This window comes from Mesoplodon mirus (assembly GCF_964341445.2).
Source record: "Mesoplodon mirus genome assembly, chromosome: X".
NCBI classification, from domain to species: domain Eukaryota; kingdom Metazoa; phylum Chordata; class Mammalia; order Artiodactyla; family Ziphiidae; genus Mesoplodon; species Mesoplodon mirus.
This window is the reverse complement of record NC_138981.1, coordinates 23,952,424-24,024,512: the sequence shown is the minus strand read 5'-3', so window position 1 is coordinate 24,024,512 and position 72,089 is coordinate 23,952,424. Positions and strand designations below refer to the sequence as shown.

The 72,089-nt window shown below is 39.9% G+C and overlaps 1 protein-coding gene across 1 annotated transcript; it reads right to left on the bottom strand.

The window, feature by feature from the left end:
• Positions 1–57,500: 57,500 nt before the first annotated feature.
• LOC309796942 (melanoma-associated antigen B17-like) lies at positions 57,501–58,544 on the bottom strand (the record flags this gene model as incomplete). The annotated part of the gene is made up of 1 exon (XM_082610342.1): positions 57,501–58,544. The coding sequence occupies one exon, from the start codon at positions 58,542–58,544 to the stop codon at positions 57,501–57,503; it is 1,044 nt and encodes a 347-aa protein (XP_082466468.1).
• Between the last annotated feature and the right edge of the window lie 13,545 nt (positions 58,545–72,089).

Genomic DNA, 72,089 nt, shown 5'->3' with positions numbered 1-72,089 from the left:
GATTGAGAGTGACAGGGACAGTGAATTTCAAGAAGTTTAGAAGACTTTTGTTAAGGCTTGTATGATTTGCTTAGTGAAGTGTGTGCCTTGATCACTGGAGTCTGCAAAAGTTATACCTCAAGTGGGAAACACATTTTCTTACAGTTTCTTAGCCACTTTGACCGCATCAGCCTTGCAGCAAGGGAAAGTTTTCAACCCATCAAGAAAACAAACATACAATAACGGGAACATTTTGGTAACCCATACTGAATGGCAGTTGAAGTCCAGCTGCAGGTATTCAAAGGGTCCAAAAGGGAGTAGGGCTGAGGCCTCTGGGAAGAAATTTTTTCCAGGGTGTGGACCTGACAGGCCAGACACTGCTGGTAGGTTGTTTGCACAACTTTACAGAAATCTCTCCACCCGTGTCTATTTAAAATTTGAGTCATCTTAAGTGTACTATGGTGGGTGACGAAATGCAAAAACCAAAAAGGATTTTCCAGGGAGCCAGGAAGAACCAAGCAGCTGTCTTGGTTTTCCCCGTAGCCATGACTGTTGGTTTAATTTACAGCTATTATTTATCCATTTTAATTTCTCTGGTTTAGGAGCAGAGTGCTGCCATGTTACAAGGTCATCAGGATGGTAAAAGTCTGTTGCTGCTGTCTTTGAATTAAAGTCACCTAGGGCGTTTCCCCAGCTTTCAGGTTCAATCCTTTTAGTGTGAGACCCAGTTTTGATGACATAACATTTTACACCAGTACATACCAGAAATGCCAGGAATTTCACACAATTTCTAGAACACTTACAACACATAAATATACGGACAAAACATAAGGCTTAACGTTACTACTTACTTGATAATGCTTCCCGTATAATTTAACATATCAAATAAGCCTAATTAGATGAAAATCTCCATTTTTATAAAGAAAGAAAACAAATCTGAGATATTTCAGGGGCCCTCAAATACATCATATCTCATAGTTCTGAGTCAAAAATACTTCATTTAGAATCTGATATTGTGAAGCTTGTCAAAAATATCCAAAATCTTTTAAAACACTTTGTTTCACAGTGACCTGGGATCCTATTTGACAATGCTTAGTTATCCATTTAACCAGAATAACAACTAAAGGCTTCATAGGCAAATACAGAAGGTTGTAAAGAGCAAACGTAAAAGAGCAAAACTTACCAGATCATTGGAAAATAAAACTTTGTCCTTTTAACAGAAAGCACCAAATTCCAATTCTGTACCAGTTTGCTTTCAATATTAAAACTCATTTACTTAATTAAATTCATTCCGATCTTATTCAGCCCTGACCACACATAAAATTCTTCCCCCAAATTCCTTTTTCATAAATATTTTACTGAAAACACAATCCTACTTTTCTTGCATAGAAAGATGTTTTCCTTATTTTTTTCACTAGCTTCAATCACATATATTAGAATTAAAAAAAAACCTTAAAACCCTTTAATTGCTAGTGAAAACTAAAAAGAAAGCAATTATGAACCATCTTTCACATTAGCATACTGTAAATTGGTAAACATAAATATTTTTGTAATTTGTAGAAATGTGTTTTCTCATAGAAAATTGCTCAGCATGGCACCAAATATGTTTACTAATAGTCCCAAATGTCTTTGGTTTGTCTGTAAAGCCTATGTTCAGTAATGTTTTAGTATCTTCTCTTATTTGAGAATGATCTAGATATTCAAATGAATTTAAATTAACTCATTATTTAACTTAATTTAACAAAACTCTAAGGGTGTAAGTTGCCAGAGAGATTTGGGAATCTCTTTTAAGCAGACATAATCATAAAAAAATCACAGCTAAAAATTTACCTAAACTCTTTTCTCATTAATATTTAATTAATTCGTGTCACAGCCATATTTAGATTACCTTTAAAAAAAAAGTGATTAGACTTTAGACAGCATCATTCAAGACCCTAATACGTTTTTTTGGATGAAAGATTTTGTAAAAGAGAAAACATGAACTTATTTGACTTTTAGAAAACCTAGGTAGAAAAAGTATTGTACTTAATGTTTAAATCTAAAGATGTCAGTATTATAACAACAAACTTAAATAATCTTTTATTTGCAAAAGACTAATTCTAGATTATGTAAACTTGAAAATCATTTAGATTCAGCTACATTTTTGAGTGAAAACTCAATTATTATAGTGATTATTTTTAAGCCAATTAAAAAGAGATACTTTACAAATTAATTTTAGCAATACAATCAGGTGGTAGAAAAAAATAACACACATCAATAACACATGGGTATATATGGACATACATAACCATAGAGACAAATGCAAACAGAGACCTTATAGTTTTTGTTGTAAATTTTCCTTGAACTAGCTTGTTGGGCAAAAGTGCTTCCATAGCACTTTGTATTTCCTAAAACTCACCTTTCCCCTTGATTGATTGATTGATTGATTTTAGGAACTGGAAATGGTCTAGATAAGAGTTCCTGGAGAGCTTACATGTCTTTTGAGGTAAGGATGGGAGGTTCTGGGATTGATGGAAAGGAATAGGTGAAATTTGGACTGCTGCTAGATCTGAATTTCCTGTTTTGCAGAGATTGGTAAGATGTAACTTAAGTGAAATCCCAGGTTGATCCACCCATCCACGTAAGTTATCCTCAGTCGGCTTTTTTTTTTAAATATCAGGGAGATTTCTAACTAGGATGGAAATCAAAAGATTGTTGTGTTCGGCTCAAGCAATTTTGGTGGTTTCCTTTAACATGTGCCATTAATATTGCTTGAAGGGTGGACTTGCATGCCTTCTGTCTCACAATACCAGTGAGGGGAAACATTCCCCATTGAGATACAGTGACCATGCCATAATGCAATCAGGTAAAAGGCATGCAACCATTTCTATAAAAAAGCTTATTAGGATGTACCAGTTCTCCTATACATGTCTTAACCTTAATTCCATCAACCCTTACATTTAAAATCGTAGTCTCCATTAGACTTCACGAACACGTTTTGGTTTTACAATGTTGGGAAGGAGACGTGTTGCAGTGAGACATACCTATTCCCATAAAACTTTCAGGCAAAGTTGACATAACTTCTTTACATAAAGCCTGTTTCGGCATTCCAGTTTTCATAATCTTATTAACCCTTGCATTTCTGTATTCTTTCAGTCTTAATTGTAGCCTGAGTCATAGCTTCACCACTGGGTTTTGGTACCACAGTTCATGAAACTCCCATATCAAGGGGTCCTGGAACCTTGACTTTTCTATTCCCCTGACCATTTTGCTCACTCTTGTGCAAAAGGCTCTGGATCTGAAGAGAGGGCTCAGGCCCAGTGAGCCAGCCCTTTTGTGAATATTTAAACTGACTGACTAGTTGTTTGCCCCAAGTGATCGCTAGTCAGATTTCCCATTGTAATCTCTGCCTTCTGCTTTTTTTTTTCTTTGGCGGTACGCGGGCCTCTCACTGTTGTGGCATCTCCCGTTGCGGAGCACAGGCTCCGGACGCACAGGCTCAGCGGCCATGGCTCACGGGCCCAACCGCCTGGCGGCATGTGGGATCTTCCCAGACCAGGGCACGAACCCGCATCCCCTGCATCGGCAGGCCGACTCTCAACCACCGTGCCACCAGGGAAGCCCTGCCTTCTGCTTTTTAAATGTCTTCAAACTGCGGTAAATAGATGGCACTTGTTTGGGTTCTTGTAATGATGCTGGACCAACAGGAGGATTTCTTGGCGCACCTAGCCTTTGGCAATGCTGTGTTACCACATTTGTTTAAATCCCATCAAAGTTTCTTTACTTCATCTCCATTATTTATTGCCTTTTTGGTTTATTCATTAATGTCAGGAAGTAATCTCTATGTAAAAACTTTTGAGGATACTCCCTGGGTTGAAGGAAAATATATTTAAAAAAATATTTTCTTTCTTGTTTTAAAAAAATTAAATTAAATTAATTTATTTTTATACAGCAGGTTCTTATTATTTATCTATTTTATACATATTAATGTATCCATGTCAATCCCAATCTCCCAATTCATCACACCCCCACCCCCAACACTTCCCCCCTTGGGGAAATACGTTTGTTCTCTACATCTGTGTCTCAATTTCTGCCCTGCAAACTGGTTCATGTATACCATTTGTCTAGGTTCCACATACATGCGTTAATATACGATATTTGTTTTTCTCTTTCTGACTTACTTCACTCTGTATGACAGTCTCTAGATCCATCCACGTCTCTACAAATAACTCAATTTCGTTCCTTTTTATGGCTGAGTAATATTGCATTGTATACATGTACCACATCTTCTTTATCCATTCATCTGTCGATGGACACTTAGGTTGCTTCCATGACCTGGCTATTGTAAATAGTGCTGCATTGAACATTGGGGGGCATGTGTCTCCTTGATTTATGATTTTCTTAGGGTGTATGCCCAGTAGTGGGATTGCTGGGTTGTATGGTAGTTCTATTTTTAGTTTTTTAAGGAACCTCCTCACTGTTCTCCATAGTGGCTGTATCAGTTTACATTCACACCAACAGTGCCAGGAGGGTTCCCTTTTCTCTACACTCTCTCCAGTATTTGTTGTTTATAGATTTTCTGATGATGCCTATTCTAACTGGTGTGAGGTGATACCTCATTGTAGTTTTGATTTGCATTTCTCTAATAATTAGTGATGTTGAGCAGCTTTTCATGTGCTTCTTGGTCATCTATATGTCTTCTTTGGAGAAATGTCTATTTAGGTCCTCTTCCCAGTTTTTTTTCTTTATTTTTCAATTTTTTAATTTTTTAGGACCCCAGGTGGAGGCCACTCTCTCCCCACCTCCACCATGAAGAAATTTATTCAACAGACTGTACCCCAAATAAGTTTTGCTAGCAGTTCTAATGTGGCCATACAGTCAAAAGTTCTTTGTAAACTGTGATACACATTACAAAGGCAGGTGGCACCTAGTAAGGTTATGTAGTACCTTGGATCTGGACCACAGTTATGTCTTCAGAGGGCCTAGACTTATTAAACATTTGTTGAACAAACGAGTCAAATAGCCTACAAATAATACCTTACTTTTTTTAAATTTTAAATTTTATTTTTTTATACAGCAGGTTCTTATTAGTCATCCATTTTATACATATCAGTATATAAATGTCAATCCCAGTATCCCAATTCATCACACACTCACCCCCACCGCCCACCACTTTCCCCCTTTGGTGTCCATACATTTGTTCTGTACATCTGTGTCTCCATTTCTGCACTGCAAGCTGGTTCATGTGTACCATTGTTCTAGGTTCCACATATATGCATTAATATAAGATATTTGTTTTTCTCCTTCTGACTTACTTCACTCTGTACGACAGTCTCTAGATCCATCCATATCTCTACAAAAGACCCAATTTCGTTCCTTTTTATGGCTGAGTAATATTCCATTATATATGTGTATGACATGTTCTTTCTCCATTCGTCTGTTGATGGGCATTTAAGTTGCTTCCATGACCTGACTATTGTAAATAGTGCTGCAGTGAACATTGGGGTGCATGTGTCTTTTTGAATTAAGGTTTTCTTTGGGTATATGCCCAGTAGTGGGATTGCTGGCTAATATGGTAATTCTATATTTCGTTTTTTAAGGAACCTCCATACAGTTCTCCATAGTGGGTGTATCAGTTTACATTCCCACCAAGAGTGCAAGAGGGTTCCCTTTTCTCCACACCCACGCCAGCACTCGTTTTTTGTAGGTTTTCTGATGATGCCCATTCTAAATGGTGTGAGGTGACACCTCATTGTAGTTTTGATTTGCATTTCTCTAATAATTAGTGATGTTGAGCAGATTTTCATGTGCTTCTTGGCCATCTGTATGTCTTCTTTTGAGAAATGTCTGTTTAGGTCTGCTACCCATTTTTGGATTAGGTTGTTTGTTTTATTAATTTTGAGCTGCATGACCTGTTTATATATTTTGGAGATTAATCCTTAGTCCATTGATTCATTTGCAAATATTTTCTCCCATGTTGAGGGTTGTCTTTTTGTCGTCTTTATGATTTCCTTTGCTGTACAAAAGCTTTTAAGTTTCATCAGATGCCATTTGTTCATTTTTGTTTTTACTTCATTTACTCTAGGAGGTGGATCAAAAACGATCTTGCTGTGATTTATGTCGAAGAGTGTTCTTCTAGTGTTTTCCTCTAAGAGTTTTATACTGTCTGGTCCTACATTTAGGTCTATAATCCATTTTGAATTTCTTTTTGTGTAAGGAGTTTGGGTGTGTTCTAATTTCGTTCTTTTACATGTAGCTGTACAGTTTTCCCAGCACCACTTATTGAAGAGACTGTCTTTTCTCCACTGTGTATCCTTGCCTGCTTTGTCATAGATTAGGTGACCATAGGTGCCTGGCTTTACCTCTGGGCTTTCTATCCTGTTGCATTGATCTATATTTCTGTTTTTGTTGCAGTACCATCCTGTCTTTTTTTTTTTTTTTTTGATGGTACGCGGGCCTCTCACTGCTGTGGCCTCTCCCGTTGCGGAACACAGGCTCCAGACGCGCAGGCTCAGTGGCCATGGCTCATGGGCCCAGCTGCTCCGCAGCATGTGGGATCTTCCCAGACCAGGGCACGAACCCGTGTCCCCTGCATCGGCAGGCAGACTCTCAACCACTGCGCCACCAGGGAAGCCCTATCCTGTCTTGATTACTGTAGCTCGGTACTACAGTCTGAAGTCAGGGAGTGTGATTCCTCCACCTCCGTTTTTTTCCCCTCAAGACTGCTTTGGCCATTCGGGGTTTTTTGTGTCTCCCTACGAATTTGAAGATTTTTTGTTCTAGTTCTGTAAAAAAAAAAAATGCCATTGGTAATTTGATAGGGATTGCATTGAATATGTAGATTGCTTTGGGTCGTATAGTCATTTTCACAATATTGATTCTTCCAATCCCAGAACATGGTATATCTCTCCATCTGTTTGTATCATCTTTAATTTTGTTCATCAGTGTCTTATAGTTTTCTGCATACAGGTCTTTTGTCTCCCTAGGTAGGTTTATTCCTAGGTATTTTATTCTTTTTCTTGCAATGGTAAATGGGAGTGCTTCCTTAATTTCTCTTTCAGAATTTTCTTCATTAATATATAGGAATGCAAGGGATTTCTGTGCATTAAATTTGTATCCTGCAACATTACCAAATCCATGGACTAGCTCTAGTAGTTTTCAGGTGGCATCTTTAGGATTCTCTAAGTATACTATCATGTCATACGCAAACAGTGACAGTGTTAATTCTTCATTTCCAATTGGGGTTTCTTTTATTTCTTTTGGTGCTCTGATTGCCGTGGCTAGGACTTCCAAAATTATGTTGAATAATAGTGGCGAGAGTGGTCATCCTTGTCTTGTTTCTGATCTTAGAGGACATACTTAGAGTTTTTCACCATTGAGAATATTTGCTGTGGGTTTGTTGTATATGGCCTTGATTACGTTGAGTGAGGTTCGAACCTCTATGCCCACTTTCTGGAAGGTTTTTATCATAAATGACTGTTGAGTTTTGTCCCAAGATTTTTCTGCATTGATTGAGATGATTGTATGCTTTTTAGTCTTAATTTGTTAATAGGGTGTATCACATTGCTTTGCGTATAGTGAAGCATCCTTGCATCCCTGGGATAATCTGCTTGATCATGATATTTGATAGTTTTAATGTGGTGTTGGATTCTGTTCACTACTGTTTTGTTGAGCAGCTTTGCATCTATGTTCATCAGTGATATTGTTGTGTCACTTTATTTTTTTGTACTATCTTTGTCTGGTTTTGGTATCAGGGTGATGGTGGCCTGATAGAGTTTGGGAGTGTTCCTTCCTCGCCAATTTTTTGGAAGAGTTTGAGAAGGATGGGTGTTAGCTCTTTTCTAAATGTTGGATAGAATTAACCTGTGAAGCTACCTGGTCCTGGACTTTTGTTTGTTAGAGGATTTTTCATCAGAGTTTTAAGTTCATTACTCGTACTGGGTCTGTTTATATTTTCTATCTTTTCCTTGTTCAGACTTGGAAGGTTGTACCTTTGTAAGAATTTGTCCATTTCTTCCAGATTGTCCATTTTATTATCATAGAGTTGCTTGTCGAAGTCTCTTACGATGTTTTCTATTTCTGTGTTGTCCGTTGGAACTTCTTTTTCATTTCTAATTTTATTGACTTCAGTCCTCTCCTTCTTTATCTTGATGAGTGTGGCTAAAGGTATATCAATATTGTTTATCTTTCAGAGAACCAGCTTTTAGTTTTGTTGATCTTTGCTGTTTTTTTCCTTGTTACTATTTTAGTTATTTCTTTTTTTTCCTACCTTTTTTATTGACAGTCCCAACTACCTTCAGAGTTTATTGTCTATTTACTAAATGACCGGTTCAAATGAGCACATATTTTTCATTTTATCATATTTTTTGAAGTTTTCAATGTATTTTAGTTTTTTATACAGCAGGTTCTTATTAGTTATCCATTTTATACATATTATTGTATATATGTCAATCCCAATCTCCGAGTTCATTACGCAACCACCACACCCCCGCCACTTTCCCCCCTTGGTGGCCATACGGTGGTTCTCCACATATGTGTATGAATTCTGCCCTTCAAACCGTTTCATCTGTACCATTTTTCTAGGTTGCATATGTATGCGTTTATATACGATATCCATATTTCTCTTTCTGATTGACCTCACTCTGTATTACAGTATCTAGCTCCATCCCCGCTTGTACAAATGAACGTACTTAGTTCCTTTTTATGGCTGATTAATATTCCATGGTATATATATATACAATTTCTTCTTTATGCATTCATCTGTCATTGGGCATTTAGGTTGTTTCCATGACCTGGCTATTGTAAATAGTGCTGCAATGAATATTGGGGTGCATGTATCTGTTAGAATTATGCATTTCTCTGGGTATATGCCTTGTAGTGGGATTGCTGGGTCATATGTAATTCTGTTTTCAGTTTTTTAAGGAACCTCCTTACTGTCCTCCCTGGTGGCTATATCAGTTTACACTCCCACCGACAGTGCAAGAGTGTTCCCTTTCCTCCACACCGTGTCCAGCATTTGTTGTTTGTTGATTATCTGATGATGTCCATTCTAACTGATCTGAAGTGATACCTCATTTTAGGGTTGATGTGCATTTCTCTAATACTTCGTGATGCTGAGAGCATGTTTATCTGCTTGTTAGCCATCTGTAGGTCTTCATTGGAGAAATGTCTATATAGGTCTTTGGACCATTTTTAGATTGCATTGTTGGATTTTTTAATACCGAGCAGCATGGGCTGTTTATATATTTTGGAGATTGATCCCGAGTCCGCTGCTTTGTATGCAAATACTTTTCCCATTCTGAGGGTTGTGTTTTCCTCTTGTTCTTAGTTTCCTGTGCTTAGCAAAAGCTTTTAAGTTTCCTTAGGTCCCAATTGTATATTTTTGTTTTTATTTCCATGACTCTAGGAGGTGGATTACAAAAGATCTTGCTGTGATTAATGCAAAGGATGTTCTTCCTATGTTTTGCTCTAAGAATTTTATAGTGTGAGCCTTAAGTTTAGGTCTCTGTTCCATTTTGAGTTTATTTTCCTGTACGGTGTTCGGGAGGGTTCTAATTTCTTTCTTTTACATGTAGCTGTCCAGTTTTCCCAGCACCACTTATTGAAGGGACACTTTTTTCTCCATTGTGTATCCTTGCCTCCTTCATCATAGATTAGTTGACCATAGGTGTGTGGCTTTATCTCTGGGCTTTCTATCCTGTTGCATTGATGTATATTTCTGTTTTTGTGCCAGTCCCATCCTGTCTTGATTACTGTAGCTTTGTAGTACAGTGTGAAGTCGTGGAGTCTGATTCCTCCCCCTCCGTTTTTTTTTCATCAAACTGCTTTGGGTATTTGGGGGGTTTTGTGTCTCCATACAAATTTTAAGATTTTTTGTTCTAGTTCTATAAAAAATAAAATAAATAAATAAATAAATGCCATTGGTAATTTGAGAGGGATTGCATTGAATATGTAGACTGCTTTGGGTAGTATAGTCATTTTCATAAGATTGAACAGTACTTCGTTAAATACTATTTATTTCGTATGCCCTATGTATCTAATCTATGCCATGGAGTGCAAGTGTGTTTAGCTTAAGGGTTCCTTCAACTATGATTAAGCTGCTTGCCATGGATTTCCTTCTTCCCCACTGGATGGAAATGACAGTGATAGCAGGGACCTTGGAAGATGTGGATTCAGAATGGCTGAGGTACCTCACAAACCTGGGTCTCTAGATACCCCTACAGAGCCACAGTCATCTATTTGTCCTGGACGTCTCTATGCAAAGAGTAAAATACTTCTGTCTTACTTAAGCCAATGGTTTTGAGGAGGTCTCTATTTTAGTTTAATCTGTGCCTTGGCTAATACATAGAATGAGTAAAGTTATTTTCAGCAGAGCAGTACCATGATAAATACAGCTCAATTCCACATTTTTTCCCAAGAAAACCAAACTTTGTAAGAAATTCTGTTAAATACTGAACATTACCGAGTTTGGGGGAGATTTATTTGGCAACAGTGTTTAGAATGGTCTCCTGCCAGAATATCACTCTGGAGTTCTCAGAATTTAAATGCAAATGACAAGGTAAACTTTGTACTTAGATTACCATGGGCATTCTAAATTTAGCACATCCAAAACTAACTTCAGCTTCTACACTTCCATTCACATCCCATTAACTTGAATTTAACTACATGGCCCCCATGCCAGCTTAAACTCAGGGGATTCTACTACTAGAAGGAAGAAGATTGTAATGGATATGAAGGAGCACTAGCAGTATGTGCCAAATCTTTACCTAGCAGAGCTCATATTTCTAACCCGTGTGGTCAGTTGGCTCTCTGTTCCAATGCCAGTCTACTTTTCAAGAGTCAGTGAATGGATTCAACTGAGTTTCTAAAGTGCACTTCATGCTTTCCCAGCTCTTCAGAGATAAATAGAAATATTCTGGGAATATTATGTTTATCTTTAAAGTTCACCCACCAAAATTCCACCAATTATTGAAGACCCAAACCAAATTCTGCTATCAAGAAGCTTTCTAGATCCTTTCGACCTCACCCTAACCACATATCCATCCATGCAGTAGACACTTGCTTAGGCATCATGTCTATACCAAGCCTTGGATTAAGTCTTAGAGAATTTTAGGTGAATAAGAACATGTTACTCCCTAGACAGTGTCATTCTCACCCTTCTATATCTCTGTTTCATTTAATATGCTAGTTGTCACATTCTATATTTAATTGGAATTATTCGTTCACATGGTCAATTTTTATTTCATCAATTCCTTGGGGGCCAGGAACCATACCTTGATTTTTTAGTTCCCTACACTTTTAACAAAGGACATCACCTGTTATAGTCACAGAGTGAATTAGCTGAAAAAGTGAATGAAAGAATAAATCATATTGTTAGTATTCTCTAATGCATCTCTTATATTAAAGTTCTGTGATTCACTACTTTTCAAACTGACTTTGCTTCATAGTGAACCACATTATTTCCTTTCAAATTTGTTATTACTACCCAAATCAAAGTAGGCTTTTGGTTTAAATCTAGAAATAATTTTTCAACCAGATAGTTTGAGATAGTATAAAGTATATATTTCAAAATAGAATAAGCTGGGCTTCTGGCACTTTAAATAGACATCTCTTTCTTAGCTCTCCTGATACTTCATTAAGTTTATGGTACATGGAATAGAAACATCTAAGGCCACAAAACCATGGAAGAAGAGCCATGAACAGGCAAGAAATGACAAGAAATATCAGTAAAAAGGAGAGCATATTCAGAAGCGGTGTTACTGAATCAACAAAACCATTTGCAACCAAGACTACCCATCAAGTGGTTTAGTCAGTGGGTAACATATCAGCCCTGAGTGCTCTGAAGAAATTTAGAATAAAGAAAGAGCAAGCAAAGTAAGAGGGCGAGAGTGAGAATTTGTGCTGGTAGCAGATCAATTGGAGACAATATTTCTCCCCACAGCTGCCTCCTTTTGATTTTCATAAAAAATTATGGCATCCAGGTATTTACAACACCTTCCCAACTCTTACTTACCTGGAAACTGTGAACACACCCCAGGAGGTCAGTAACAGAAAAGTAGAGGTCCCTGGGTGGTGGAGAGAGTGGAACAGATAGAATAGACACTAGGATTGCATATTTGGAAAATACTGGAAGCAGGATAAACAAATTTGGGGGGTTTAAAAAAAAACCCGTTTGGAAACTTATCTCACTAAGTGACACAGGGGCCATAACATCAGACCAGTTAGAGAAGGGAATATTATTCTAGCATATTGCTAGATTTGATGGTAAACAATAATTACCCAATCAAAATACTGTGTATTTATTAGGTATCTATGGATGCATAACAAATTATTCCCCCAAATCAATGGTTAAAACAACAAGAAACATCTCTCAGTTTCTGTAGCTCAGGAATTTGGAAGTAGCTAGGTGAGAGGTTCTGGGTTGCTATTTCATATTAGGTTGCTGTCAAAATGTTAACCAGGGCTGCAAGTTGACTGGAACTGGAGGATCAGATTTGAAGATAGCTTGCTCACATGGCTGGCAAGGTCGTGTGTGTGACAGCTGGCGGCCTCAGTCCTGCTCCATATGGGCCTTTCTCCAGGGCAGCTTAACAGTCTTCTCTACATGGTGACTGGCTTCCCCCCTGAGCAAGTGTGATGGTTAATTTTACATGTCAACTTGAGTAGGTCTCAAGATGCCCAGAAATTTGGTCAAACATTATACTGGGTGTGTCTGTGAGGGTGATTTTGGATGAGATTAATGTTTAAATCAGTAGACTGAGTAAAGCAGATTGCCCTCCATAATGTGGGTGCACCTCCTCCAATCCCTTGAAGGTTTGAATAGAACAAAAAGGCTGACCATCCCCCGAGTAAGAGACAATTCTTCCTGCTTGACAGCCTTAAAACTTGGACATTGGAATTTTTCCTGTCTTTGGACTCGAACTGAAACATTGACTCTTCCTGAGTCTGAAGTCTGCGGGCCTTCAGAATGAAACTTAAAACCATAGGCTCTCCTGGGCCTCCAGGTTGTCAACTCACACTGCAGATATTGGAATTTGCCAGACACCATAATGGCATAAGCTGATTCCTTATAATAAATATCCTTAAATATATATATAATATTATATTTTATCTATTTATTATATACACACACTCAGACACACACACACACATATACATACATACGATTGGTTCTGTTTCTCTGGAGAACCCTGATTAATACAAGTGATCCAAAACTTCACTTAGAGTAATGGAACAAGAAATGGAGGTTTAAAATGTTTGACAGGAAGGAAAAGGTGAGTGGAAGAATTGAGATTACTGATATAAAACGGACTTGGCAGAAGCAGAAAGAGGTTATGGGATGTTGTTGTTAATAAGCCAGTTGCTCATCATCAACTGAGAAAAGCATAGATAAATTATAAAATTAATAAATAAAAAATTATCATATAATAGTATTTAGAAATAGGACAGTAGCCTTAAAAAGAACTGAAAGCAGAAACTATTCAAATTTTTATTCCTCAGGGTGTGGTGTGGTGGTAATACAAAGGTGGGATGATTAAGAGCAGAAGATTATTGATTATATTATATACCTTTCTGTATCCTATTTGATTTTAATACAAACACATGTATGACTTTGGCAAAATTATAAAAGTGATTTTTGTGAGAATGAGTAAAATACGTAATATATTTTTCAGAGAAACTAAACGAAGCATCAAATAAGGCTGTAAATCCTCATTTTATTTTATTTCTTTATGGAAGATTTTGTTTACTGTTATTAAAGAGCTGCTTGCCAGGTTTTCCTGTGCTTCCTGACACTGAATGGAAGTCATGTGTATCATCCACATGGGTTCATTCATAAAAATAATGACATTGATTTTTTAAATCAAGGTTTCATAAAATTAATAATTTGTACTGCTTAGCCAAGAAAATTTATTTTTTCTTAGTGAAGTATAGTTTAATTACAATATTATATTAGTTTCAGGTTTTTACAACATAGTGATTTAATGCTTTTATGGATTATTCCATTGAAAGTGATTACAAAATAATGACTATATTTCCTTGTACTGTACAATATACCCTTGTGGCTTATTTATTTTATACATAGGGGTATGGTATTAAGAGACATAAACTATTATCTCACCCTTCCTCCTTCCCTCTCCCCACTGGTAACCACTAGTTTGTTCTCTATACCTGTGAGTCTGTTTCTGTTTTGTTATATATATTTGTTTGTTTTATTTTTTAGATTCCACATATAAGTGATATCATACAGCATTTGTCTTTGTCTGGCTTATTTCACTTAGCAAAATGCCCTCCAGATCCATCCACATTGCTGCAAATGGCAAAATTTCATTCTTTTTTATTGCTGAGTAATATTCCATTGTATATGTATATACAACATCTTCTTTATCCATTTGTCTGTTGATGGACACTTAGATTGCTTCCAGATTGCTTCCATGTCCTGGCTATTGTAAATAATGCTGCTATGACTGGAGGGGTGGGATAGGAAGGGTGGGAGGGAGGGAGACGCAAGAGGGAAGGGATATGGGAACAGATGTATATGTATAACTGATTCACTTTGTTATAAAGCAGAAACTAATACACCATTGTGAAGCAATTATACTCCAATAAAGTTGTAAAAAAAATAATGCTGCTATGAACATTGGGGTGCATGTATCTTTTCAAATTAGTATTTTTGAATTCTTTGGATATATACCTAGTAGTGGAATTACTGGATCACATGGTAGTTCTATTTTTAGTTTTTTGATGAAGCTCCATACAGTTTTCCATAGTGACTGCACCAATTTACCATCCCAACAACAATGTACTAGGGTTCCCTTTTATCAACATTCCTCGCCAATATTTCTTATTTGTAGACTTTTTGATGATAGCCATTCTGACAGGTGAGAGGTGTTATCTCATTGTGGTTTTTATTTGCATTTCTCTGATGATTAGCAGTGTTGAGTTTTTTTTCATGTGCCTGTTGAATATCTGTATATCTTCTTTGGAAAAATGTCTATTCAGGTCTTCTGCCCAGTTTTTAAGTGGGTTGTTTGTTTTTTTGATATTGAGTTGTATTAGCTGTTTATATATTTTGGATATTAACCTCTTATCAGTCATACCATTTGCAAATATTTTCTCCCATTTAGTAGCTTGTCTTTTCATTCTGTTGATTGTTTCCTTTGCTGTGCAAAAGATTTTTAAGTTTAATTGAGACTCATTTGTTTATGTTTACATTTATTTCTTTTGCCTTAGGAGACAGATCCAAAAAAATATTGCTACAATTTATGTCCAAGAGTGTTCTATGTTCTCTTCTAGGAGTTTTATGGTTTCCAGTCTGACGTTTTGGTCTTTAATCCATTTTGTGTTTATTTTTGTATATGGTGTGAGAAAATGTTCTAATCTCATTCTTTCACAGGTAGCTGTCAAGTTTTACAGGTAGCTGTCAAGTTGTCCCATCACTTATTAGGGAGATGGTATTTTCTCCATAGTACATTCTTGCCTCCTTTGTTGTGCATTAATTGACCATAAGCGTATGGGTTTATTTTTGAGTCCTCTGTTGTGTTCCACTGATCTATGAGTCTCTTTTTGTGCCAGTACCACACTGTTTTGATTACTGTAGCTTTGAAGTATAATCTGAAGTCAGGGAGCATTATACCTCCAGCTTTGTTCTTCTTCCCCAAGATTGCATTGGCTATTTGGGGTCTTTTGTGGTTCTATATAAATTATAGGATTATTTGTCTAGTTCTGTGAAAAATGCCTTGGGTATTTTGATAGGGATTGCATTAGCTATGTAGAGTGCTTTGGGTAGTGTGACCATTTTAACAGTATTCTTCCAATCCAAGAACATGAATAGCTTTCCATTTCTTTGTATCATTTTCAAATTCCTTCATCAGTGTTTTATAGTTTTCCGAGTATAGGTCTTTGACCTCCTTGGCTGTGTTTATTCCAAGGTATTTTATTCTTTTTGATGCAGTTGTAATGGGATTATTTCCTTAATTTATCTTTATGATAGTTCATTATTAGTGTATAGAAAAGCAACAGATTTTGTATATTAATCATGTATCCTGCAGCTATTACTGAATTCATTTATTAGTTCTAATAGATTTTGTTAGAGACTTTAGGTTTTTTTTTATATAGTATGTATATATAGTATGTCATCTGTAAATAGTGACAGCTTTACTTCTTTCCTTCCACTTTGGATGCCTTTTATTTCTTTTTTTTTTTTTTTTTGCCTTTTATTTCTTTTTCTTGACTGAATGCTATGTCTAGGACTTCCAATACTACATTAAATAGCAGTGGCCAGAGTGGGCATCCTTGTCCTTTTTGTGATTTTGCAAGAAAGGCTTTAGGCTTTTCACCATTGAATATGATATTAGCTGTGGGTTGTCATGATTGCCCTTTGTTATGTTGAGATATATTCCTTCTGCACCAACTTTGATGAGAGTTTTTATCATGAATGGATGTTGAATTTTGTCTAATGCTTTTTCTGTGTCTAGTGAGATGATCATGTGATTTTATCCTTCCTTTTGTTAATGTGGTGTATCACATTGATTAATTTGCAAATGTTTAATCATCCTTGCATCCCTGGAATAAATCCTACTTGATCATGGTGTAAGATCCATTTTGTATTTTTGGATTTGGTTTGCTAATATTTTGTTGAGAATTTTTGCACCTGTATTCATCAGAGATATTGGCCTGCAATTTTCTTTTTTTGTTATATCCCCTTGTCTGGTTTTTTATATCAAGGTAATGGTGGCTTCCTAGAGTGAATTTGGGAGAGTTTTGTCCTCTACAGTTTTTTGGAATACAGTAAGTCCCCTACATACGAATGAGTTCTGTTCCGACACTACATTCATAAGTCCAATTTGTTTGTAAGTCCAACAAAGTTAGCCTAGGTACCCAACTAATACAGTTGACTATATAGTACTGTACTGTAATAGGTTTATAATACTTTTCACAGAAATAATACAAAAAAACCCCACAAGAAATAAAGAAAACATTTTTAATCTTACAGTACAGTACCTTGAAAAGTACAGTAGTACAGTACGACAGCTGGCATCCAGGGGCTGGCATTGAGGGAACAGGCAAGAAGAGTTACTGACTGGAGGAGGCAGAGGAGGTGGGAGATGGTGGAGCTGAAGAATCATCAACAATAGGAGACGGAGGGCAAGCTGCAATTTCACTCATCCCTGATGTTGACGGCACAGGTTCTGGTTCCTTGCTGGATTCAATTCTATCTACCAGCTTGCTTCCAGACATCCTGGGCTTGAAATAAAGACACTGTCCTACCGTACTCTATACAGTACTGTACAGTAAAGTACACAAAAGCACAACCACTTGTAGAGGATGCTCACACGTGACAATGTATGACAGACATGTGAACTAACTTACCTGATTGGACATGCCAATGCATGTTCGCATCTTTGAAAGTTTGCAACTTGAAGGTTCGTATGTAGGGGACTTACTGTAATTTGAGAAGGATAGGTATTATCTACTCTTTGTATGTTTGGTGGAATTCCCCTGTGAAGACTTCTGGTTCTGGACCTCTGTTTGCTGGAAGGTTTTTTTAATTACAAATTCACTTTCATTACTAGTGATCCGTCTGCTCAGGTTGTGTTTCCTCCTGAGTCTTGGAAGCTTGTATGTTTCTAGAAATTTGTCCATTTCTTCTAGGTTATCCAATTTGGTGGCATATAACTGTTCATAGTATTCTATTATGGTTTTTTGTATCTCTGTGGTATTGGTTGTTGGTATTTCTCCTCTTTCATTTCTTATTTTGTTTATTTTAATCTTCTCTCTTCTTCATGAGTCTGGCTAAAGGTTTATCCATTTTGTTGATCTTTTCAGAGAACCAGCTCTCTTTTTTAATTGAAGTAGAGTTGACTTACACTATTGTGTTAGTTTCAGGTGTACAGCAAAGTAATTCAGTTATACATATATATGTATTAATATATATCTATATCCTTTTATAAAAAATCTTTTCAATTATAGTTTATTACAACATATTGAATATAGTTCCCTATGCTATACAGTAAATCATTATTTATCTATTTTATAGTATATTGTAGTGTGAATCTGTTAATCCCATATTCCCAATTTATCCCCCACCCCCTGCAGTCCCCTTTGGTAACCATAAGTCTCTCTTCTGTCTGTGACTCTGTTTCTGTTTCATAAATAAGTTCATTTGTACTATTTTTTAGATTGCTTATATAAGTGATATCATATAATATTGGTCTTTGTCTTCACTTAGTATGATAATCTCTAGGTCATTCATGTTGCTGCAAGTGGCATTATTTCATTTGTTTTTATGGCTGAGTAATACAGTAAGTCCCCTGCATACAAACTTTCAAGTTGCGAACTTTCAAAAATGCGAACGTGCATTTGCATGTCCAATCATGTAAGTTAGTTCACGTGTCTGGAGTGCTTTTCAAGGTACTATACTGTAAGATTAAAAATGTTTCCTTTATTTTTTGTGTTTGTTTTGAATGTATTATTTGTGTAAAAAGTATTATAAGCCTATTACAGTACAGAACTATACAGCCAATTATATTAGTTGGGTACCTAGGCTAACTCTGTTGGACTTACAAACAAATTGGACTTATGAATGTAGTGTCGGAACAGAACTCATTCGTATGTAGGGGACTTACTGTGTTCCATTGTGTATATATACCACATCTTGTTTATCCATTCATCAGTTGATGGACGCTTAGGTTGTTTCCGTGTCTTGGCTACCGTAAATAGTGCCACTATGAACATTGGGGTGCACGTGTCTTTTGGAATTAGAGCTTTCGTCTTTTGCAGATATGTGCCCGGGATAGGGATTGCAGGATCATATGTAACTGATATCCCTCTCCCGCTTGGCAACCACAAGTATGTTCTCTATGTCTGTGAGTCTGTTTCTGTTTAGTAGCTAAGTTCATTTGTGTCATATTTTAGATTCCACATATGAATATCATATGGTATTTGTCTTTCTCTTTCTGACTTAACTTCATTTAGTGTGATTATCTCTAGTTGCATCCATGTTCCTGCAAATGGCATTATTTCGTTCTTTTTCATGGCTGAGTAGTATTCCTTTGTATATATATACCACACCTTCTTTATCCATTCATCTGTCAATGGACATTTAGGTTATTTCCATGTCTTGGGTATTGTGAATAGTGTTGCTATGAACATAAGGGTGCATGTATCTTTTTGAATTATTGTTTTGCCCAGATATATGCCCAGGAGTGGGGTTGCTGGATCATATGACAACTCTATTTTTAGCTTTTTGAGGAACCTCCATATTGTTTTCCATAGTGGCTGCAGCAGTCTACATTCCCACCAACAGTGTAGGAGCATTGCCTTTTTTCCACACCTTCTCTAGCATTTGCTATTTGTAGATTTTTTTTAATGATGGCCATTCTGACCGGTGTGAGGTGATACCTCATTGTAGTTTTGATTTACATTTCTCTAATAATTAGCGATGTTGAGCATCTTTTCATGTGCCTGTTGGCCACCTGGATGTCTTCTTTGGAGAAATGTTTATTTAGGTCTTCTCCCCATTTTTTGATAGTTTTTATTTTGTGTGTGATTTGTATGAAGTGTTTGTATATTTTGGCAATTAAGCCCTTGTGGGTCACATTGTTTGCAAGTATTTTCTCCCAGTCTGTAGGTTGTCTTTTCATTTTGTTTATGGCATCCTTTGCTGTGCTTATAAGCTTATAAGTTTGATTAGGTCTCATTTGTTCAATTTTGCTTTTATTTCTATTGCCTTGGGAGACAGACCTAAGAAAATATTGCTATGATTTATGTCAGAGAATGTTTCACCTGTGATCTCTTCTAGGAGTTTTATGGTGTCATGTCTTATATTTAAGTCTTTAAGCCATTTTGAGTTTATTTTTGTGTATGGTGTGAAGGAATGTTCTAACTTCATTGATTTATGGTTGTCCACCTTTCCCACCACCACTTGAAGAAAAGACTGTCTTTTCTCTATTGTATATTCTTTCCTCCTTTGTTGAAGATTAATTGACCATAGGTGTGTGGGTTTATTTCTGGCCTCTCTATTCTGTTCCATTGATCTATATGTCTGTTTTTCTGCCAATACCATGCTGTTTTGGTTACTGTAGCTTTGTAGTATTGTCTGAAGTCTAGAAGCATTATGCTTCCAACTTTGTTCTTTTGCCTCAGGATTGCTTTGGCAATTCTGGGTCTTTTGTTGTTCCATATAAATTTTACTATTATTTGTTCTAGTTCTGTGAAAAATCTCATGGGTAATTTGATAGGGATCACATTAAATCTGTAGATTGCGTTGGGTAATATGGCCATTTTAACTATATTAATTTTTCCAGTCCAAGAGCGTGGGATATCTTTCCATTTCCTTCAGTCATCTTGATTTCCTTCATCAGTGTTTTATAGTTCTCAGTGTATAAGTCTTTCACCTCCTTGATTAGTTTTATTCCTAAGTCGTATTTTTAATGAGATTTTAATGGGATTTTTTTTCTCTTTCTGATGTATTATTGTTAGCATAAAGAAATGCAACAAATTACTACTATATATTAATCTTGTGACCTGCTACCTTGCAGAAATGCTGAAAATGCTGAATTGAACTAGTCTTTCCTTAAAGGAGGACAGAAAATTCTAGGAAACATCATGATTAGCACTCATGCATCCTCCTTCCTCTTCCCTGAATCCATCACATAGCTCCTCCCTAAAGGTATTTCTAAACAAAACTTATGAGTATTTCAGTCCTTCTCTCACTATGCTGTACAAAGTGTGCAGCATACGTATCTGCTCCCGAAACCAGATTGTGAGGTACATAAATCTCCTTTTTGTGTCTTAATGCCTAGCAACATATATTGTGCATAGCTTGCACTCAGTAAAGGTTGCTTGGATTATTAGAATAATTACGTTTATGTTCAGATTGTCCAAGATATCCTTGTTCAATAACCATTTATTTGTGCTCATGATATGCCAGGTACTGAGGCAGCAAGTTCACAATTTAGAGATAGAGTAATTCACATAAAAAAAATAATAAACCAATATGATAAGGCAGGCAGCACAAGGTAAGGGTGTTCAGTATTGGGAAAAGGAATCAGAGAAAGTAAGAGATTATCTTTAAATATCAGTGGTTAAATAGAGTGAAAAGCTAGCGACACTATTTTTTTCAGTTACTGAGGACTCTACAAATCCCATTTTTTTTTTTTTTTTTTTTGCGGTATGCGGGCCTCTCACTGTTGTGGCCTCTCCCGTTGCGGAGCACAGGCTCCGGATGCGCAGGCTCCGGATGCGCAGGCTCAGCGGCCATGGCTCACGGGCCCAGCCGCTCCGCGGCATATGGGATCCTCCCAGACCGGGGCACGAACCCGTATCCCCTGCATCGGCAGGCGGACTCTCAACCACTGCGCCACTAGGGAGGCCCTACAAATCCCATTTTAATATGACTTCAGCAGGCAGGACACTTACTGGGCAGTGTCCCCTGAAGTCACCCATTGATTCAGTTCAGTAACAAATAATTATGGAGGTTTCTATATATCTGTCATTTTGATTCATTGGCACCACGTTGGTATACAGTGAATTTTGCTTGCGTTGGTCCCTTGGTTCTCTCCATCCTCCAGGAAACATAGTTTAACAAGAAATAATTTCTGGTTTGATTAGTTTATAAGGTTTTTTCCCGCCATTTTCATTTGTACAATTATCTTTGGACAGAGTCCACAGAGTAGTAAACTGTGTGCCTAGCTGTATTCATGTTTCCTGGCACTCTTCCAAAATATAAGGTAGCAAATATGGATGACCATCCGTAGTCATGTTTTTGCAATCAGGAAGGATTGAATAGCTTGAAGTCTGAAGAGTAGACTTTATGATAGTCCCATAGTAAATGGGATAACATAATATTCAAAGTCAAACACATTGAAAACTACACAACCTTTTTGAGAAATATAATTACATTCTATAACTTTACCTACACAATTTAGGTGAACTCTAATACCAAGACTGATACCATACTAATTATCCATGTTAAACATAATGTGAACATTTCACTGTGACTAAAGAAGTCAGTTTTAATTATGAGTTAATTTTAGTAAGTTTCCCAAACAACCTGAATTATACAGTATATTCATGCCATGTCTTGGTCAATTACATGCTTTTAAATCTTGTTATCAACATCACAAACATTTCATTTTTCCTTACTTAGACTTTCAAATAAATTCTATTGATGTATCTTACCACAGATTCTCATAAAATTCCAAGATCTTTTTTAATATTTACACTTTTTTACTATTTACTTATTAAATATTTAATACTTATATTTTCATCACAAAAAAGTCCAATTTTGCACTTTAATTATCTTTTTTTTTTTTTTTTTTTTTTTGTGGTACGTGGGCCTCTCACTGCCGTGGCCTCTCCCATTGCAGAGCACGGGCTCCGGACGCGCAGGCCCCGCGGCCATGGCTCACAGGCCCAGCCACCCCGCGGCACGCGGGATGCTCCCAGACCTGGGCACGAACCCGCGTCCCCTCCATCGGCAGGTGGACTCTCAACCACTGCGCCACCAGGGAAGCCCTAATTATCATTTTTAAAGTTAGGTTTTTCCCTGTGGTCTTCAGCTTAAGCCATTTTAATGTCATAGAATTATACTGGGAGCCTGCCTCTGGAGTCTTAAAATAATATTAATATTTTTTTCTTGGGTCAGAAGAATCAATATTGTCAAAATGACTATACTGCCCAAAGCAATCTACAGATTCAGCGCAATACCTATCAAATTACCAATGGAATTTTTCACAGAATTAGAACAAATAATTTTACAATTTGTATGGAAACACAAAAGACCCCGAATAGCGAAAGCAATCTTGAGAAAGTAAAACGGAACTGGAGGAATCAGGCTCCCTGACTTCAGACTGTACTACAAAGCTACAGTAATCAAAGCAGTGTGGTTCTGGCACAAAAACAAAAGTATAGATCAATGGAACAGGATAGAAAGCCCAGAGATAAACCCACACACCTATGGTCACCTAATCTATGACAAAGGAGGCAAGAATATACAATGGAGAAAAGACAGTCTTTTCAATAAGTGGTGCTGGAAAAACTAAACAGCTACATGTAAAAAAAAAATGAAATTAGAACACTCTCTAATACCATACACAGAAATAAACTCAAAATGGATTAAAGACCTAAATGTAAGGCCAGATACTATAAAACTCTTAGAGGAAAACATAGGCATAACACTCTTTGACATAAATCGCAGCAATATCTTTTTTGATCCACCTCCTAGAGTAATAAAAATAAAAACAAAAATAAACAAATGGGACCTAATTTAACTTAAAAGCTTTTGCACAGCAAAGGAAACCATAAACAAAACGAAGAGACAACCCACAGAATGGGAAAAAATATTTGCAAACGAAGCGACTGACAAAGGATTAATCTCCAAAGTATACAAACAGCTCATGCAGCTCAATATCAAAAAAACAAACAACCCAATCAAAAAATGGGTAAAGACCTAAATAGATGTTTCTCCAAAGAAGGCATACAGATGGCCAAAAAGCACATGAAAATATGCTCAACATCACTAATCGTTAGAGAAATGAAAGTCAAAACTACAATGAGGAATCACCTCACACTGGTCAAAATGGCCAGCATCAAAAAATCTACAAACAGTAAACGCCAGAGAGGGTGTACAGAAAAGGGAACCCTCCTATACTGTTGGTGGGAATGTAACTTGCTACAACTATTATGGAGAACAGTTTGGAGGCTCCTTAAGAAACTAAAAATAGAGCTACCATATGATCCAGCAACTCCACTCCTGGGCATATATCCGTAGAAAACCAGAATTCAAAAAGGTACATGCACCCCAGTGTTCATTGCAGCACTCTTTACAATAGCCAAGACATGGAAGCAACCTAAATGTCCATCAACAGAGGAGTGGATAAAGAAGACGTGGTACATATACACAGTGGAATATTACTCAGCCATAAAAAAGAACTAAATAATGCCAATTGCAGCAACATGGATGGGCCTAGAGATTGTCATACTGAGTGAAGTCAGAGAAAGACAAATATCATATGATATCGCTTATATGTGGAATCCAAAAAAATGGTACAAATGAACTTACAAAACAAATAGAGTCATATATGTAGAAAACAAACTTATGGTTACCAGGGGGTGTTGGGAGGGAGGGATAAATTGGGAGATTGGGATTGAGATATACACACTACTATATATAAAATAAATAACTACTAAGGACCTACTGTATAGCACAGGGAACTCTACTCAATACTCTCTAATGACCTATATGGGAAAAGAATCTAAAAAAGAGTGGATATATGTATATGTATAACTGATTCACTTTGCTGTACACCTGAAACTAACATAACATTGTAAATCCAATGAAAATTATTTAAAAAAATAGTAATAGTAATTTTAAAGCAGCTCTAATGGTCACTTAGTAGAAGCACAGAACTGCTTAGAGTACTCTCCATCTTTTTCTCTTCTCCTTCCCCTAGTCATAATTCTAAGAAGGTTTATGAAGTGTGGCTTCAGTGTACAGTACCCCTGGCCCACCCCACGAATATGAAATGATTATGAAATATTGTGATGGTGTTCAGGATATGCTAGCCCCAAATATGGCACCTTAGCATATTGAATATCTTAAGCTGAAGGGGTTTAAGGAAGTGGCAGAAGTGGGAACATCGCTGTGACCTCACATCTCTTGCCCTTCTTCCCTGAAACAGGTCATAAAACTCCCTTGTGAAAGGTACCATCTGTCCCTGTACCAGAAGGAAGGAAGACGTTCTTATCACCAGAGACAGGGAATTAGAGGACACAGAAATCTGTGTAAAGAAATGTTAGACAAACTCTTATCTTCCTAATTACTTCTTTACCATTTACTATTCCTAGCCCAAATCGCTTTGTCTTGTCAGTTCTTCACAAATTTATTGTTTGTATATAAGCTTCCTGCTCTGGTCATTTCTTTCAGTCTTCATTCAATAATATTTGTATGCTTTTCTCCTGTTAATCTGTCTTTTTCAGTTTAATTTTCAGGGCCATCCAGAGACCGCAAGACAGTCAAAGAAAACTTTTTCTTCCCCTACTAAGGGAAAAATTCTGTAAGGGACAGGTGAAATCCAAAGATAGTAGAGAAAAATGTTCCCTGATCATTATAAAGTTGCATTCTAGCAAATTCTAACCTGCTAAATTAAAAGTATAGAAATACATCTCAGAAAAGTATTAGCAAGGATGTTGATCAGTATATTTTTATGACTAGGCTAATCTCATATTCTGTTTCCACATATATGAGGATCACCTGTACCACTGAAATTCATACTCTGTTAGGCTCACCAATCATTGACCATTTCATGCAGCCATTTTCCAAATGCAAACTTTGTTTTAATTCACTCAGTCCTTCTGGGAAGCCAAAATACGTGGGAATAAGACCAGTAGTGGTTAATATATTATCAACTCATTTGAACAATGCCTTCTATCACTGAGCAAGCTTATAAAATTCCTACTATGTGCCAGGCACTATTTTGGTATTGATGCAGATCCATGAAAGTTTCATCATCAGAAAGTTTCTTTGGAGAAGAGGACTTTTCTTGGTTTTTATGTTTTGTTTGCAGAGATGGTATTCACAAATATATTACAAAAACTATTTTAGTGAAAAATTAATCTTTATTAGGTTGATGTAAAAATATTACTGAATTCTAAAGCATTTAGGATGGAACAAATATCTCAGGCAGCAAAAACTTTTCGTGACATAAAATGGACTGGTGAATTACAGAAAGATGTCACATATTTTGAGATTGGCTCCTTTTGAATATATATATATATTTTTTTCTCAATATTAGAAAAAGTCTGTTAAATTTGAAATTATATTTAAGTATGAGTGAAAGAAGCTTATGATTTACATAAACACTTGGAGAAACTGCCTGTAGATAGTTTTTCTGTCCTCTTAGCCTGACTCCCTGAGGCTAAACTATCAAGCCTGACCAGACCATTTTAGCAATTGACAAGAGATGTGGAGAGTAAGAGTTTTGTTGGGTGTCTAAAACTATTCCTTTCATAAAAGCCAGCACTACATTTCCAAGACACAGACCTAGAAAGTACATTTCTTTGCTTCTCCTTTCCCTATTTTCTCTGTCTCGCTGGTGATTTGGTTAATTAACACTTCATCCAAGGATTACATCTCTTAGAGGTTCAGGAGAGGGTGAAATTGCCCTCTTGGCAATGACAAGGATGAAAGAATATCTCACTCTCCTAGCTATTACTCTACATCTGGATTTAAAATTTAATATTTTAAAGAACAGTTTCTCTGGGAACAGAGAAATATTACTCTATGACAGTGATTCTCAAAGTGTGGTCCTCAGATCAGCAGCATCCCCATCATTGAGGAACTTGTTAGAAGTGCAGAGTATGAAGCCCCATTCCAAATCTACTGAATCAGAATCCTTGGAGCAGGGGCCCTGTAATCTGTGTTTTAACAAGCCACCCAGGTGATTCTGATGAACAGTAAAGTTTGGGAACCATTGGTCTATGCAACTCCCTCACTATGTTGCCTGTGAATATATTATTTAGTGATACAAGAAGACTTAGGTTAAATTATTAATTAGTAATTTAAATCTTAAATCATTGCCTTTGAATGTTAAGCAGACTAGTTCAAGTCTACAGGGCTCTATCAATGTTTTATTTCATTTCACGGCATGTAGGTCTATTGGCACAAAAATGACTAATTATCTTAGGAGATCCAAAAAAGAGGAAATGCCAGCTGAGAAGTGGCAATAGTTGTTTGAACAAAGTCTCCCAGCTAAAAAAGTGCTCACTAGTTAGGATTTTTAATGCCATCATATTCACTCTTGAGATATTACCTTACCTTTAAGAGTTTGGTTTAGTTTTATTTTTCCTTGTTCCTTGTTCTTATGTTACGGTCATCTCAATCACCACACTTGCCATTGTGATTTACATTGGTAGTGTTATTTCTTCCAGGTAATGCTGTTTTGTCGGGAGAATCACTGATTTTGACGTCAAGGCAATATTTTGGTGAGGAAGAAGTACGAGTTCCCAGTTGAAGGTAAAGGCAGAATTTTATCCTTATTGCCCCAATTTCTAAGACTAGAAAGTTCAGTCCTCTTCCCTTCTCTCTCTCCCTCCACACCTGATCTGTTATCAGGTTCTATAAATTCTCAGTCTCCTCCACCCATTTCAATCTTTTTGTCACTGTTGCAACTTGGCTGCTAATCATTTCTCAACTAGACGACTCAAATACAGAGATACAGAAAGGATTCACAGTGGTCAATTGTCATTCTAGCTTCTAAGGTGAGTTCAGGCATTTAATTATTGCTCCTGTAATCCTAAGTGAACTGAATGGGAAAACCAACTAGTGGTGGATTGTGATGGTTCTGTCCCTTTAAACCACCCCCCGCAACCCTATGTGCTATATAATGATTGTACTAATTCATTCAGCCAACTATTTTTATGATGTTACATGTCAAGAGCTGTTTTAAGCATAAAGGTAACAATAGTCAACAAATACAAAAACTGGAGACTTTGCTTGTAGAATTCACAATCTAATGATGGTAGTGTGTGGATGAAGACCTATCATTATATCTGTATCTACATCTATAGCCATAGCTACATCTATCTATATGTATCTCTACTTATCTATCTAGCTATTTTAATTACGATGGTCAAGGAGGTCCTTTGATGTAGTGACATTTGAACAGAGACATGAATGAAGTGAGTGCTATTGCTATCTGAGGAAGAAGTGGTCTATTATAGCAATCGAAGTAACCTGGGGTAAAGAAAGGAGGCTGGTATAACTGGGGAGGGGTAAGGAAGGGGCAGGGTAGAAGAGGATGAAGTCAGAGGTAGCCAGGGAACAGATCGCCAGGGACCATGTAGATAGTAGTGAGGGATACAGATTTCATTTCAAATGAGATGAGAAGTCCTTAGAGGTTTTAAGAAGAGAGGTGGCTGATAATGTGGCTGATATTTTTAAAAGATCACCCTGATTACCAGCAATTGAAGCAAGGAGACCGTTTAGGAGACAATTTGCAATAAACCTGATGAGATTTGATGTTGTCATGAACCACAGTGGTGGGGTGAAAGTGGTGATATTTCCTATTGGATTGAATGTGGGGAGTGAGAGAAAGGAAGGAGTCTAAGATAAACGCAAAGATTTTAGGCCTGAGGAAACTAAAGATGGAATTGCCTTTTACTGAGAAAGGGATGACCATTCAGCAGGGAGAGGGGCTGAGGTTGGGAAAAATATGAGTTTAGCTATGGATATGTTGTTTGGGATAGCTACTAGCAATCAAAGTAAAATAGGTAGTAAATTGTTGGCGCCATCAATTCAGGTGGGAAATTTAAAAATATATACCTCAAGTCACATTTTTTTTCTAGAATCACTCATTTTGTTGTTGTATAGTGTTTTCTGATATTTTTGTCCTTATTACAAATCAAGGCTGCTCATTCCTCAAAAATAAAATATACAGATGTATAAAAGAAAACCAAAAATCACTATCATCTAACCTTTCAAAGGTAACCATCATCAACATCTCAATGTATAAATTTCTAAATTGTATATGTGTATACATATATTAGATATATATGAGTTTAAACCATGTGAAACTACTGTTCACTCTGATCTATAAAAACAATAATTTCACATTTCAGCCTAATATATATAGATATGAACACTATAAAAAAATAGAAGCATAAAAAGCCCATTTGTCTATGCAGTTAAATACTTTGTTTTAGCTGGTTCTCTTATGTTGCACATGGCAGGAAAGCTAGAATAACTGGCAATGAATTATAAAGAAAGGAAACAGGTTGTGTATTAAACCTGAAAAATCCTACAAAATACAATATATCTACAAAACATTGTTACAAAATGGCCCCAGGCTGCACCAAAATTACCAGTAGAGAAAATACCCAGGACTAATTAATATTTTTTCCCACGGTTTTGACCAGATGTATTGACTACCTTGCTTTCAGCCAAAATTATTTTGATTGTATAATATATTCAAGCAAGCCCCGTAGATCCAATTCCAAATCTCTAAAAATGCTAAAGCCAAAGCTATACGTGAAGCATTTAAGTAATTCTGAATTTTCTAATAGATTCAACACCAGGGCACACATAAAACTGAAAAAGACAGCAGTCATAGGCCAACCTAAACCATGAAAACATAACCTATAGGGGAAGATCTTAATTGTAAGCTATAAAGCTAAATACTATCTTCACATTCTTTTATGCAGTGACACTGAGTAATCTTTCATTTTAGTGTAGCTTTTTGGACAGTTCATGCCCTTCAAGTTCTCTCTGGATATCTCTTTATTTTTCTGTTGAGGACTATAGCATAAATATGGCAAAACTCTTTGATTTAGTTTTTTTTATTGGAGTATTCTTGCTTTACAATATTGTGTTAGTTTATACTGTACAGCAAAGTGAATCAGCTATATGTATACATGCTCTGTGGTAACCTAAATGATTTATTTAAAGCATTTTAATTGGAGTAACGGAATTCCATGTGATTTTGATTAGGTTACACATTCATTCAGCTCAGTGGTGTTTTTATAATATTTTTGGAAGAACAACATTGAACAAATTGGGTAACAATGGTTGGTGGTCAACCCTGATGTTTATGAGATTGAATTTATGGATTTAATACTACCCAGGGTCAATTTTGGGACATAGTGAGTAATCTTAGCTGTGTTTATCATTGGTCTTGAAGAGAGGTGGAAAAAACATGTGTAAGCCAGCACATCTCTGTTTCAGGAAAAATTACACACAGTAGATATCTCAGAGTTATTTGAGGATCAAATGTAAGATTACACATTGTGAAAGTACTTTATAAACCACAAAGCACTAAATAAATTTAATAGATTATTATAGTGGCAAAATAGAGCTAGCAAACATATAACGGAAGAATGGATTGTTCTTTCAACTTCAGTCTCTTGTTGTTTGCTTCTGTAGCTATTGTAGGTTTTGTTTCATTGTTCCTTTAGAGATTAAAAGAAAAATTATAAAAACCAGAGTGTACTATAAGTCAAAGAGAAAACTAATAATTTCCCCAAAAAATGTTTTAGTCTTTTCTTGAAGTGACACTTATCGTGTATAGAATAAGAGGAAGCTAGGGCCTCCCTGGTGGCGCAGTGGTTGAGAGTCCGCCTGCCGATGCAGGGGATACGGGTTCGTGCCCCGGTCTGGGAGGATCCCATATGCCGCGGAGCGGCTGGGCCCGTGAGCCAAGGCCGCTGGGCCTGCGCATCCGGAGCCTGTGCTCCGCAACGGGGGAGGCCACAACAGTGAGAGGCCTGCATACTGCAAAAAAAAAAAAAAAAAAAAAAAAAAAAAAAAAAAGAATAAGAGGAAGCTAGACAGTGATGGATTTTTTCCTGTTCATAGGGTCGGTTAAGATAGATATTGTAAAATTCTTCCCAACTGCAATTTAAATTAGGAACAATAGCTTTTTGTTATTTTGTAAAAAGCCATTACATTGTGATGAGTTTTCATTTAAAAACTCATATCTTACAAGATTGAACTTTGTTTATTTTAAGATGCAATTCTCTTGATTACATATTTTAAAAATACAGCTTTTTGATGGGTTCAGTATAAATGAATAGAGTTAAAATGATTTTCCCTGGAAATTCATATCACATATATCAAGTAGTAAATTATATTATGGAATGTAAGCTCCTTTTAAAAACTAAATATTAATCAATTTGATAAGATATCTACCTTTAAGTTAAAATTGAACATACTTTTTTCAACATTCACAGAGGAGGAAAATAAATGTATTTGGCATGTCAATTCTAAAGAACTAAAATTGCTGTTAACTTCCATAATCCAAGAGGCTTTAACCATGACACAGGCTGGAAAAAATATTGGCGCACAAATGCGGTGAAGTGGAGAGAGCTAGAAATGGATGGAGACGAGGCTAAGGGACCATCCAAGATGGAGGAAAGGACCAGAGATTAAATAGGACTAGAACTCCACTTCCAGGAGTTGGGTGAGGAGTTGGGTGAGGATTAGTTTCAGAACCAGGGACTGAGTCCTTCACTGATACTGGGACAGTAATCTACCTGATGAAATCAAAGACAAAAAGGCGCCTGTTGTCATTATTTCTAATGGTAAAAATTAATAGCAGAACACATCAAGTAAGTACAGGGAGCAACACTAAGCTCAGAAACTTCAGAAATGAAGTTTTCAGTCATCCCACCAGGAAAAGTACTGTGACCAGTTGACGTTTTATCTGGAGGTAAAGGGAACATAAAATGTGCAACAGAAGCAGGAACATATAAATACCGTATACAAGCGCATGACTAGTTGTAGAAAGGAAAACTATAGTTGTTATACGTTCTGTTTATTAATATAAACTCTTTTATCCTCTTTTTCTTTTACTATTTTATATATAAAGTGTGTATTTGGTGATTTACCTTATTAATTGAAATGTTAAGAGATATCATAAAAGGATAGTGACTGAGCTAATAGAGGAGCATCCATCACTCAGAGATGGATAGAGATGTTTATGGGCAGGGTGGCCATATAATTTATTGTCCTAACTGGGAAGATGGTAAATTCAAAGGGCATACTAAAATAACAAAAGATATACATTTTAAAATATTTGATTTGTGTTCATGAACCTAAAAATAGTTCTATTCAAAAGTTATTGTCCAAAATAATTTCTGAAAAATCATCTATCTACACACTTTGAAACAAACAATCCTTTTATTCATATTCTGAATATAAAACTTAACAGAGATGAAATAATTATACTGGTTACATATCCACATACTTTTTTCAGGTTTTTAACTACAATATATATGTTTCTAACAATGTGTTGGGTTGGCCAAAAGTTCGTTCGGGGTTTTCCATAAGATGTTATGTAACGAAATTTCGGGCAACTCAATATCAGTTGTATTTCTCTAAAGAATGTATTTTTTTCAAAGTTGTCTTGCTTTCCATTTAAAAAAAATAATAACTTGCAACTACCTCAAAGTTAAATTTGATGACTAATAAACTTTATTTATTTACTTTTTAACATCTTCATTGGAGTATAATTGCTTTACAATGGTGTATTAGTTTCTGCTATATCACAAAGTGAATCAACTATACATATACATATATCCCCGCCTTCTTGTGTCACCTTCCCACGCTCCCTATCCCACCCCTCCAGGTGGTCACAAAGCACTGAGCTGATCTCCCTGTGCTATGCGGCTGCTTCCCACTATCTATTTTACATTTGGTAGTGTATATATGTCCATTGCCACTCCCTCACTTCGTCCCAGCTTACCCTTCCCCCTCCCCGAGTCTGCAAGTCCATTCTCTACATCTGTGTCTTTATTCCTGCCCTGCCCCTAGATTCTTAAGAACCATTTTTTTATTTTAGATTCCAAATATATGTGTTAGCATACGGTATTTGTTTTTCTCTTTCTGACTTACTTCACTTTGTATGACAGACTCTAGGTCCATCCACCTCACTACAAACACCTCAGTTTCATTCCTTTTTATGGCTGAGTAATATTCCATTGTATATATGTGCCACATCTTCTTTATCCATTCATCTGTTGATGGACACTTAGGTTGCTTCTATGTCCTGGCTATTGTAAATAGAGCTGCAATGAACATTTTCGTACATGACTCTTTTTGAATTATGGTTTGCTCAGGGTATATGCCCAGTAGTGGGACTCCTGGTTCGTATGGTAGTTCTATTTTTAGTTTTTTAAGGAACGTCCATACTGTTCTCCATAGTGGCTCTATCAATTTACATTCCCACCAATAGTGCAAGAGGGTTCCCTTTTCTCCACACCCTCTCCAGCATTTACTGTTCGTAGATTTTTTGATGATGGCCATTCTTACCAGTGTGAGATGATATCTCATTGTAGTTTTGATTTGCATTTCTCTAACGATTAATGATGTTGAGCATTCCTTCATGTATCTGTTGGCAATCTGTATGTCTTCTTTGGAGAAATGTCTATTTAGGTCTTCTGCCCATGTTTGGATTGGGTTGTTTGTTTTTTTCATATTGAGCTGCATGAGTTGCTTGTATGTTTTAGAGGTTAATCCTTTGTCAGTTGCTTCATTTGCAAATATTTTCTCCCATTCTGAGGGTTGTCTTTTCATCTTGTTTATGGTTTCCTTTGCTGTGCAAAAGCTTTTAAGTTTCATTGGGTCCCATTTGTTTATTTTTGTTTTTCTGTCCATTTCTCTAGGAGGTGTGTGAAAAAGGATCTTGCTGTGATTTTTGTCATAGAGTGTTCTGCCTATGTTTTCCTCTAAGAGTTTGATGGTGTCTGGCCTTACATTTAGGTCTTTAATCCATTTTGAGTTTATTTTTGTGTATGGTGTTAGGGAGTGCTCTAATTTCATTCTTTTACATGTAGCTGTCCAGTTTTCCCAGCACCACTTATTGAAGAGGCTGTCTTTTCTCCACTGTATATTCTTGCCTCCTTTATCAAAGATAAGTTGACCATATGTGCGTGGGTTTATCTCTGGGCTTTCTATCCTGTTCCATTGATCTACATTTCTCTTTTTGTGCCAGTACCATACTGTCTTGATTACTGTAGCTTTGTAGTATAGTCTGAAGTCAGGGAGCCTGATTTCTCCAGCTCCGTTTTTCTTTCTCAGGATTGCTTTGGCTATTCGGGGTCTTTTGTGTTTCCATACAAATTATGAAATTTTTTGTTCTAGTTCTGTGAAAAATGCCAGTGGTAGTTTGATAGGGATTGCATTGAATCTGTAGATTGCTTTGGGTAGTAGAGTCATTTTTACAATACTGATTCTTCCAATCCAGGAGCATGGTATATCTCTCCATCTATTTGTATCATCTTTAATTTTTTTCATCAGTGTCTTATAATTTTCTGCATACAGGTCTTTTGTCTCCTAAGGTAGGTTTATTCCTAGATATTTATTCTTTTTGTTGGAATGGTGAGTGGGAGTGTTTTCTTAACTTCACTTTAAGATTTTTCATCATTAGTGTATAGGAATGCAAGAGATTTCTGTGCATTAATTTTGTGTCCTGCTACTTTACCAGATTCATTGATTAGCTCTAGTAGTTTTCTGGTAGCATGTTTAAGATTCTCTATGTAGAGTCTCATGTCATCTGCAAACAGTGACAGCTTTACTTCTTCTTTTCCGATTTGGATTCCTTTTATTTCTATTTCTTCTCTGATTGCTGTGGCTAAAACTTCCAAAACTATGTTGAATAAGAGTGGTGCGAGTGGGCAACCTTGTCTTGTTCCTGATCTTAGTGGAAATGCTTTCAGTTTTTCACCATTGAGGACGATGTTGGCTGTGGGTTTGTCATATATGGCTTTTATTATGTTGAGGAAAGTTCCCTCTGTGCCTACTTTCTGCAGGGTTTTTATCATAAATGGGTGTTGAATTTTGTTGAAAGCTTTCTCTGCATCTATTGAGATGGTCATCTGGTTTTTCTCCTTCCATTTATTAATATGGTGTATCACATTGATTGATTTGCATATATTGAAGAATCTTTGCATTCCTGGGATAAACCCCACTTGATCTTAGTGTATGATCCTCTTAATGTGCTGCTGGACTCTGTTTGCTAGTATTTTGTTGAGGATTTTTGCATCTATGTTCATCAGTGATATTGGCCTGTAGTTTTCTTTCTTTGTGACATCTTTGTCTGGTTTTGGTATCAGAGTGATGGTGGCCTCATAGAATGAGTTTGGGAGTGTTCCTCCCTCTGCTATATTTTGGAAGAGTTTGAGAAGGATAGGTGTTAGTTCTTCTCTAAATGTTTGATAGAATTCGTCTGTGAAGCCATCTGGTCCTGGGCTTTTGTTTGTTGGAAGATTTTTAATCACAGTTTCAATTTCAGTGCTTGTGATTGGTCTCTTCATATTTTCTGTTTCTTCCTGGTTCAGTCTAGGAGGGTTGTACATTTCTAAGAATTTGTCCATTTCTTCCAGGTCGTTCATTTTATTGGCATAGAGTTGCTTGTAGTAATCTCTCATGATCCTTTGTATTTCTTCAGTGTCAGTTGTTACTTCCCCTTTTTCATTTCTAATTCTATTGATTTGAGTCTTCTTGCTTTTTTTCTTGGTAAGTCTGGCTAATGGTTTATCCTGTTTTTTTTTTTTTTTTTTTTGCGGTACGCGGGCCTCTCACTGTTGTGGCCTCTCCCGTTGCTGAGCACAGGCTCCGGACGCGCAGGCTCAGCGGCCATGGCTCACGGGCCCAGCCGCTCTGCGGCATGTGGGATCTTCCCGGACCGGGGCACGAACCCGTGTCCCCTGCATCGGCAGGCAGACTCTCAACCACTGCACCACCAGGGAAGCCCTGGTTTATCAATTTTGTTTATCTTCTCAAAGAACCAGCTTTTAATTTTATTGATCTTTGCTATCATTTCTTTCATTTCTTTTTCATTTATTTCTGATCTGATCTTTATGATTTCTTTCCTTCTGCTAATATTGGGCTTTTTTTGTTTTCTTTCTCTAATTGCTTTAGGTGTAAGGTTAGGTTTTTTATTTGAGATTTCTCTTGTTTCTTGAGGTAGGATTGTATTGCTGCAAACTTCCCTCTTAGAACTGCTTTTGCTGCATCCCATAGGTTTTGGGTCGTCGTGTTTCATTGTCATTTGTATCTAGGTGTTTTTTGATTTCCTCTTTGATTTCTTCAGTGATCTCTTGGTTATTAAGTAGTGTGTTGTTTAGCCTCCATGTGTTTGTATTTCTTACAGATTTTTTCCCGTAATGGATATGTAGTCTCATAGCGTTGTGGTCAGAAAAGATACTTGATACGATTTCAATTTTCTTAAATTTACCAAGGCTTGATTTGTGACCCAAGATATGATCTATCCTGCAGAATGTTCCATGAGCACTTGAGAAGAATGTGTATTCTGTTGTTTTTGGATGGAATGTCCTATAAATATCAATTAAGTCCATCTTGTTTAATGCATCATTTAAAGATTGTGTTTCTTTCTTTATTTTCATTTTGGATGATCTGTCCGTTGCTGAAAGTGTGGTGTTAAAGTGCCCTACTATGATGGTGTTACTGTCGTTTTCCCTCTTATGGCTGTTTGTATTTGCGTTATGTATTGAGATGCTCCTATGTTGTGTACATAAATATTTACAGTTGTTATCTTCTTCTTGGATTGATCCCTTGATCATTATGTAGTGTCAATCTTTGTCTCTTCTAATAGTCTATTTTAAAGTCTATTGTGTCTTATATGAGCATTGCTACTCCAGCTTTCTTTTGATTTCTGTTTGCATGGAATATCTTTTTCTATCCCCTCACTTTCAGTCTGTATGTGTCCCTAGGTCTGAAGTAGGTCTCTTGTAGACAGCATAAATATGGGTCTTGTTTCTGTATCCATTCAGCCAATCTATGGCCGTTTTTGGAGCATTTAGTCCATTTACATATAAGATAATTATCGATAAGTGTGTTCCTATTACCATTTTCTTAATTGTTTGGGGTTTATTATTGCAGATCTTTTCCTTCTCTTGTGTTTCCTTCCTAAGGAACTTCCTTTAGCATTTGTTGTAAAGCATTTGTTGTAATGTGGTCTCTCTGGTTTGGTGGTGCTGAATTCTCTTAGCTTTTGCTTGTCTGTAAAGGTTTTAATTTCTCTGTCAAATCTGAATGAGATCGTTGCTGGTTAGAGTAACCTTGGTTGTAGGTTTTACTCCTTCATCACTTTAAATATGTCCTGCCACTCCCTTCCAGCTTGCAGAATTTCTGCTGAAACATCAGCTCTTAACCTACTGGGGATTCCCTTATGTGTTTTTTGTTGTTTTTCCCTTGCTGCTTTTAATATTTGTTCTTTGTATTTAATTTTTGATAGTTTGATTAATATGTGTCTTGGCGTGTTTCTCCTTGGATTTATCCTGTATGGGACTCTGTGCTTCCTGGACTTGATTAACTATTTCCTTTCCCATGTTAGGGAAGTTTTCAATTATAATCTCTTGAAATATTTTCTCAGTCCCTTTCTTTTCCTCTTCTTCTGGGACCCCTATAATTCGAATGTTGGTGTGTTTAATGTTGTCCCAGAGGTCTCTGAGACTGTCCTCAGTTCTTTTCATTCTTTTTTCTTTATTCAGCTGTGCAGTAGTTATTTCCACTATCTTATCATCCAGGTCACTTATCTGTTCTTCTGCCTCAGTTATTCTATTGATCCCTTGTAGAGAATTTTTAATTTCATTTATTGTGTTGTTCATCACTGTTTGTTTGCTCTTTAGTTCTTCCAGGTCCTTGTTAAACGTTTCTTGTATTTTCTCCATTCTGTTTCCAAGATTTTGGATCATCTTTACTATCATTATTCTGAATTCTTTTTCAGGTAGACTGCCTATTTCCTCTTCGTTTGTTAGGTCTGGTGGGTTTTTGCCTTGCTCCTTCATCTGCTGTGTGTTTCTCTGTCTTCTCATTTTGCTTAATTTACTGTGTTTGGGGTCTCCTTTTTGCAGGCTGCAGGTTCGTAGTTCCCGTTGTTTTTGGTGTCTGTCCCCAGTGGCTAAGTTTGGTTCAGTGGGTTGTGTAGGCTTCCTGGTGGAGGGGCAGTGCCTGTGTTCTGGTGGATGAGGTTGGATCTTGTCTTTCTGGTGGTCAGGTCCAAGTCTGGTGGTGTGTTTTGGGGCGTCTGTGGCCTTATTATGATTTTAGGCAGCCTCTGTGCTAATAGATGGGGTTGTGTTTCTGTCCTGTTGGTTATTTGGCATGGGGTGTCCAGCACTGTAGCTTGCTAGTCGTTGAGTGGAGCTGGGTCTTGGCATTGAGATGGAGATCTCTGGCAAATTTTTGCCATTTGATATTATGTGGAGCTGGGAGGTCTCTTGTGGACCAGTGTCCAGAACTTGGCTCTCCCACCTCAGTGGCACAGCCCTGACTCCTGGCTGGAGCACCAAGAGCCTGTCCTCCACACGGCTCAGAATAAAAGGAAGGAAAAATACAAAGAAAGAGAGAAGAAGATAAAATAAAATAAAATAATTAAAATAAAATAGTTATTAAAATAAAAAATAATTATTAAGGAAAAAAATTTTAAGTAATTAAAAGAAAAAAAAACAGACAGAGAGAACCCTAGGACAAATGGTAAAAGCAAAGCTATACAGAAAAAATCACTCACAGAAGCATACACATACACCCGCACAAGAAATAGTAAAAGGGAAAAAAATATATGTATATATATATCATTGCTCCCAATGTCCACCTCCTCAATTTGGGATGATTCTTTGTCTGTTCAGGTATTCCACAGATGCAGGGTACATCACTTTGATTGTGGACATTTAATCCGCTGCTCCTGAGGCTGCTGGGAGAGATTTCCCTTTCTCTTTGTTCGCCCAGCTCCTGGGATGCTTTGGATTTGGACCCGCCTCTGCATGTAGGTTGCCTGAGGCCATATGTTCTTTACTCAGAAAGGACGGGGTTAAAGGAGCAGCTGACTCGGGGGCTCTGGCTCACGCAGGCCGGGGGGAGGGAGGGGTACGGAAAGCGGGGCGAGCCTGCCACGGCAGAGTCCGGCGTTACGTTGCACCAGCCTGAGGCGCGCAGTGCGTTCCCCCGGGGAAGTTGTCCCTGGATCACGGGACCCTGGCAGTGGCAGGCTGCACAGGCTCCTGGGAGGGGAGGTGTGGAGAGTGACCTGTGCTTGCACACAGGCTTCTTGGTGGCAGCAGCAGCAACCTTAGGGTCTCTGATGGCCGCGGCTCGCACCCATCTCTGGAGCTCCTTTAAGCAGCACTCTTAATCCCCTCTCCTTGCGCACCAGGAAACAGAGGCAAGAAAAAGTCTCTTGCCTCTTCGGCAGGTCCAGACTTTTTCCCGGACTCTGTCCCGGCTAGCTGTGGAACACTAGCTCCCTTCAGACTCTGTTCACGCAGCCAACCCCTGTCCTCTCCCTGGGATCCGACCTCCGAAGCCCGAGCCTCAGCTCCCAGCCCCCACCTGCCCTGGCGGGTGAGCAGACAAGCCTCTCGGGCTGGTGAGTGCTGGTTAGCGCTGATCCTCTCTGCGTCAGTCTCTCCGCTTTGCCCTCCACTCCCCTGTTGCTGTGCTCTCCTCCTTGGCTCCGAAGCTTCCCCCTCCGCTACCTGCAGTCTCCGCCCGCGAAGGGGCTTCCTAGTGTGTGGAAACTTTTCCTCCTTCACAGCTCCCTCCCACTGGTGCAGGTCCTGTCCCTATTCTTTTGTCTCCGTTTATTCTTTTTTCTTTTGCCCTACCCAGGTACGTGGGGAGTTTCTTGCCTTTTGGGAGGTCTGAGGTCTTCTGCCAGCGTTCAGTAGGTGTTCTGTAGGAGTTGTTCCACGTGTAGATGTATTTCTGGTGTATCTGTGGGGAGGAAGGTGATCTCTGTGTCTTACTCTTTCGCCATCTTGAAGCTCCTGGTGTATTTTCTATTAACATGATCTAAGGAATTGTTGATTTTGTTTCTGGCCAGTCTTTTGATTTCGCTGTGGTGATCTTTTTTTCTACCAGGTTTCTGAAGTTCCTTATATGTTTGACTATTTTCTGTGCCTATTCCCTTAGAGTTTTAATTAGAGGATCAAATTATTAGCATTGTTATCTTTTGCTTTTCATTACTCATGACTCTTATTTATTTGGTATTATTGTATATAGCTCTGTACTGGCTATGTGTTCTTGTCCAGATTTTTTTCTAGTTTTTACATTAATAGACTTTTTTAAAGAACAGATTCAGGACTACAGAAAATTAAGCAGATAATGCAAAGAGTTCCCATACAGCCACTCTCTTCTTCCAGTTAGTTTCTCCTATTATTAACATCTTGTATTGGTTCAATGGATACAACTTCATTTGTTATAATTGATCAACTAATAGTGATACATTATTATTGACTATTGTCCACTGTTTATAACACATTTCACTTTTTGTGCTTTACAGTTCTATACTAGTTGACAAAGGCATGACGTCATCTACTGACCAGCAGAGCATCGTGCAGAACAGTTTCACTGCCCTAAAAATCTCTTGTGCTCCACCTGTCCATGCCTCAAAATCTCACTTTGAGCCCCTGACAACTCTGAACTTTTTACTCTCTCTAGAGTTTTGCCTTTTCCAGAATATAATATTGATGGAATCCTACAGTATGTAGGCTCTTTATTTATTTCTTTATTTTTTAACATCTTTATTGGAGTATAATTGCTTTACAATGGTGTGTTAGTTTCTGCTGTATAACAAAGTGAATCAGTTATATATATATCCCCATATCTCTTCCCTCTTGCGTCTCCCTCCCTATCCCACCCCTCTAGGTGGTCACAAAGCACCGAGCTGACCTCCCTGTGCTATGCGACTGCTTCCCACTAGCTCTCTGTTTTACATTTGGTAGTGTATATATGTCCATGCCACTCTCTCACTTTATCCCAGCTTACCCTTCCCCCTCCCCATATCCTCAAGTCCATGCTCTAGTAGGTCTGTATCTTTATTCCCATCTTGCCCCTAGGTTCTTCATGACCATTTATTTTTCTTAGATTCCATATGTATGTGTTAGCATACAGTATTTGTTTTTCTCTTTCTGACTTACTTCACTCTGTATGACAGACTCTAGGTCCATCCACCTCACTACAAATAACTCAATATGTAGGCTTTTTAAACTAGCTCCTTTTGCTAATCAATATACATGTAAGTTTCTCTATATCTGTTTGTGGTTTGAAATGTCATTTCTTTTCATGGCTGAATAGTATTCCATCTTGTGGACTACCACAGTTTGTTTACCCATTCATATGCTGAAGGTCATCTTGGTTGATTTCAGTTTCTGGCAACTATGAATTAGTGTACTATTAACATTTGTTTGAAGGCTTTTGGATGGACATAAGTTTTCAACTCTTTTGAGTAAATACCTAGGCGTTTAATTGCTAGATCATATGATAAGATTATGTTTAGCTTAAAAGAAACTTCCAGACAGTTTGCAGTGTGTCTCTATCACTTTGCATTCCCTTTACCACTGAATGAGAGCTCCTATTGGTCCCCATCCTTGCCAGCATTTGGTATTGTCAGGTGTTTTCTTTTGTTTTAGCCATATTAATACGTATCTCATTGTTGTTTTAATCCCAAATTCCCTGAAGACATGTGATGTTGATCATCTTTTCATGTGCTATTTGCCATCTGTGTATATTTTTGGTGAGGTGTCTCTTCAGCTCTATTAACCACTGTTAAATTGACTTTTTTGTTCTCTTATTGTTGAGTTTTTTTAGAGTTCATTGTATGTTTCTGATTCATGTTTATTATCAGATATGTGTCTTACAATTATTTTTTCCCAGTCTGTGGTTTTTCATTCTCTTAATAGTACCTTTTACAGAGTAGAAGTTTTTAATTTTAATGAAGTTCAGCTTATCATTTTTCTCTTTCATGGATTGTACTTTTGGTGTTGTGTCTAAAATCTCGTTGCCAACCCCAAGACTTTCTCCTATATTACCTTCTGTTTTGTTTGTTTGTTTGTTTGTTTGTTTTCCCACTCTGCATGGCAGGCAGGATCTTAGTTCCCTGACCAGGGATCAAACCCATGCCCCCTGCAGTGGAAGTGCAGTCTTAACCGCTGGACCGCGAGGGGAGTCCCTGGATTTTTTTTAATTTTGAGTTTTCCATTTAGGTCTGTGATCCATTTTGAGTTAATTAATTATTTTGCAACATGTAAAGTCTGTATCAACATTCTTTTTAGTTGTATGTGGATGTCTAGTTGTCCCAGCACTGTGAGTTCAAAGACTCCTTTCTCTATTGAATTGCCTTTGCTCCTTTGTTAAAGATCAGTTGAGTGTATGAGGGGTCTGTTTCTAGGTTTTCTATTCTGTGCCTTGGTCTGTTTGTCTCTTCTTTTGCTAATAGTATGTGGTCTTGATTATTGTAGCTTTAAAGTCCGTTTTGAAATCCAGTAATATCAGTTCTCTGACTTTGATCTTCTTCGGTATTGATTTGAGTTGGTTATTATGGATCTTTTCATTTTTTATATAAACTTCAGATTGTTTGTTGCTATCTACAAAATAACTTGCTGGAGTTTTGAGCAGAATTGTATTGAGTATATAAATCAAGCTGGGAGTAACTGACATCTCAACAATCTTGCATCCTCCTATCCATGAACATGGAGTGTTTCTCTATTTATTTAGATCTTTAATTTTTTTCAGTGACATGTGTATTTCTCATATAAATCTTATACTTATTTTTCTAAGAATTATTTATCATCAATCTTTTTTTGGTGCTACTGTAAATGGCATTAGGTTTTTCAATTGCTAGCTCTATTTGTTTATTGGAAAACAATTGACTGTTGTATATTAAGCTTGGCTTATTAATACCAGGAGTTTTCTTGTTGTTGATTATTTGAGATTTCCTGCATAGACAATTAGGTCGTCTGTGAGCAAAAACAGTTTTATTTTTTCCTTTCAAATCTGTATATCTTTTGCTTCCTTCTCTTATCTTATTGCATTGGCTAGGACTTCCATTAGTGTTGAATAGGCATGGTGAGAAGGGATATCATAGCTTTGTTCCTGATCTTAGTGTAAGAGCATCTATCTTCTCAGTATGAAGTAGGATGTTTTACCTGTGTTTTTTTTTTTTTAGATGTTCTGTTCAGTATATGAAGCTGAGCCAATGCCTCTCTACTTCTAGTTTGCTGGGAAATTTTATGATGAATGGGCACTGGATTTTATCAAAATTTTTTCTTCATCTATTGATATGATCATGTGATTATTTTCTTTAGCCTAGTGATATGATGAGTTAGCATTACTGATTTTCAAATGTTGCACACCTGAAATAAGGTCCACTTAGTTGTGGTATATAATTCCTTTTATACCTTGTTAGATTTATTTTGCTTATATTTTGTTGGGGAATTTGCATCTATGTTCATGAGAGATATTGGTGGTCAATTCTCCTTTTAATTTCTTTTTCAGGTTTTGACATTAGAGTGGTGCTGGCCTCATAGAATGAATTAGGAAGTGTCCCCTCTGCTTCTGTTTTCTGGAAGACATTGTAGAGAATTGTTTTCATTTCTTCCTTAAATTTTTGTTAAAATTCATCAGTGGAATCATCTGGACCTGGTGCTGTCTTTATTGGAAGCTTATTAATTACAGATTAAGTTTCTTTAATAGATACAGACCTATTCTGATGATCTATTTATCCTTGTATAGTTTTGGGAAATTGCATCTTCAAGCAACTTGTCGATTTAACTTTTCAAATTTGTAGGCATAGAGTTGTTTATAACATTCATTTATTTTCCTTTTAATGTCCGTGGAATCAGTAGTGATGGCCCTTCTTTCATTTCTACTATTAGCGATTTAATTGGTGTTTTCTCTCCTTTTATTTTCCTTGAGTAGCCTGGTTAGAATGTTATCTTGTTTTTTCTTTTTTTTCTTTTGGATATGTTCAAAGAAACAGCTTCTGGTTTTGTTGTTTTTCTCTTATTTTTTTTCCCTTCTTCAGTGTCATTGATTTCTGCTTTGATTTCTTATTTCTTTTTCCTCTGCTTTTTTTCCTCTTCTTTCACCAGTTTACTAAGGTAGAAGCTTAAATTAGTGGTTTTAGATTTTTCTAGTATAGACATTCAATGCTATACATGTCCCTTTAAGTACTGGTTTGGCTATATTGCACAACTTTTGATAAGTTGTAATTTTGTTTTCATTAATTAAACATATTTTCAAATTTCTCATTAGATTTTCTCTTTGGCCCATGTGTTATTTAGAAGTATATTGCTTAATCTCCAATACCCTTGATTTTCATGCTATTGTTTTGTTATCAGTTTCTAGTTTATTTCCATCGCAGAATGAGATCATTCTTTGTATCATTTATATTCTTTTAAATTTGATGATGTGTGTTTTATGACATAGAATGTGATCTATCCTGGTGTATGTTCCATGTGGACTTGAAAATAATGTGCTTTCTGCTGTTGTTAAGTATTCTATGAATGTCATTTAGATCTAGTTAATTGACGTTGCTTTTCAGTTCAACTGCACCTTACTGATTTTCTGCCTAGTGGATTTGTCAATTATGAAAAGAAATGTGTTGACATCTCCTTCTGTAAGAGTAGATTTGTCTCACCAGTGTTTGCCTCATGTATCTTAACAGAATTTTTTGGTGCATAGACATTAAGGGTTGCCATGATTTCTCTGAGCACTGGCCACTTAATCATTAAGTAATGCCCATCTTTATTCCTGACTTTCTTGTTCTGAATACTGCTTTGTCTGAAATAAATATAGCTAGAGCAGATTTTTTTTTCACTCGTGTTAACATGGTAGTGTTTTCTCCATCCCTTTACTTTTTTTTTTAATTTTCTTTTCTTTTCTTATTCAGCAGGTTCTTATTAGGTATCTGTTTTGTACATATTGGTGTATATATGTCTATGTCAATCTCCCCATTCATTCCACCCCGGCTTTGCCCCCCTTGGTGTCCATACATTTGTTCTCTACATCTGTGTCTCTATTTCTGCCTTGCAGACCGGTTCATCTGTACCATTTTTCTAGATTCCACATGTATGCATAATATACGATATTTGTTTTTCTCTTTCTGACTTACTTCACTCGGCATGATAGTCCCTAGGTCCATCCACGTCTCTACAAATGACCCAATTTCATTCCTTTTTATGGCTGAGTAATATTCCATTGTATATATGTACCACATCTGCTTTATCCGTTCATCTGTCGATGGGCATTTAGGTTGCTTCCATGACCTGGCTATTGTATCCATTCCTTTACTTTTAATCATTCCTTACCTTTATATTTAAAGTGGATTTCTTATAAAGAGCATAGTGTTAGGTCTCCTTTGTTTTCATTCTTTTTATCAATCTCTGCCTTTTAATTGGTATATTTAGACCATTCACGTTAAAAGTGATTATTGATACAGTTGGATTAACATTGACCACCTTTGTAAGTGTTTTCTACTCATTGAGCTTACTCTTTGTTTCTTGTTTAATCTCCTGCTCTTCTTCTGCCTTCTCTAGTTTTAATTCAAGATTTAATGTTATTCCATTTTCCCTCCTCTTTAGCATATCAGTTATACTTTTTAAAAATTTCTAGTGGTTTCTGTAGCGTTTGCGTTATACATGTCCAACGTATTCACGTCCTCTTTCAAATAACAGCATCCTGCTTCACGGTTAGTGCAAGGACCTCGTAACAGTGCACGTATACCATTCCTGCCATTCATTTCTCTTATCCATAATGTAGAATCACTGGAGGCATTGCTGTTATAGAATTATTTTAAGAAGTAGTTATCCTTTTTGATCAGTAGAAAATAATAAAAATAAAAGGCTTTATTTTATCTTCATTTATTCCTTGTGTTACTCTCTTCCTTACTTTACGTCGGCCAAAGCTTCTGTCCTATATCATTTTCCTTTTCCCAGGAGAACTTCTTTTAACATTTCTTGCACAGTAGATCTGCGTGACCAATTTCCATCACTTTTTGTCTGTCAGAGAAAGTCTTTATTTCTCATTATTGTTGAAGGATTTTCTCCCCCGGCTACAGGATTCAGGTTGGTGGTAGTGTTTTTGTTCTTGTTGTTGGGGTTTTTCATTTCAATGCCTTAAAAATCTAACTGTAGTCTTTTCTTGATAGCATCGTTTGTGAAGAGAAATCTTGGTAATTGTTACCCTTGTTCCTGTATAGTAAGTTCTTTTCTTCTCTAGCTCGTCTCAAGAATTCTCTTTCTGTTTGGTTTTCTGCAGTTTGAGTATGGTATGCCTAGGTGTAGATTTTTTTTTTTTTCTATTTATCCTGCTTGGTGTTCTCTGAGCTTCCTAGATCTGTGGTTTAGTGTCTGTCATTAATTTGGGGAAATTCTCAGTCATTATCACTTTGAAAATTCTGCTTCTTTCTCTGTTTCTTCTCAGATTGTTCCCGCTATGCATATGTTACATCTCTTGTAATTGTTCCACAATCCTTGGTTACTCTTTTCTTTTTTAAAAAATATTTTGTTTTCTCTTTGTTTTTTAGTTTGAGGGGTTTCTATCAACATATATCTTTAACTTCATTGAGTCTTTCCTTGGCCATGTGCAGTCTACTGGTGAGCCTATCAGTGGTATTCTTCACGTCAGTTATGATGTTTTTGATTTCTCACATTTCCTTTTGATGCTTTCCTACAGTTTCCATCTCTCTACGTACATTACCTACTATTCTTGCATGTTGTTCACTTTTTCCATTAGAGGCCTAGCGTATGAATCATAAGTATTCTAAAATCCTAGTCTGATATTCCAAATTATCTCCTATATCTGAATGTGGTTCATTTACTTGCTTTGTTTAATCAGACTGTGCTTTTCTGCCTTTTAACATATCTTACAATTTTTCGTTGAAGGCTGGACTTAATGTATTGGATAATAGGAACCGATTTAAAGGGCCTTTTTAGCATGAGAGTTTGTGGTTATCTGCATAAGAGTTATGTCGTGTTTACTGTTTGCTCTTACTGTAGGCGCCTGAGATTTCAATTTCCTTGAGTGTTCTTGTTGTCTGTGGTTTTCCCTAGGAACACCTTCATAAGTAGTCTAAGCCTTGCAGTTCTTTCAGCAGGAATCCTCTGGTATTATATTGGAACCTTGTTGATGCAGTGGTAAGGTGTATGGGCAGTGTTCTATAATCCTGTGATTAGCTGTCCATGTTTTAGTGGCTCTGTGCCCCTGGGCGATTGCCTTCACAAATGCTTCTCAGCTTTTATCCCCCCTGTTACGTGACATAGGAAGTCTGGAGGGGGCTGGAGTTAGGATTTTCCCTTCATCCAAGTTAGTTGGTTTAGGAAAGTACACAGAACAGAAACATCTGGGCCTGTGTTTCAAAATGGTTCCTTTTTCCTAGGTGTATTTCAAAAGGGTTTATGTCCCCCTCATGCCAGAAGCATGAGGAAATTTTTCTTGGATCTTTACGGTGAGAACCTGTTAGGACCCCAGAAGGTAAAACTCACAGAAGTGTGTGGGCTCCCCTAAGACTCAGCTCCTAGGAGTTTTGGGCTCTGAAGCTTGTCACACATAGCTTCCAGTGTTGCATCAAGTACAATGTAAATTTTTCTACTCCTTCCTGGATCCAGGACTTTCAGCTCCCAGTGAGCTGTGATTCCCTGTTATTTGCCTGCATCTTCAGTTTTTTTTTTTTTTTTTTTTTTTTTTGCGGTATGCGGGCCTCTCACTGTTGTGGCCTCCCCCGTTGCGGAGCACAGGCTCCGGATGCGCAGGCCCAGCGGCCATGGCTCACGGGCCCAGCCGCTCCGCGGCATATGGGATCCTCCCAGACCGGGGCACGAACCCGTATCCCCTGCATCGGCAGGCGGACTCTCAACCACTGCGCCACCAGGGAGGCCCGCATCTTCAGTTTTGAAACATTGGTTTTCCCTGTAACTTCAATTCTCTGATGGATGTAAGAAGAGTTGTTGATGTTCAGTTTGTTCAGCTCTTTGTCATTGTGAGGATGGGAGTGATGACTTCCAAGATGTTCACGTGGCAGAGCAGGAAAATTCTTGTCAAATAGTAGAGACGGTACCGTATATCTGTGTCTCGTTTCTTATTTTCTTGGGAATTCTGATAACATTCCACATTTAAGTATGCTTAATACGTATAGATTTTACAGAAGAGAAATTCCCTACTAATGTGAGTTTGCGAAAAGTTATTACCATGGACTGGTGTAAAATTTTTATCAAAGGCCCTTTCTTTACCCCTGCACATAATTAAATTGTGATATTGTGATTTATACTAATAAATATATATGTGGTCCTTGTCCCCAGAGCTGCTAAAACTGTTGGGGTTTCCTAAGTGAAAAGAGCAAGAAAGGTGAAAGGAGTGTTTCATGCTACTGGTAACAAGCCCCTTTCAACCACTCCTGAGCTTAGGTTAATGAGGTGACTTTTGGAAAGCCCCTAAGGGTGGGGGCTGCCTGGGGGACCCACCATGTGATCAGGGGCTAGGAACTTTCAGTCCTACCCTCTGACCTCTGAGGGAAGAAGGGCTGGAGATTGACTTAATTACCAGTGGCCAATGATTTAATTAAGCATGCCTGTGTAATGAAGCCTGCCTAAGAATCCTAACCAAAATGGTCTGGAGAGCTTCCAGTTTGCTGAACGCATGTAGGTGCTATGAGGGTGATGCAGCTGGAGAGGGCATGAGAGCTCCACACCCCTTCCCCACACCTCACTCTATGCATCTCTTCCATTTGGCTGTTAGGGAGTCACATCCTTTTGTAATAATCCAGTAATCTAGTAATTACACTGTTTCCTTGAGTTCTTTGAGCCATTTTAGAAAATTACCAAACCCAGGGAGGGGGCTGTGGGAGTCCCCAATTTATAGCCTGTCAGTCAGAATTATGGGAGACCTGGGTTTGGATTAAGTGTAGGGCAATCTTGTGGGAATGAGCCGTTACCTTGTGGGATCTGATGCTAACTGCAGGTAGATATTGTCAGAATTGAATTGTAGGATACTCAGCTGGTGGTAGAGAATTGGTTTGTGTGAGCAAAAGAAAACAAAACACAAAACCCATACATTTGGTGTCAACAGGCTTGAGAATAGAAGTGTAGAGACAAGTGTTCTTTCCGTTTAGAAATGCATTTTCTCCTTTCTCTGTTAATGCAGTGATTTCCAACGGTCAGTGTTTTCTAATATGATATCTTTGTGTTCCTTAGTCATAGCCCATTTCTTCATTTAATCACATGGTTATGTGTGAGTTTCCTTATATTGGGGCATTCTTATCTGGACTTTGTATCAAGGAGGGCTACCCTATTAAAATGGTTGATCCGTTTTCTATCTTTTTGTATGGTTTGGAAGAATTCAAATAAGATGGTGATTAGTTTTTCCCTGATCATTTGGTGTGAGGGGGCTCCAAACCTGGATTGTCCTGGAACATTCTGATGGTGCTCTGGGTTTGGACTACATTTTCACTTTAGTGATTTATAGTTTGCTAAAAATTGTTCCATTTTACTTGGGTTTTCAAATTTAAAGGCATGATATTTATAATAAAAACAATCATATACAACATTACAGAGAATAAAGTAATGAACCCAATATACCTGGAACCTCAGCATCAAGAATCCTCAATAATTGTAGGAAACAGCTTGTTCAGATTAAGGCTTATTGATTTACCAGTTTGTTTATTGGCAAGTTCACCCCTGATACAAAGCTGTGTGCTTCCATTAGGAGACATATAGTGTCTGTTTTCTGCTTCCTGGTGGTATTGACAGTTGGTGAGGGTCTTTCCCCTTATCCGTTAATCCATTAGGGGCTGTAGAATGGTAATTCTCTCATTTTATCTGATTCTATCATTCCACTGATTTTACATACATACATATACCTATATATTATACATAGTATATGTATAGTGGGATCAATCAATCTATTGACTGTATTATATATAATATTAAAAATATAACTCATTGATATATATCCACATAACATTTTAAAGTGAATAATTCAGTGGCATAACTGCATTCACAATGTTGTACAGTCACCTCCTCTATCTTGTTCCAAACCTATTCCTCATTCCAAAAGGTAACTGCTCCCCGAAAACTGGGTTTGCCTCTTGGTGGGTGTCGAGCCAAATACACAGCCAAGTCAAAGAGCAGGAGAAGGAAGGATTTATTACTTGCAGCAAGGCAGGAGAACCCTGGGGATCTTTCCCAAAGCAGTGTTTCCCTGGACAGCAGAACTGGGGAAGTTTGAAGCTAAGGGTACATGCATATTCATGAAGGAGCTTGAGCAGAGGAGAATTCAGCATAGAGTTGGGGCAAAGGTCAACAGAGTCCGAGCTTTATAGGGGTTTGAAGTCACAAGGGTCAGAAAAGATTACCGTCATCATTCCTTCGGTTGCAGTTGACCTGGTGGTGGTTGATCATTCGAGGGGGGTTTGAATTCTGCAGAACAGCTGAAGATTGTGCTTCAGGCTAATCTTTACCCTTGAAAAGACTGGGAGTCTTAACAACTGACTTATTACCTTTGCTACTGTTACTACTCCTGCCTGATAACAGTCTTTGGTTGCTGCATTCTTTTATTCCCTTAAGATCATTATTACAGAGGTGTGTTCAAGGGCAAACATTGTCTCCAGGTTCACAAAATGATCTTAAAATGGCTTAGATCACAAAATGGCTTAGGCCAAAAATGGCTTCTCTTATGTCAAGAGAGCCATGCCTGGTTCTCTTTCTCCAGGGACCGCCTACCCTATCTGCTTACATAACCTCTTACCCTTCAAAAAGTTACTTCTCATTCATAGCTCTCCCTAGCTCCGGGCAACCATCAATCTGCTTTCTGTCTCTGTGAATTTGCTTATCCTGGATAATTCATGTAAATGGTGTCATATAACATGTGACCTTTTATTTCTGACTCCTTTCATTTATCATTTATCATAATGTCTCCAAGGTTCATCCATGGTCTCTCAGTTATCCGGACTTCATTCCTTTTTATGACTGAATAATATTCCATTGTAAGAATATACCACATTTTCTTTGTCCGTTCATTCAGTGATGGAAATTTTGGGTTGTTTGCATTTTTTGGCTTCTATGAATAATGCTCCTTTGAATATTTGGATACAAAGATTTGTTTGAATACAATTTTTAAGTTATTTTGATTATATACCTAGGAATGGAATTGGTGGGTCATACGGTAATTCTTTGTTTAAATTTGAGGAACTACCAAACTGTTTTCCAAAGAGGCTGAACCATTTTACATTCTTCCCAGCAATGTATGAGGGATCCAGTTTCTTCATATCCTCGCAAACACTTGTTATTTTCCATTTTTATAACCAACCTAGTGAAATGGTATCCCACTTTTTTTTTTTATACATTACCCTAATGACTAATGATATGGAGCATCTTTCATGTACTGTTTGGACACTGGTATATCCTCTTTGTAGAAATGTCTATTCAGGTCCTCATCTCCAACTTATGAGGGAGGCTTTGGATATTGATCCCCTAGGTAAGCTCACTCATTGGTGTATTTATTCACAGGCCAGTCTCAACGCACCATTAACAGATTCCAGAGTTGGACTTGAGGGCACACTGGGGAAGTCTCAGGAGAAAGGAGCTCTAACGTGGGAAAGTGCTGGAGCTGAACACACGTGCTGGGACCAGGGCAGTGAGCTTTCAAGGAACCCTGGAGCGAGGGGCAGGAGGACTCTAGATAAATGAAGCCCACAGACAATCCCCAAATTATGGTTTATTCTTGTATTAACCTTCCTTCATCAGGACTGTTTATAGTACTTTGGCTACAGGGTTTTTTGTTTGCTTGCTTCCTTTTTTTTTTTTTTTAATTGCCTGAAATAGAGTTTGAAGTAGTGAGGAGAGAAGTGAATTAAAGGATACTAGGTCTGCCTCAGGCTGGGAAGAGTGAAACAGTGTGGCCTCTAGAGGAATTCAGACCAAGGGTCTATCCCCAGCTCTGTCACAAGTCTTGTGAACTTGAGAAAACTGCAAGTTCATCATCTGCAAAGTGAGTCTGATCATATAGAGCTATTGTAATATACGCGATGTTTGTAAAGCACTTGCAACAATGGTCTCTCAAGAATGGCATTTATTACTGCGATAACTATGACCCCAGACCATAATACCAACTCTTGGGGATTTTTTTCTTTAATCTCATGAGATGTCAGAAAATACACAGCACCTTTGGAATGAACAAAACTGCTTAGACAGTAAAACTATATAAAATTTCCCCATTTGTAAATATGTCATTTGAGTGTAGAGGAATCTCTCCCAGCTGGATGCTACTCAGAGGTTCTAGAATTTGCGTCAAGGACCAACAACTTCCCTCCCAGGTGCCTTTTCATCCAAACCACCCCTATTTTCATTATAGTTTCACCACCACCAAAAATGTAGCCTTCATTTGGAGTTCCCCAGATTACACTTAAGATCAGTAGTAGAACATCCCTTTAATGGCGTGGCCTCTGGCCCTTTGACCCCAGTGCAAAGAGTGCTATCACAGTGGCTTCTTGACATCTCACTTCAAGGAAGTACCCTCCTTGTTTCTCGGAAACTCCCTGGAGGCGATGGGATTCAAACACCTAGTTTGTGCACTGTGTTCACCTGCACTGGGACAGGGACAAGGAACCCATTTTATTCCTGCCCCGGGTGGAGATTCTCTCTGTTTTACCCACAGTCCCAAAGTAAAAATTCAGGGTAATCTTCCATTCCAGTCTTGAGTCTCTCAACTCTGAGGCCCACCATCTAAGGGTCCCACCCTCCCCCACCACAATTCACTCAGCCTCATTTAGCCCACCATCCCGCCTAACTTAAAATCACCTCCTCAAGGGAACTGCAGTGTCCCAAAGCTCCAGACTTCCTTGCTTCAGAGCATTTACGCTTGACTGCTCTCATCTGGAACCTCCTCTCTTTCTCACCCCTTGTTTTAACTTGTCATTTATTTAGGTCTTAGAGCGTGTCTCACCATCTTCTTGATATGGCAGCAGCTCCTAGGCTCTAAAGTTCTATGGACAGTGGCTCAGTCTTCTTTTTCTTACCATCCCCAGTTCTGCCATGGAGCCTTCCAAAGAGTAGATGCTCAATTAATGGTTGGGAATAAGAGTGGCAACGAGAAGGATGTCTACTTTATTATTGTTTAATTTCTCTCACAATCATGAATAATCTAAGAAAACATCTTTCAATTTTACAAAAAGAAGCACTAAAAGAATAAGAGAAACCAAAAATGTACCACCATTTACTCTTTTTCTTTTCTTTTTTACTTGACCCACATTATTTTACTGCCGAGTCTATTCACAGTTCCATGGAAATCCCTCTTCCATTGCTGTGTTTTCTTGTTCTAGGTCGTAAAAAAATGGAAGGTTTCTAAATTTGTTTTATGAAATATCAAAACTTTAACTTGTACCTGATAAAAGTAATGGATATGTGATCCATATTGTCACCAGCAGAATGGCGATTTCCTTGGTTCTTGCCCTCCCAAGGAGGAAGAATTCAATCGAGAGGCGTAGAGCAGTTTTAAGTAGCAAGAGTTCAGTTAAGCAGAGCAAAAGTACACTCCCGAGAAAGCAGGAGAGCGGGCTGTCTGGAAACCAGAAGCAGCCCTGCAATGGGGTAGGGCTGTGTTTTGTAGAGTGGTGGTCCCTCCCTGTGTCCTGTGTTATTTGAGTGACAAATCGATTGACAGCTTTAGGTTATATAACTTTCCTGCTAGTATGCAGGCACTTACCCGTAAGCACCCAAGCAGAATCCATGGGGTGGGGCGGGGAAGCAAAAGCCGCAATGCTAAGTAATTACAAATGAGGCATAATGAACCCGGGGTTACCTTGAGTCACCTTTTAGGTCTTGGTGCGCCTGCGTCAACCTGTGCTGGCGGTTTTGTCTTGCTTGGTCCAGGTACGGCTGGAAACCTAGCAGTGGTCCTTGACCACGAGAAGGAGGATCTCTGGGCATGCTGCAACCACCAGTGTCCAGGTAGGGGAGGGAAAGGCGAACCGTCCAGGATGGGGCAGGCCCGCTCACCTGTGACTCGCTATCCTCACCTTGGCTCTGGGCACCCTCTTCAGATCCTGGGCATGAAACCCCTGCAGCACGAGAGCTCGTGGCTGGGCCTCCCTGAGGCTCCTGGCGAGTGCCGGCAGCAGGGGAGCTCGGGGGAGTACCCCGAGAAACAGAAGCGGGGGAGGAGGGTGACTCTTTTATCTCTGCCGCCGCCGCCGCCTCAGTGGCCTGGGCACCCTTGAGACTCTGAGTCTCCCCCTGGCCTGGCGGCGTTTCTCCTGGGCACGGCGCTTGCTCTTCCGGCCTCGAGGCATGATGACACGGGTCAGGGCCAGCAGGCGGGAGTGTGGGCAGGAAGGCAGGCAACGAGGGCACCTGGGGGAGGGACAAGGAGATGCTGTGAGCACCTTCAGCGGGGAGAGTCCTCCCTGGCTTTAACCAAGGCCGCCTCTGCAGGGTCCTTGAGGGCACTGCCCGAGGACCCACAGGGCTCCTGTTCTCCTGCTCAGCCTGTCCCCTGAGAGCCCTGTGGAGGACGGTCGAGTGAGCCTTGGGGCACAGCCAGCCAGCCCTGCCTGGGCGGTTCGGGGGTGACAGAAGGGGCTGCCAGTGGGACCTTCCGTGTTCTAGGGCGGGGAGTCCGCTCAGTTCATCTTCAGGATCTTTAGGTGGACGGCAGCCAGGGCCTGGGCTTCCTCCCCTCTGTTGCTCTGCCGTTGACACCTCGGTGGTCCCGGGGACCCATGAGGAGGAAGTGAGGGGTGCCCCAGCTCACCGCCCTGACAGGGGGAACCCAGTGCTGACAGCTCTGTGGAGTCCTTTCTCTCCTGGGATCACTGGGTCCTCAGTCCCTATTCACTGCTCTCAGTTGGCTTCGCGTAGGGCCTGGGACCCACCCTTCTGCCCTCTAATGGCTTTACCTTCAGGCTGAGGATCTCACCTCCCTTAGACCTGATGTAAAGGAGCCTCGGCCCGACTGCCCTGTCCTGAGCCTTCAAGTGCTGAAAGCAGGCGCAAGGCTAGACTCTTGGTCGTCCCCACAGCTCAGGGGGTGGGGCATGTTCCCCTTAGTCGTCACTCAGGGTTCTCAGTTTGACTCCTGGGAAGGCCTGTGGCTCCTCTCTCTTTACCTGAGGACATGTGCTCATAGAAAGGCCCACAGCTCTCTGAGACCCAATAGAAGGTGAGGGTAGCCTGATTTCCCACATCTACCTGTGGTCTCTGAAGGCAGAAAGCTGTGGCAGGCAAACCCAGGCCTTATGATGGTCGGCCGCACCAGTCCTCACGCAGCCTCCTCGGTTTGACTCCTGGGAAGACTTGTAATTTCTCCTTCTCTTCACCTATTACTGTGCTCACTTCTCTGTCACCCCGGGAGGAGTTAAGGGTTGCCTCTGCTCGGCCTGACATCTATCCAGGCGTCTCCCAGGACTGACAGCAGGGGAGAGATGATGTGCTGCCCCCATTGTTATGGTTTTCATGCTCCACTCCAGCCTTAGGTCCTCACCCCAACTCCTAGCACAACCTGGAAATTTCCTCTATGCTGAGTCAGCCAGCCTCAGAGCAAAGTCCTCACCACCCTGAGTCCCCAGAAGTAGAAGTCAGAGTAGGCCACGTGTAGCCACAGCTATTTCTCAGGGGCTTCTGAGGACTAACAGCAGAGGGCAGGATTCTCCGGGCTCCACTCTGCTGGGGTCTGTGACCTCAGTAGTCCTCAGTCTGTCAGGATCTGGGACTCTTACCTCTACTGACCCGAGTCCTCCGGAGCTGGAAGCAAGTGGGTGACACATGGAACTGCCCCTGCCTGGGGCCTCCCAGGGCCGAGAGGGTGGTGGGGCTGTGCATGTGTTCCTCTCTCTTTTCAGTTGGGCGTTCCCCTTGGTCCTCACTCAGAGCCCTTACGCTGACTCTTCCCGTGACCTAGAGAGGCCTGTGCTCTCATACTGCAGCCTTTAATTCCCTGAGACCACCTAGGAGGATGTGAGGGTTGCCTCACGTGGGCATGACTGCCTGTGGTCACTCATGGCCGACAGTAAGGGAGGGATTCTGTGGCGTCCCCACTTTTATGATTTGGGTGGTTCCCTCAGTCCTCATGGTCCTGTGCTTGGCTCTTGGCATGACCTGGAATTCCTCCCTGTGCTCACCTGAGGCTGGCCCCTGAGACCAAGTGCCTCATCTACCTGAGACGCTCTAAAAGGAAAGGTGTGGGGCGCATCATGCCAACATTCCTGGCTTTGCCAAGGGGAGGCGTCCAGTGGCAGGGCTGTGTTCTACGTGGAGTCCCTCTATCCCCATTTAGAGACACTAGATTTCCAGTCTCTACTGAGTGAGGCTGTTCCCCATAGACCGAGGCCCTCGCCTCCGTGAGACCACCCCCAGTGGAAAGAGGGGGCACGTCAGCCAGAAAGCTTTGTCCTGGGCCTCCTGGGGCTGACGTCAGGGGTGGGACTCTGCATTCTCCTCTGTTCTGGAGTGGTCCTCTTGCTCCTCATTCAGGGTCCTCATCGTGAGGCCTGACCAGACCCAGGCCTCCACCCTCCACTCCCCTGAAGCTGTGCTCCTCAGAACAAAGGCATTACCTTCTTGGAAATTCTGAATTGGAAGTCAGGATGAACCAGATCTGTCCGAAGCTGTTGGGGTCTTCTGAGGAGCAGGATTTTACAAGGCCCCACTCTTCTGGAGTCAGTGGCCCCTCAGTCCTAACTCAGGTTTCTTACCTTGACTTCAGGTAGCATATGGGACTCCACCCTCCCTACTGTCTGTCTGCCAGCCTCAGGCCAAGGCTTTCACCTTCCTGAGACACCAGAAGGGGAGGTAAGGGACCTATTCCCTGGCTACCCCTGCCAGGGGCCTCTGTGTGGTCCCCCTTTGTTATGGAGAGTCCACTCGTCAGCACCCAGTGTCCTCACCCTGAAGCAAATTAAGGCCTGTTAGGGTCTCCGAGCTGGGCAGAACTGGAGGTGCTGCCACAAGACCAAGGAACCCACCTCCCTGAGAGCCTCTCCACCCTTGCCCCGGAGGAGGAGAAGGGGTACCTTCAGACACACAGCTCTGCGCATGGCCACAGAAGGTGGAAAGCAGGGTATACCTTGTGGGGCCCCCTTCTGTTCTAAGGCCCTCACCTTGAGTAACTCTCAGAGGCTGGGACTCCTCCCTCCACTGACCTGAGGACACAGCTCTTAAACCAAGGCTTTTATGTCCCTGAGAAACTTGAAGAGTAAATGAGGAGATGCTGATCTTTTCAGGGTATCTGACGTTGCATATGTAGAAGACCCCATTGTCACCAAAATAATTTTTTTTTATTCATAGCATTCACTTATTCAGCGTTACTATTACTGTATTCCACAACAGTGCTTTGGGAACAGGGCCCCTTTTATCCCATGAGATACATTTTGGAGTGGTGAGAAGAAAAATGAATTAAAAGACGTAAGGTCTGGCTTAGGCTGGGAGGAGTGGAAGAGTGTAGGCTCTAGACGATTCCAGACCAGGGGACTAGACCCAGCAAGGTCCCTTAATCAGTCTTGTGAACTTGAGAAATTTGCAAGTTATTCACCTATAAAGGGAGTCTGCTAAATCCTATCCTGCATGAATGCTGGAATGTTATGTACTACATGGAAAGCAGTGGCATACTCATTAAGAAATGTTGGGTTTTTGATGAGTGGCAGTTATGATATGATTATGAACCCCCAAAATACCACCCTCCCATCAGAGTTTATTTTTAATCCAGTAGGTGGCAGAGAATATGCAGTGCACTAGGACAAAAGAAACAAATACTCACAAATGAGCTAATCAGTCAAAGTATCTTTTATTTCTACCAAAAGAAAGTTTCAAAGAAACAAGGCAAACTACGAATTAACTACCTTTTACTCTGTTTTCTCCATTTTTTGTTTCTAAATATTTTCTGTGGTCGCCTTTCACATTTCCATGAAAATCTCTATTGCACTGCCATGTTTTCTACTTCTGGATCATACAGAAAATACAGATGGTCGTGAATTTCTTTTATATATACCAAAACTGTAACTTTAGAACTCTTTGAACAGCAATAAGTATGCAAGTAATATCATTCACGTATTCGTATTCTTAAGAAAACACACTATCTATTACAAGAAAAAACATTTGAAAAAACCTAAATAAATCAATAATATATAGAAGTTACTAGTTTAAAACAGGAAGATAAATGAGATCTATACTTTGTTCCCTCCACCCCTACTACTCTGCACTACTTAGGAGCCTGACTGCTCTCTTCCAAAACAAAGTGAGCAGTCTGCCCGCGGCCTCCCTCCCTACATGTGGGAGGAGCTGCGGGCCTTGGCCCTAGAAGGTGCCCTGCCCTCAGCAACAGCTGCAGCCCTGGCCGCGGCTCTCACTCTCGCTCTCTCTTCCTCATCTTTCAGAGCCTCCTCATAGAGATCTGGGAAGGCACTGGGGATATCACGAACCCTCCTGGTCATAAACTCCAGCACTTCCATCTTGCTGGTTTCAGCATCGGCTCTCGGGCCCCACAGGAACTCATGGCACGGAGGATCGCTGTTGGGCACCTGGCGGTACGTCAGGTAATTCTGCTTCAGGAAATGTATGATGAGCTTCTTGGGCTCCCCAAAGATGAAGTGGCTCCTCCCAGCATACAAACCCAACGCATTGAGGAATTCCCAGAGCTCCTCCTCGGTGGCCCGGTTGCCGTTTGTGAAGATCATGCCCAGGAGAATCATCAGGAGACCGGACGTGGGTATCCCCGAATCATCACTCAGACTTCCCTCGCTGGGGACGGCCAGCTTTCTGATGAGGATGTAGCAGTGACTTTTGACGTCGAGTTCCTTCAGCTCGAGGCCAAAGAGCAGCTCCAGGCACTCAGAAGCTCTCCTGAGGATCTCAGGGAAGTGCTTCTTATACTTCCTGTTGACAGCCTTCAGCATTGCTGCCTTCGGGATGGGCTCCTTCGTCTTGTACTTATCCAGCAGGAACTGCAGCAACTTGCCTTCTTCCTTGGTCAGAGGATCGGTGTAAGTGCTGTGAACGGAAGGTGCTTCCTGGGCGGTACTTGTACTTTTCTCGTCTTGGCTCTGGGCACCCTCTTCAGATCCTGGGCATGAAACCCCTACATCACAAGAGCTCGTGGCTGGGGCTCCCTGAGGCCCCTGGCGAGTGCCAGCAGCAGGGGAGCTCGGGGAATTACCCCGAGAAACAGAAGCGGGGGAGGAGGGTGACTCTTCTATCTCTGCCACCGCAGCCGCCTCAGTGGCCTGGGCACCCTTGAGCCTCTGAGTCTCCTCCCGGGCCTGGCGGCGTTTCTCCTGGGCACGGCGCTTGCTCTTCTGGCCCCGAGGCATGATGACACAGGTCAGGGCCAGCAGGCGGGAGTGTGGGCAGGAAGGCAGGCAACGAGGGCACCTGGGGGAGGGACAAGGAGATGCTGTGAGCACCTTCAGCGGGGAGAGTCCTCCCTGGCTTTAACCAAGGCCGCCTCTGCAGGGTCCTTGAGGGCACTGCCCGAGGACCCACAGGGCTCCTGTTCAGCCTGTCCCCTGAGAGCCCTGTGGAGGACGGTCGAGTGAGCCTTGGGGCACGGCCAGCCAGCCCTGCCTGGGCGGTACGGGGGTGACAGTGGGGGCTGGCAGGGGAGGTAGGTCCCCGCGGTTCCCATTCAGAGTCAGGATGACAGTTGTTGGCAAGACTCCCCCCCCCCATGCCCTCTGCTGCTCTGAAGTTGACACCACCATCTTCCGTGACACCCAGGAGGAGGAAAGGAGGGAGCGTTCAGCCCACCACCGAAGGGCCCTGGGACCCTCCCTTCTGCTGCCTCGTGGCTGCCCCTCCAGAACAAAGCTCTAACCTCCCTTGGACCTGGCAGAGGAAATTACGGGCAGGCTCGGCCTGACAGTCCGTCCTTGGGAGTTTAAGGGTTGACAGGAGGGGACAGGCCATGTTCTCTCTGGTCCCTTCTCTTCGGGGTGGGTGACTCCCTTAGTCCTCACTCGGGGTCCTCCCTGGACGGCCGGTGCAGCCTGGAGCTCCTCTCTTGCCCCGAGGGCCATCTGCTCGCACCAGTGCCGGCACCTCCCTGAGTCTCACTAGGAGGCAGTGAGGGTGACCAGGCGGCCGCACGTGGCAGAGTTTTACCAAGCCTGCAGCGTGCGGCAGACAGGTCGAGGCCCTGTGGCTGGTGGCCCCACTGGCCCTCACTCAAGGGCTTGGGCTGACTCTTGGCAGTGCTTAGGGACGCGCCTTCTGCTGGCCTGCACCTCCCCTCTCAGACAGCAGCCCTCCCTTCTCCGCGTGTGGCCAGAAGGAAGCGGCTGACAACAGGGGAGGGGTTCTGAGGTGCCCTTGCGACGGGGAGGACGGTCCTCACCCTGACTCCTCCCGTGCCCTGGAAATCCTCCCTCTGCTGACCTGCGGCCAGCCCCTCAGAACAAGGCCCCCTCGTCCCTGGGTCTCCCGCGTCCGTCCGTCCGCGTTCGCACTGAGGGAGCCCCTCAGTCTTTAGACCTGCCCGGAGGCTCCCAGGCCGACGTCAGGGGCGGGGTCTGCATGGCCGCCATTTTGGGGTGTGGAGCCCCTCGGTCTCCACAGGGGTCCCATCCTTCACAGGGCCTGGGACGCTCCCTCAACTGAGGTGAGCCAGGGTCCACCAGCCTCAGAGCGAGGCCTTCCTTGCCCGAGACCCCGCGGGGGAAGCGGATGGACTTTGGGCCTAACGGCCAGGCCCGAGCCTCTCGGGCCGAGAGCAGGGGTGGGCGGGGCCTGTGTGGCTGCCTCTTTTCAGAGGGAAAGGGGATTGGGGGTGTCGGGGGCATCCCCGCACTTCTAACTGGGGTTACCTCACACTTTGACACCTGAAGAGACGTGGGATTCCTCCTGCAGCTCACCCTCACCGGACGGCAGCTCTCAACAATGGCGTCGCCCCCACCGCGTGCGTAGGAGGACGTCACATCCGGTCATGCGCATCTGGGCTCCAGGAGCACAGCAGTGGGGGGCTGGGGCTGGGGCTGGGGCTGGGGCCGGGGGGGCGGGGCGGGAAGGGGGTCGGAGGGTGGTTCCAGGGGAGCTTCCCGCAGGCCTGGCACGAGGGCCTTTCCTTGACTCTTGGCAGGTCCTGGGACTTTTCCCTCTGCTGAGCTGAGTCAGCAGGCGTCACACCTTGGCTCTCATTTCTGTCGGCACCCCCAGCCGGAAGTATCTGGGGGCCTGAGCCTCACAGCCATGCCTGGGTCCCCCGAGACTGACAGTGAGGGCTCTTTGGGGCCCCCTCTTCTATGGTGGATGGTGCTCTCAGTCCTCCCTCAGTGTCTTCTCTTGACTCCCTGTAGGTGCTGGGCTACCTCCCGTCTGCTGACCTGAGGCCAAGGCCTCACATCAAAGACATCAACTCCCTGAGACTGCTGGTGTGAAGTGCAGGCACATCTCATCTGGACACTTCTGCCTGGAGCCTCCCAGAGATGGCTGCTGCAGGTAAGATGAGCTGAGGGGAAAGGAGGCGAGACTCTCTTCTGTGGTTCGGAGCCCGTCAGGTCTCACTCAAGGTCATCACGTTGACTGCTGGCAGGGCCTGCGATTCCTTCCTTCTCTGGTATGAATCCATCCCTGTCCCCAACCATGCCCCACAGAATCCCAGAGGAGTTAGTGAAGGGGCGCCTTAGCCTGACAGTTCTCACTGTGGTCTCTCTTTGTTGACATCAGGGGCATTGCCCAGAAGTTCAGAAATGAATTTCTGTCCTTTTGTACAAGTACTGTGTTACTTGCTTTTCTCTTTGAGTCCGTGTGTGATAGTCTATTAAGATGATCATTTAAAAAGGCCAGTCGCCATCCACTAACAAAGTTTCAGATGGTTATTTCACAGCCTGTGGACCATACTGCCACAACCAGCTCAATCTTTGGTGTCCCATGCTCCTGGCATGCGGGCTCTGAAATGCTGCCTCAGGTTCCTTCAGTGAAGCAGTAGAGATTCATGGTCCCAGAGCACAGTGGAAGAATCAAGGGCTCAAGTTTAAAGGCTTTCCTCTAATCAATCCTGTCATCTGCCTCTCTTGCAGGCTACAGACCTGTCTCGAATTCAGGGCATCCCCCTACCTGCCCACACTCAGGTTCTAGTTCAGTGGAGACTTATTGTCCCTCAGGGATTATTTAGTTTTGTGTTTTTGCGTTTGTTAATGTTTTTTCTTTATTCCTTCTGTAATGTTTCCATGGTTGATTTTGGGTACAGGAAACAGGAGCCCATGTTTGATTGTCATCAGCTGCTATGGATAAGGTACTAAATCTGTAAATGAATTAAACAAAATCGGTATTCTTACAATAGCTGTGCCTCACGAGTACACATAACATACTATTCTGGTTGAGACTTCTTTTTCCTACGTCAATCAGGAAATTCTTATTGTTGCCTGCATGTAGGTTATATACTTTTTTTTTTTTTTTTTTTTTTTTTTTTGCTGTACGTGGGCCTCTTACTGTTGTGGCCTCTCCCATCACGGAGCACAGGCTCTGGACGTGCAGGCTCAGCGGCCATGGCTCACAGGCCCAGCCGCTCCGCGGCACGTGGGATCTTCCAGGACCGGGGCACGAACCCGTGTGCCCTGCATTGGCAGGCGGACTCTCAACCGCTGTGCCACCAGGGAAGCCCTATATACATTTTTGTATGGTTTCTTTCTAGGTATGTTTTTTATATTGTTGCTTTTGTCTATGTTGTTTTTTCTTTTTTCTTTTTTTTGGATTTCTTTTAACATCTTTATTGGAGTATAATTGCTTTACAATGCTGTGTTAGTTTCTGCTTTATAACAAAGTGAATCAGTTATACATATACATATGTCCCCATATCTCTTCCCTTTGCATCTCCCTCCCTCCCACCCTCCCTATGCCACCACTCTATGTGGTCACAAAGCACCGAGCTGATCTCCCCGTGCTTTGCGGCTGCTTCCCACTAGCTATCTATTTTACGTTTGGTAGTGTATATATGTCCATGCCTCTCTCTCGCTTTGTCACAGCTTACCCTTCCCACTCCCCATATCCCCAAGTCCATTCTCTATTAGGTCTGTGTCTTTATTCCCGTCTTACCCCTAGATTCTTCATGACATTTTTTTCCTCAAATTCCATATATATGTGTTAGCATACGGTATTTGTCTTTCTCTTTCTGACTTACTTCACTCTGTATGACAGACTCTAGGTCTATCCACCTCATTACAAATAGCTCAATTTCGTTTCTTTTTATGGCTGAGTAATATTCCATTGTATATATGTGCCACATCTTCTTTATCCATTCATCCGATGATGGACACTTAGGTTGTTTCCATCTCCGGGCTATTGTAAATAGAGCTGCAGTGAACATTGTGGTACATGACTCTTTTTGAATTATGGTTTTCTCAGGGTATATGCCCAGTAGTGGGATTGCTGGGTCGTATGGTTGTTCTATTTGTAGTTTTTTAAGGAACCTCCATACTGTTCTCCATAGTGGCTGTATCAGTTTACATTCCCACTAACAGTGCAAGAGTGTTCCCTTTTCTCCACATCCTTTCCAGCATTTATTGTTTGTAGATTTTTTGATGATGGCCATTCTAACAGATGTGAGGTGATACCTCGTAGATTTGATTTGCATTTCTCTAATGATTAGTGATTTTGAGCATCCTTTCACATGCTTGTTGTCGATGTGTATATCTTCCTTGGAGAAATGTCTATGTAGGCTGTCTGCCCATTTTTGGATTGGGTTGTTTGTTTTTTTGATATTCACCTGCATGAGCTGCTTCTATATTTTGGAGATTTATCCTTGGTCAGTTGCTTCATTTGCAAATACTTTCTTCCATTCTGAGGGTTGTCCTTTCATCTTTTTTATGGTTTCCTTTGCTATGCAAAAGCTTTTAAGTTTCATTAGGTCACATTTGTTTATTTTTGTTTTTATTTCCCTTTCTCTAGGAGGTGGGTCAAAAAGGATCTTGCTGTGATTTATGTCATGGAGTGTTCTGCCTATATTTTCCTCTAAGAGTTTATAGTGTCTGGCCTTACATTATGTCTTTGATCCATTTTGAGTTTATTTTTGTGTATGATGTTAGGGAGTGTTCTAATTTCATTCTTTTCCATGTAGCTGTCCAGTTTTCCCAGCACCACTTACTGAAGAGGCTGTCTTTTCTCCACTGTATATTCTTGCCTCCTTTATCAAAGATAAGGTGACCATATGTGCGTGGGTTTATCTCTGGACTTTCTGTCCTGTTTCATTGGTCTGTACTTGTGCTTCTGTGCCAGTGGCATACTGTCTTGATCACTGTAGCTTTGTAGTATAGTCTAAAGTCAGGGAGCGTTATTCCTCCAGCTCCATTTTTCTTTCTCAAGATTGCTTTGGCTATTCGGGGTCTTTTGTGTTTCCATACAAATTATGAAATTTTTTGTTCTAGTTCTGTGAAAAATGCCAGTGGTAGTTTGATAGGGATTGCATTGAATCTGTAGATTGCTTTGGGTAGTAGAGTCATTTTCACGATGTTGATTCTTCCGATCCAAGAACATGGTATATCTCTCCATCTATCTGTATCATCTTTAATTTCTTTCATCAGTGTCTTATAATTTTTTGCATACGGGTGTTTTGTCTCCTTAGGTCGGTTTATTCTTAGATAGTTTATTCTTTTTGTTGCAGTGGTGAATGGGAGTGTTTTCTTAACTTTCAGATTTTTCATCATTAGTGTATAGGAATGCCAGAGATTTCTGTGCATTAATTTTGTATCCTGCTACTTTACCAAATTCATTGATTAGCTCTAGTAGTTTTCTGGTAGCATCTTTAGGATTCTCTATGTAGAATATCATGTCATATCCAAACAGTGACAGTTTTACTTCTTCTTCACCAATTTGGATTCCTTTTATTTCTTCTCTGACTGCTGTGGCTGAAACTTCTAAAACTATGTTGAATAATAGTGGTGAGAGTGGGCAACCTTGTCTTGTTCCTGATCTTAGTGGAAATGGTTTCAACTTTTCACCGTTGAGGTTGATGTTGGCTGTGGGTTTGTCATATATGGCATTGATTATGTTGAGGTAAGTTCCCTCTATGCCTACTTTCTGGAGGGTTTTTATCATAAATGGGTGTTGAATTTTGTCAGAAGCTTTTTCTGCATCTATTGGGATGATCATGTGGTTTTTATCCTTCAAATTGTTAATATGGTTTTTTACATTGATTTGCATATATTGAAGAATCCTGACATTCCTGGGGTAAACCCCACTTGATCGTGTTGTGTGATCCTTTTAATGTGCTGTTGGATTCTGTTTGCTAGTATTTTGTTGAGGATTTTTGCATCTATGTTCATCAGCGATATTGGCCTATAGTTTTCTTTTTTTGTGACATCTTTCTCTGGTTTGGTATCTGGGTGATGGCGGGCTTGTAGAATAAGTTTGGGAAATTTCTTCCCTCTGCTCTATTTTGGGAGAGTTTGAGAAGGATAGGTGTTAGCTCTTCTCTAAATGTTTCATAGAGTTCACCTGTGAAGCCATTTGGTCCTGGGCTCTTGTTTGTTGGAAGATTTTTAATCACAGTTTCAATTTCAGTGCTTGTGATTGATGTTATATTTTCTATTTCTTCCTGGTTCAGTCTCAGAAGGTTGTGCTTTTCTAAGAATTTCTCCATTTCTTCCAGGTTGTCCATTTTATTGGCATAGAGTTGCTTGTAGTAATCTCACATGATTCTTTGTATTTCTGCAGTGTCAGTTGGTATTTCTCCTTTCTCCTTTCTAACTCTACTGATTTGAGTCTTTTCCCTTTTTTTCCTTATAAGTCTGGCTAATGGTTTATCACTTTTGTTTATCTTGTCAAAGTACCAGCTTTTAGTTTTCTTGATCTTTGCTCTCGTTTCCTTCATTTCTTTTTCATTGATTTCTGATGTGATCTTTATGATTTCTTTCCTTCTGCTAACTTTGGTTTTTTTTGTTGTTGTTCTTCTTTCTCTAATTGCTTTAGGTGTAAGGTTAGCTTGTTTATTTGAGATTTCTCCTGTTTCTTGAGGTGGGATTGTATTGCTCTAAACTTCCCTCTTAGCACTGCTTTTGCTGCATCCCATAGGTTTTGGGCCATCGTGTTTTCAGTGTCGTTTGTCTCTAGGTATTTTTTGATTTCCTCTTTGATTTCTTCAGTGATCTCTTGGTTATTAAGTAGTGTGTTGTTTAGCCTCCATGTGTTTGTATTTCTTACAGATTTTTTCCTGTAATTCACATCTAGTCTCATAGTGTTGTGGTCAGAAAAGATACCTGATACGATTTCAGTTTTCTTAAATTCACCAAGGCTTGATTTGTGACCCAAGATATGATCTATCCTGGAGAATGTTCCAGGAGCACTGGAGAAGAATGTGTATTCTGTTGTTTTTGGATGGAATGTCCCCTAAATATCAATTAACTCCATCTTGTTTCATGTGTCACTTAAAGCTTGTGTTTCCTTATTTATTTTCATTTTGGATGATCTGCCCTTTGGTGAAAGTGAGGTGGTAAAGTCCCCTACTATTAGTGTGTTACTGTAAATTTCCCATTTTATGGCTGTTAGCATTTGTCTTGTATATTGAGTAGCGCCTATGTTGGGTGCATAAATATTTACAGTTGTTATTTCTTCTTCTTGGATTAATCCCTTGATCTTTATATAGTGTCCTGCTTTGTGTCTTGTAATAGTCTTTATTTTAAAGACTATTTTGTCTAATGTGAGAATCGCTACTCCAGCTTTCTTTTGATCTCCATTTGCATGGAATATCTTTTTCCATCCCCTCACTTGCAGTCTGTATGTGTCCCTAGGTCTGAAGTGGGTCTCTTGTAGACAGCATATATATGGGTCTTGTTTTTGCATCCATTCAGCCAGTCTATGTCTTTTGGTTGGCGCAATTAATCCATTTACATTTAAGGTAAGTATGGATATGTATGTTCCTATTATCATTTTCTTAATTGTTTTGGGTTCGTTATTGTAGGTCTTTTCCTTCTCTTGTGTTTCCTGCCTAGAAAAGTTCCTTAGCCTTTGTTGTAAAGCTGGTTTGGTGGTGCTGAATTCTCTTAGCTTTTTCTTGTCTTTAAAGATTTTAATTTCTCCATCGAATTTGAATGAGATCCTTTCTGGGTAGAGTAGTCTTGGTTGTAGGTTCTTCCCTTTCATCACTTTAAATATGTCCTGCCACACCTTTATGGCTTGCAGAGTTTCTGCTGAAAGTTCAGGTGTTAACCTTATGGGGGTTCCCTTGTATGTTATTTGTTGCTTTTCCCTTGCTGCTTTTAATATTTTTTCCTTGTATTTAATTTTTGATAGTTTGAATAATTATGTGTCTTGGCATGTTTTTCCTTAGATTTATCCTGTATGGGACTCTCTGCTTTCTGGCCTTGATTGACTATTTCCTTTCCCATATTAGGGAAGTTTCGACTATAATCCTGCAAATACTTTCTCAGTCCCTTTCTTTTTCTCTTCTTCTTCTGGGACCCCTATAATTTGAATGTTGGTGGGTTTAATGTTGTCCCAGAGGTCTGTGAGACTGTTGTCAATTCTTTTTATTCTTTTTTTCTTTATTCTGCTCTGTGCTAGTTATTTCCACTATTTCATCTTCCAGGTCACTTATCCGTTCTTCTGCCTCAGTTATTCTGCTACTGATTCCTTCTAGAGAATTTTTAAATTCTTTTATTGTGTTGTTCATCATTCTTTGTGTGCTCTTCAGTTCTTCTAGGTCCTTGTTAAACGTTTCTTGTGTTTTCTCCATTCTATTTCCAAGATTTTGGATCATCTTTAGTGTCATTACTCTGAATTCTTTTTCACGTAGACTGCCTATTTCCTCTTCATTTGTTTGTCCTGGTGGGTTTTTACCTTGGTCCTTCATCTGCTGTGTATTTCTCTTTCTTCTCATTTTGCTTAACTTACAGTGTTTGGGGTCTCCTTTTCACCAGCTGTAGGTTCTTAATTTCCGTTGTTTTTGGTGTCTGCCCCCAGTGGGTAAGCTTGATTCAGTGGGATGTGTAGGTTTCCTGGTGGAGGGGACTAGTGCCTGTGTTCTGGTGGATGAGTTTGGATCTTGTCTTTCTGCTGGGCAGGACCACGTCTGGTGGTGTGTTTGGGATGTCTGTGACCTTTCTATGATTTTAGGCAGCCTCTCTGCTAATGGGTGCGTTTGTGTTCTTGTCTTGATAGTTGTTTGGCACGGGGTGTCCAGCACTGGAGCTTGCTGGTCGTTGAGTGGAGCTGAGTCTTAGTGTTGAGACAGAGATCTCTGGGAGACGTTTTGCCATTTGATATTATGAGGGGCCAGGAGGTTTCTGGTGGACCAATGTCCTGAACTTGGCTCTCCCAACTCAGAGGCTCAGGCCTGACACCCAGCCAGAGCACCAAGACCCTTTCAGCCACATTGCTCAGAAGAAAAGGGAGAAAAAAAATGAAGAAAAATAAAATAGTTATTAAAATAAAAAAGTATTACAATGAAACATTAAAAAGTAATAAAAAAACAGAAGAGAGCAACCAAACCAATAAAGAAATCCAGCAATGATAACAAGCGCTAAAAACTATACTAAAAATAAATGGACAGACAGAACCCTAGGACAAATCGTAAAAGTGAACCTATACAGACAAAATCACACAAAGAGGAATACATGTATACACCACAAAAAGAAAAAATAAAATATATATATATATAAAGAAAAAGGAAGAGAGCCACCAAATCAATAAACAAATCTAACAATGTTAATCTCTATATACTAAAAAGATCAACATAAAATAGAAACAAATTAGATGCAGAAAGCACACCTCAAGTCTACAGTTGCTCCCAAAGTCCACCTCCTCAATTTTGGAATGATTCTTTGTCTATTCAGGTATTCCACAGATGCAGGGTACATCAAGTTGATTGTGGAGAGTTAATCCGCTGCTCCTGAGGCCGCTGGGAGAGGTTTCCCTTTCTCTTCTTTGTTCGCACAGCTCCCAGGGTTCAGCTTTGGATTTGACCCCACCTCTGCATGTAGGTCACCATCTGGCTTCTGTTCTTCCCCCAGACAGGAGGGGGTTAAAGGAGCAGCTGATTCGGGGGCTCTGGCTCAGTCAGCCTTGGAGGAGAGAGGGGTGTGGAATGCGGGGTGAGCCTGTGGCGGCAGAGGCTGGTGTGACGTTGCAACAGCCTGAGGCGTGCCTTGTGTTCTCCTGGGGAAGTTGTCCCTGGATCACAGGACCCTGGCAGTGATGGGCTGCACAGGCTCCCAGGAGGGGAGGTATGGATAGTGACCTGTGCTTGCACACAGGCTTCTTGGTGGCTGCAGCAGCAGCGTTAGTGTTTCATGCCCGTCTCTGGTGTCCTTGCTGATAGCCATGGCTTGCGCCCATCTCTGGAGCTCATTTACGTGGTGTTCTGAATCCCCACTCCCCATGCACCCCGAAACAATGGTCTCTTCACTCTTAGGCAGTTCCAGACTTTTTCCTGGACTCTGTCCCGGCTAGCTGCGGTGCACTAGCCCCTTTCAGGCTGTGTTCACGCAGCCAACCCCAGTCCTCTCCCTGGGATCTGACCTCTGAAGCCTGAGCTTCAGCTCCCAGCCGCCACTCGCCCAGGCGGGTGAGCAGACAAGCCTCTCAGGCTGGTGAGTGCTGGTGAGCACCGGCCCTCTGTGCAGGAATCTCCCCGCTTTGCCCTCCGCACCCCTGTTGCTGCGCTCTCCCCCGTGGCTCCGAAGCTTCCCCCTCCGCCACCCACAGTCTCCGCCCGCGAAGGGGCTTCCTGGTGTGTGGAAGCCTTTCCTCCTTCACAGCTCCCTCCCACTGGTGCAGGTCCCGTCCCTATTCTTTTGTCTCTGTTTTTCCTTTTTTCTTTTGCCCTACCCAGGTACGTGGGGAGTTTCTTGCCTTTTGGGAAGTCTGAGGTCTTCTGCCAGCGTTCAGTAGGTGTTCTGTAGGGGCTGTTCCATAGGTAGATGTATTTTGAATCTATTTGTGGGGAGGAAGGTGATCTCCACGTCTTACTCCTCTGCCATCTTGAAGGTCCTCCTGACTAATAAACTTAAGTTGTTGATAACTTCTTATGCCTCTTCTCTGTAGGTTTCAATAAGGCTAATTGAGAAAAGTGTCTCTTGTACAGGTACCAAGTTGCCTGGTAAACTCCGGCCAATCCTGCTAAATGGAGGACATTCTTAGGCCTGTTCTTCCTATTGCAAGGTGTGAATATATAATTCCAAATATTTTATTTTTTCACCCATATTGAGTAACTTTCTTGAACAAATATTTTCCCAAGGCAAAACTTAACAAATAAGTTGCTTGTATATATGATGTTTAAAAAATATTTCACTGGATTGAAATGCCACACAATCATGTTCTTTCAACTTCTGTCCTTTTCAGAACAGAATATAAATTTTTTCAGTTAGAAATATGAGCTCCGTCAAAATATCCTTCCAACACATCTAGATTTCTAGGCACAGTTATAAAATTTCAAAATGAGATGTTATACTTCTTTAAAGTTCTCATAATTAAATTTCATCTGCTTCTCCCTTGCTTTTATCTATTTAAGAAAAGTTATATATACTCAAGGTGTACAACATGATAATTTGATATACCTAGTGAAATGATCACTAAATCAAGCTAATTAACATATCTCCTCACATAGTTCCATTAGTGTGTGTGATGAGAGCACCTGAAATGTACATTTTTAACAAATTTCCAGTCTTCATTACAGTATTTGTAACTATAGGCATCTTGCCCAACATCCGTCTCTAGACTTACTCATACTATGTAACTACAACTTTCTACCCCTTGACTAACATCTCCCCATTTCTCCCACCTCCCCACTCCTGGTAACCACCATTCTACCTTCTACTCTCTGTTTCTGTGTATTCTACTTTCTAGGTTCCACATATCAGTGAGATCATGCAGGGTCTTTTATTGTTGTTATTGTTTGTTTTGTCTTTCTGTCTGGCTTATTTCACTTAGCATAATGACCTCCAGTTTCACCCATGTTGTTGCAAATGGCAGGATCTCCTTTTTTTAAGGCTGAATCATATTCTAATAATATACACTAATATACATGCATACACACATTCCATTTTTATTCATTCTTCTATCAACAGATACTTAGGTTGTTTCCATATCTTGGCTATTATGAATAATACTGCAATGAACATGGGAGCACAGATATCTCTTCAAGGCACTGATAGCATTTCCTTTGCTTATGTACCAGAAGTAGGATTACTGAATTATATGGTAGTTCTATTTTTAGTTTTGTTGAGAAACCTCCATTGTGTTTTCCATAATGGCTGTACCAATTTACATTCCCACCAAGAGTGTATAAGGGCTCTGTTTTCCCCATATCCTCAGGAACATTTGTTATCTCTTGTCTTTTTGGTAATATACATTGTATCAAGTCTGAGGTGATATCTCATGTGGTTTTGATTTGCATTTCCCTGATGATTAGTGATGTTGAGCATCTTCTCATATACCTGTTAGTTATTTGTTTATCTTCTTTGAAAAAATGTCTATTCAGGTCCACTGACCATGTTTTAATTGGGTTCTTTGTTTTTTGCTTTTGAGTAATAGGAGATCCTTAGATACTTTGGATATTAACCCCTTATCAGATATACGGTTTACAAATATTTTCTCCCAATTTATAGGTTGCCTTTTCATTTTATTGATTGTTTCCTTTGCTATGTAAAAACATTTACTTTGATGTAGTCTCGCTTGTTTAGTTTTGCTTTTGTTGCCTGAGGTTTTGGTGTCATTATAATAATTCCTTTTTTATATGCTTTGTTTTTAATACTTGCAGTTTGTAACTGAAGTTCTTTGTTGCTCCATTTTGTGACTACTTTGATTAAAGCTTTCCTACTGGTTTTGGACAAAGTGCAACTAAATTTTAGAATCATTTAGAAAACTGTTGCATTGACAATATATATGGTCAATCGATTTTCTACAATGATACGTGAACAATTGGATGTCCATGTGCAAAAAAAAAAAAGAGGGAGAGAACACCCATCCATACCTAGCACTACTTATAAATATTAATTGAAAATGGACCCTAGAGATAAATGTAAACCCCCAATTATGAAACTTAAAGAAGAAAACGTAGGAGAAAATTTTAATTGCCTGGGATTATCAAAGATTTCTTATATACAACACCAAAAGCATAATGCATAAGAGAAAAAAAAGAAAAATTGGACTTCACAAATGAAGAACTTCTGCTCTTTGAAAGACATTGTTAAGAGGATGAAAATAGAAACCATACTTCTCAAAAATGAGTTTTATCCATGATATATATAAAAGAACATGTACACTTATATGAATACACACACATGAATATACACATATATACAAACTCAAAACACTGAAAGAAAGCAAACAACCCAGTGAAATAAGATGAACAAAAGAGAGAAAAAGTACTCCTCCAAAGAAGATAAATGGATGGTAAAGATATATGTGTGTTTAATCAATAATCATTAGGGAAATAAAAATAAAACTACAGTGAGATATCACTGAACATGTTTTAGAATATCTAAAATTTAAAAGTCTGACCATACCAGGTATTGGCAAGGACATGCAACTAAAGGAAGTTTTTCAAAACATTTTTATTTTATATTGGAGTATAGTTGATTCACAATGTTTAGTTTCAGGTGTACAGCATAGTGATTCAGTTATACATACACGTGTATCTATCCTTTTTCCATTTAGGTTATTACAGAGTATTGAGCAGAGTTCCCTGTACCATACAGTAGGTCCTTGTTGGTTTTCTATTTTAAATATAGCAGTGTGTACATGCCAATCCCAAACTGCCAATCTATCCCTCACCCCACCCTTCACCCCGCAACCCCAGTAACCATAAGTTCGTTCTCTATATCTGTGAGTCTGTTTCTGTTTTGTAAATAAGTTGATGTGTATCATTTTTTTTAGCTTCTGCGTATAAGCGATATCATATGATATTTGTCTTTCTCTGTCCAACTTAT